General features: G+C 39.2%; 3 protein-coding genes across 4 annotated transcripts in view; 2 read left to right on the forward strand and 1 right to left on the reverse strand.

Annotated features, from left to right (window-relative positions):
- C2H6orf62 (chromosome 2 C6orf62 homolog) overlaps positions 1 to 2,381 on the forward strand; it is a 5,899-nt gene extending 3,518 nt beyond the window's left edge. The window contains exons 4-5 of the mRNA XM_015618554.1: positions 412 to 546; positions 1,059 to 2,381. Coding sequence (XP_015474040.1) covers positions 412 to 546; positions 1,059 to 1,184 — 261 coding nt within the window. The 3' untranslated portion in view covers positions 1,185 to 2,381. The remainder of the gene's footprint in view (positions 1 to 411; positions 547 to 1,058) is intronic.
- Positions 2,382 to 9,194: 6,813 nt separating this feature from the next.
- On the reverse strand, positions 9,195 to 15,552 carry ACOT13 (acyl-CoA thioesterase 13). The gene is made up of 3 exons (XM_015618555.3): positions 15,208 to 15,552; positions 12,067 to 12,251; positions 9,195 to 9,886 (listed from the first exon to the last, which is right to left on the reverse strand). The coding sequence occupies exons 1-3, from the start codon at positions 15,286 to 15,288 to the stop codon at positions 9,730 to 9,732; spliced, it is 423 nt and encodes a 140-aa protein (XP_015474041.1). The 5' UTR covers positions 15,289 to 15,552; the 3' UTR covers positions 9,195 to 9,729.
- Positions 15,326 to 21,254, forward strand: TDP2 (tyrosyl-DNA phosphodiesterase 2). Of its 2 annotated transcripts, none has more exons than XM_015618552.2 (7): positions 15,326 to 15,563; positions 15,638 to 15,726; positions 17,725 to 17,892; positions 18,586 to 18,677; positions 19,152 to 19,270; positions 19,636 to 19,806; positions 20,599 to 21,254. In XM_015618552.2, exons 1-7 carry the CDS (start codon positions 15,372 to 15,374, stop codon positions 20,878 to 20,880), a joined length of 1,113 nt encoding a protein of 370 aa, XP_015474038.1. In that variant the 5' UTR covers positions 15,326 to 15,371; the 3' UTR covers positions 20,881 to 21,254. The 2 variants fall into 2 exon arrangements, with proteins under 2 accessions (XP_015474038.1, XP_015474039.1); XM_015618553.2 differs by having other exon boundaries at positions 19,152 to 19,219.
- Positions 21,255 to 72,089: the final 50,835 nt, after the last annotated feature.

A 72,089-nucleotide genomic window follows, 5' to 3' on the forward strand; every position in this document is an offset into this window, starting at 1 on the left:
ATGTGATGGTGTTATTAAGGTTCTGTCACTATTCCAAATTGCTGTATTTGATTGGATGGAAGAGTGAGATGGATGGAACCCTTTGCATTATAATTTTGCCTTGAAATTGTTGCACAGGGATCTTCTGCCACAGGAAGGTAAATTGGATTTTATATATGCTGTAGGTGAAGTTGTATCTTTGAGTTGTTAATACGGCATTGCAATGGCCGATGTCAGTGTTGGCAGAATGAAATTAGCGGATGCTTTAAAATGCGTCAAGACACTGCCATGGTCCCCAGTTTCTGCTTTTCAGAATAGATCCGAAAAGGAAGAACAGAAGTTGTTGTAAAGCCCCAGACCGAAGGAAAGTAATTGGTTGCACATGAGCTTTATCCTAAAAAATATTTTATTCTCCTCTCTGATACCATGTAGGCCAAGTTTGAATTTCATCATGGTGACTATGAAAAACAGTTTCTGCATGTTCTGAGCCGAAAGGACAAGACTGGAATTGTTGTCAACAACCCTAACCAGTCAGTGTTTCTCTTCATTGACAGACAGCACTTGCAGGTAAGCTTCTTTTGTCCTTGTCTTAACAGGTGTATTTTAATCACAGAAAGCTTTTTCTTCTTGGGAGCATCAGAGATTTTGCTGCGAGGTACTCAGGTAGAAAAACTGATCATGCATTTGTGATTGCATTTTGGCAGTTTCAGTGGAAACTTACGCTATAAATAGGACTCATACATACAGAAACTTACTGTGGGCTACATATGTGTTCACATGGAATTAACGTTCCTGTATTGAAAATTAAGTAAGTTCTAAAATAGGTGTAACCGTATTTAAGAAAAATTTAAAGTATTGGTTTGGTTTGGGTGTCAATAGAAAAATAATTCAAGTGAAGAATGAACAAAATTGTGAAAACATTTTAGGCATTAGAGTTTGCAGACTAATTTTAAGCTCAGGCTGTTTATATGTATGAAATAGTGAATTTTAAACATCTTGGGGGGGTCAGTCATCTGCCTATTAGTCATGAGTCAACTTCTAGGCTTAATACATTTTCTTTTGGTTTTCTTTTCCTCTAGACTCCAAAAAACAAAGCTACAATCTTCAAGTTATGCAGCATCTGCCTGTACCTGCCACAGGAGCAGCTCACTCACTGGACGGTTGGTACCATAGAGGATCACCTCCGTCCTTACATGCCAGAGTAAGGTACTGGCCAGCAAAATGGGGAAGATCACAGAATGCAGCAGTGGATTTTCACTTTCCTCACCACTTTATTCTTTCAGAATTTAGAAGAAAATGGACTCATGTTCAGAACACTGTACATTGTGAAACTTGATCATCCTGGATTTTTTTAATCATTTGTATCTCAGAACTTTGCAGTTTTTTTTTTAGATGTTTTCTGCATGGACCTTGTGAAAGAGAGGATGCTCTGCACACTTCTGCACTGCATCAGCATCTTACTAAAATGTGAAATGAAGGGACTGTACATTGAAACAAATGTATGCGAAAGCACAAGGTGATCATTTGTGGTGGTGTTCCCATTTGTGCTGGTCATGCCCCCTAACATCTCTAATGTTAACCATCAGTATTTTGAGGGTGAGAAGTGAATGTAACGGGTATAAAAGCCTTATAGCTTTGCTGTTAATGATTGTATCGAAGAGCACTATCATTCATTCTAATGAACGAAGAAGTGGCTATTACAATAGAAGTAAGTGTGGGAAAGAAATCTTTCTTAAAAAAAAAAAAAAGCATCTCATTTAATGTATAGGCATTTTTTGCCTCTCTTGTTTTGCTGGGCCATGTCTTAAGTTTACTGGCACTTTCGTTTTGGATCTCTTTCCCCAAGTTGCTGTATAACTGTATGAAGGTATTCTTTTGAGTTGGATGCATTTATACAGATGAGGCAGACCTGGAGTCTGAAGTTGCTAAAGCAGCTCAAAAAAAGGTAAAATAATAATAGCTGCAGAAACAATATTGGTAGAGGATTATTTTTTCTTGAGAGTTGAGACTTGTAAACTTGCAGGTGAACTGTGCAGGAAATACTGGTTTCTAAAACATTTCTTATGGAAAACCCATAGAGGTTTTTGGTTTTTTGTTTTTTGTTTTTTTTTCTTTTTGGAATAGACATTATAAACCAATGTAAAATAGTGTTTGGAGTGTCAAAAGTTGGTTCTGACAGAACATTTTAAGATTGTGCAATGATAAAAGGAAGACTACTGTATAGTTTTGATGACAAAGGCGGCTCTGCTTAAGGGTTGAGTACTTTACTGGAGTAAAACTGCATAAGCCTACTCCCTTTGGATAAAACTAGTGCTTACCTGTTTAAAACTTGTATTTAGCTTTTGTTTGGAATTGGAAGAAATTGGAAATTAAATAAATTAGGTGAAAGATGGCTGGTTTTATTTATGGAAATCCTGTTAATTGAATCTTAGTATCATCTTGCATTTTAAGAGTGTCACCCACTACAAACTGAAAATGTTAAAATGTTATCAGCAGAGATCAGTGGCAAAGGTGTTCCTGCAAATGTGGGCCATTACGTTTTGAGAAGTACTGGCAGAAATAAGTCAGAAATAATGGCACTACTAGTATCTTACTATATTGGTACAGAAGTATTCTTACTTCCTTGGTTATAAGTTCCTACCCTTCTAAGGTGATAATATGAAACACTCCAGAAAAACACCACCTTGAAAGCTCCAACTTCACTTTCATAGTTGCCTTAAGTTACAAAGAAATATTTGAAAGTGCTGTTCTTCAGAATGCTAAGACTTTCTAAAATATTTAGTAATTAAACCTACTAATAGTAGAACCTAGTAGTAATAAACAGTTTAATAGTAATTAAACCTGCTAATAGTAATGAAAATTTCTCAACTTTAAGTGCCTCTTTGAATGATCTGTAAGACATACTACAAAATGTCCACATGAAGCTTGAACTAAGTTTCATAGAGTCTGGAACATCAAAGTTTCAGGAGTTTATAGTTTACTTCCGAAATGCTATCCTTTGTTCTTAATTTGTCATTTTGGACATCTCACCACAGTAAAAACAGGACTGTAGTTACGTTGATTAGCAAACAAGTGACAGTTCTTGCATTAGGAATTTTGGTTTTCTTCAATCCAGTTTCTCTTAGAAGCCTCAAGATACTGGCCTGAGTGGCTGTGTACAGTGCTTTCCAAATGTCAGCAATCATACGGATTTTAACTAATTCTCTGTATTACAGGAAACAGCCTCTTCCATTTAATTACTTTTTAGTTCTGTACAGGGTGCATAAGGCAGGCTGCTCATTTGTTCCTCATGACAAACCATACCATGCTTCCGTGGGAGAACACAGTTAGGATTAGAGGAAACAAAAAATTGGAAAACTAATTTTGTTAAATGTGGTCTATACTACACAGCTAGCACACCTTATGCTTTTGTTGTGCTATTAGAGTGAGTTGAGAACCATCTGCATTGTCTTAACTAGTGGGGAAAAAAAGATGAAGGGGACCAACAGGTTTCAGAGCATGAGAATGTTGGGGAATACGTGAGTTTGTTCTTATATCACTTGGCATCTTTGAAGAATTTCTCTCCCCTTGAACAGGATGGCTTTTGAGGGAAGATATTCAATTCTTGTTCCACTCTTTCTCAATGGAACTTCCAGTTCTTCAGTCTCAATTCTTCCACTAAGTTACTTCAGCAAAATGCCCTTCAGAAGTGAATGGAAGTAGCTCATAATATCTAGCTCTTGGTTTCAGGCCCTTTTTATATCAGCTTAATGGCTTTTGTAGTCAATTTTTGAAACGTAGGTTTTATCTCACAAAAACTAATTTTCCAAAGCACAATTTGTGATGGTGTGTGCCTCATCTTTGGAGCTGTTTATAAATACAGAAAGGCTCTCTTAAAAGAATTTTAGTTACTTCCTACTGTTAGATTCTTGTGTGGCTCCCTTGGACATACTATTACCAAGAATTGAAATACACTCAACATTGCACCTGAGTATTAGACTTTAACCGGACTGTTGCTTAAGGACTTGGTAAGTGCCAAGGGGGCAGGGATAAATTAAGTAGACAGAAGACCATTAAATGTTAAATGCACCTCAGTGAATTGTCTGGTGAAGGGAAGCTTGTGTCAGGTGCTTCCTGGATGATGAGCAGCTTCTTAAATGTTACAGTCTGTACACGACTATCAAACTTCTTCAGCTCTGCAAGAGTTCCCAAAATACGGTAAGATGGACAGAACTGCTGTACAAGTACTGCTGAAATTTAACAGGCCTGTAGTTAGCTTGCAGTTGATGCCTGCCCTTCGTCGTGTCTGTCTCAAAGTATAAATTCCCTCTCAAAAGCTATTTTACAGCTTTAGTGTTTATTTTATAAACATGAAAATTGATTTGCTAAGTGATATACCAGGTAGTAGAAACACACCGGGATTAGTCAGTGCTTCTCTTTAAAAAAGGAAGAAATTGGTTAATCAATTGGTTACTAATGTCCAAGCATTGAAAGTTTTAGATCAAAGGCACTGACCTCTCAGTGCAAGTTTTTTTTCATTGCAAAATGTCTGTTAGAAAAACAGCAGGTGGAAAGAGGAAAATGGAACTTGTAAAATGACCTAGACTTTTAAAAAACTGACATTTCTAAAAGACCTACTTGATTGTTCTTTGAAAATACTGTAGTGCAGGCTGGTCCTCGGGTTTGTAAGTGGCTATGGTCCTTGGGAATGACCACATTGTTTCCTTGACACATCAAGTGCAATGTGTTAGTTTTGGAATTACTTTAAAACGTCACATAAACACCATAAATACTTGGTCCTTGCACATACTTGCAGCTTGTGAGCTCTGCAGGCATCCTTCCCTTCCCACCACTGTTCTGCCAGGAGAACACGTTTTTTTTTTGCACTTATGTGCTGAGTCATTTAGTACTTGCAGTTACTGAACACCAACTTACGTTGAATCAGGATCTAGGGGGTTGAACAGTTAAGAGTCACTGAAGGGTTTTTTCTTTTTAATAGTGAGATTAGTCTAATGGACTGTTGGAGGCTTCATTTAATATTACATTAACATTACTGCCATTGAGTGTGATAGTTGAAGTCAAGTATGAGTAGAGTACATTTGCATTCACTAAGCAGATAGACATATAATGTGAGTTTACTTAATTGCTATTTACTTTTATTAGCCTGGAAAATCATCTCAGATTTTTCATTTTACATTTATTGCAGCAGTAAATTCACAAGCTGTGTAAGCCTACAGATTCTGGAACAGTTTTCTGGAGTGAAGTAATGAGACAAAACATTAAAACCCTTTAGGTCTGTAGCAGTAGGTGCTGCTTTCTGCTTTGTGCACTACAGCTGGGAGGGAGCTCACAAGGCTCACTGGGTAGTGCAGATGCTGTGGAGGGAGGGCTGTATCAGCTCTACAGGTTAACTGAAGCTAAGTGTAATTTCTCTTCTGCTTGGGTGACTGAAATGCTTTTTAGGGCTAAAGATATCTGTGGCCTACTTCTGCTTGGAAAGGATTTACATATGGAAAGGTCCCTTAATTTAAGCACAATTACTGTATGCTAGAGCACCTACCAAACAAATTGCTCTTCTGGATTCCTGAAATCTATTCAAGCAGCTACTGCTTTTAAGCAAAAGAAATCAAAGATGCAGAATTTGACTACAGTGTTACAAGCCCCAGGTACTGCCTTAGTAAACAAAAATAAGGATATTTTTGTTTGATTAATTTATTTTTCAGGGGGTTTTTTTTCCCCCTGAAGGATAACAAATGTGTCTTGTTTGATAAAAACTGGTGGGTAATTTAATCAGTTTTAAGCGAGAACTGTATGTGCTGTTGTGTCCCACAACCATGGCAGCTTGGGATCCTGGTCTGGTGGTAGCAGTGGTTCAGTGAATGCACTGCAGAATCCTGAAGGTGATAATCATCATCTTGGCCCTGAACTCAAGTAGCAAAATAGGCATCTAAGTGGTGTTTTTTTAATTACCACGGACAATGAGGTAAGGGAGAGGTTTGGGGGGGTTCTGGCTAAATTTTTATTTTTGCAGATGGAGATTCTAAAATTGTGAATGATATCATGCGGTTGGAAATTCTTCCGTATGCCCTGGCAGTGGCTCAGAGCCAGTCAATGAAGCTGAAGAGATTTGAACTGCTGTTCAGAACAGTTACTTAACAGCCTAAGTCACCTCACATTCCTGCACTCCGTGCTCTATCCCTGTTAGGTGGTGGTTTGTGAATTTGAGAATTGTAAACCAACAGCTCAGCCATGAGACCTCTGATGGGTGGCTTGACCTAAAAGACTTAAAAGGACTTCTGATAGTTCGACACTTGTTTCAGCAGTGACACCTTTCCTTCTCCCTAGTTTATCATTGACATCTTCCCAAGAGCTGGAATCCTTAATGACTAAACACCTTCTCACGGCATCTTAATCTCTGTGATCTTGTATCTGCCCTGATTAGCATCTGGACCCCTGGTTTCAAATGCCAGTGGGAACAAGTCTGTTTTGATGCCTTATTTTCTCAAGGCATCTGTAAAGCACAGCTGCACATGGTGCAAGCCTGTGGGTGTCAGTCTGAATGCATTTGTGCAATAGCAGTGATGTGAAACCAGCATGAAACACTTGGCTGGACAGGGTACTGCATGAAGTGGGAAGCTGAAGTTACTTTCACTGTGAGAGACAAACTGTTCAACATTTCATACCACTATGTGGTCTCCATAAGAACAGACATCTAGACATAAAGTATGATTTGGGTGTTTGGTATATTTAAAAGAAAAAGGCCCAAACACAACAAACTGCAATATGGGAGGGGTGGTCTCATTTTTAGCTGTTACAATATGGAACTTGCAGTTGTCTGTCACCTGTGGGATATGTAATCTGGTATACTACTAAGACTCACAAGATGAGCTCATGAAATCACTTTATTTGCTTGCTTGCAAGGGAATTATGCCTAAATTTGCAGTGATGGAACCAGGTCAACCCACAGGAGGTCTGTCCTGATGCCAGGTGGAGCCATGTACCATTTGTCCTTATTATAGTAATTTGTTGCCATTTTGAGGTTCAGCTAAGGTAAGATACAGATTTTTCAACATGTAGGTTAGAGTGAAATCAGTTAAGAACACTTCCATGTATTAAGTCTGATGCTTGACAGTTTACTCTGCATGCTAGGCAAGCTCAGTGGTGTCAGTTCCTTCTAAGATCATCTCTGTGCCTGAGTTCAGTTGTAAAATAAATTACGAGGTCAACATGCTGCTGCTGGTGGTGAGGGATAACAGACAAGGTTGTCTTAAAATAATCAATTTAATTAACTGCTGCTGAAATAACTGGCCTGCATATCAATGATGTCCCCCTTATTAATTAGGCAGTACTAAAATACTGTGTTGAATAGCCTGCTGTAAGGGAGAGAGAATTCACTTGTTATTTCAGGAAGTTTTATTTCTGTTTCCCTCTCAGCCTGAAACAGGCGTGAATGGAACAGGAGGATACTGTTGTTTCCGTGCTGAGGTTTGCCTCTCTCAATTGGCCTGAACGCTTTTCAGTTGTAATTATGTAGATATGATGAATGCTAAGTGATAGAATGGGACCACTTAATTGTGATAGGTTCCTGAGGCAGCCAGCACTGATTGAGGGAAGCCGTGTTAAGTTGCAGTGGGACTGCTACACAAGGACAGAGTGGCCCCAGCATGCAGAGCTAAAAGTGTTCTCAATATTTCGGCATTTATTGAATTTGGCATCTCCTTCATTCTCACCCTCTGCCTTTTATTTCAGGTAATAGTTAAAATCACTCTTGTGCTCCAGTGAGGGGAATGGGTTTATAGCAATTGGAGGGGAGCAGTTTTAAATATTTTCTTGCACTCTACTGCATGAGTAACCTACATAAGAAAACTGGTAAACTTAAGAATGAATAAATTAAGAATGAGAAATTCACTGGATAGAGACTCTCACAACTTTATGCAGATGATGTTGCGTAAGTGAATGAGAAAAAATCTGGAGATGCCAGAACATGTTAACAGAAAGATAACCAGGGCAGCAATTGCCAGTCAGTAAGTGCATCCAGTTGCTTTGATGCATCCTCTCTGCTCATCCAGTTAATTGCAGAGGAACTGGAGATGTTTAAGTCTCCTAAGAGCGCGGCAGGCTGAGGGAGCTGTAAAGCACGAATTTCATACAGTGAAGCATCTGGTTCTGATGAGCAAAGATTTGAAACAAAAAGGGTTGCTGCTGTAGTAGGCACCTTTGCAGAACTGCTTCAGCAAAGCATTGTGCTTTTTTAAATGGGATTCAGGGATGATTTCTGAGTACGCATGCAAGTACTGGGGGAAAACCAATTATGAGTGTACTGCTAAAGAGAGGATGCTACCAATGAAAGTTCAACTAGCCACAGGCACATACACTGTGTATGATTCTGAGGCAGCCCCTGAGAAAAAGCTTTTCTGAGAATGTATATACCATGAAAAACTGTTCTAAACTTGCAGCTAAAATTCATGCTGGTAGCCTGAGCCCACTATAGATTTTTTTAGAGAAGTTCCACTGAAGGGTTAGCTATCCACTCATACTAGTTGTTTAAAAGTAGTTTTGGAAAGATTAATGATACATTAGTAGACTTGTATGAGTTTGTATTGAAAATCAGTCTGCATGAACAGGTCACCTAATTCATTGAAAATTCTTTAGGTTTAGGAATGCACAGAAGAAAACCTTTGCTCATCACAACACTCAAATGACTGAAGACAGTAAGTCAACTTCCACAACAAAAAGGGCTTACACATACCCTTTACAAGTGCAGATTAGCTTTTTGCTAGAGGAGAAAAACATGCACTACATATGTAGCATTGCTGTTCTTACTACAGCTTGATAGCCTTACCATGGCTTGTTTGTCAACAGTTTGAAGAAAGCAGTTAAGCCTGTTCACAACAGTGCAAAAGGGGCCCAGGCTTCAGCTAACTCTACCACATTCAACCAGGTCAGGTAATCTACAGCCTTAGCCTGATTGAAATCTCACCAAAATTACTTTTTTACATTTGTAACATGCAGCTGATGGATTTTAAACAAATATAACCATAACCTCAGGTAGGGAGAGGTGGAAATATCCCACATGATATAACTATATTTTCACATTCAGGGATCAGAGGGAAATGATGGCATCTCAGGTGAATTTGTGTACAAGGCTTTTACCTGATTCTCCCTCAAATACTCCATGTTGGCATGCTTTTACTTAGTGCAAAGATGCTACAAAACTATGAAACAATCTTAAAAACGGTAGTTTTGGAAAGCTTTATTGAATACTTCTGGATTTGTTACAACATCAGTAAGTTACATTCTGCATTAGCATGCTTTACACTTTCAAACCAGTTCTGGACGATGTTACAGGAACACTGTACTACTATCTCAGGGAACAAGTACAGTTTGTAAGCACTTCTAGTGGTGTTTGAGTGTGACTGACAGGCCTGAAGACAGGGTTGCTTTGTCCCCTGACACCAAAGGTAGAGAAAGTAGATCTCTTAAAATGCTGTCATGCTGGTTAACCATATGGCTGGTCCAAAGGCTCTTCCCTTCTGCTATCTTGACCAAAAAAAGCCAGGTGCCTTCCTATGCTGTCACACTCTCTTGTTCATCCCAAACCCAGGCTTGTAGCAATTCTGGTGGTAATAAAGAAATCTGTTCATTTATTACAGAAGTGAAATTCACTTGATAGATACCCTCACAACTTTGTGCAGATCATATTGCATAAGTGAGAAAATGATTCTATAGGATTCTGAAGTCCAACACCATTATTTAAAATACTTTTTCATACTAATTTCCTATGAACTTTGTATGTCTACCTTGTGCAATTAACTTTCCTGTAGCCTTATTTGTTAAATCCACAGTGGCAAATGCGAGAGTTTTCCCTTGCTTCAAAATCTGAGCTGTAATCAGTATCTCTTCTCCAATCTTAGCAGCAGAAGTGTATCTTCAAGGAAGAAAAAAAAGGAACAGGTAAGAGGCTGTACAGAGGATAAATCCAAGAATATTCCTGCATTTTAAATTATCATGAAGGAAGTAGCAGAAATGGGTAATAAAGACATATCTCTGTCTGTCTGCCTGCCTGCCTACTTGCAAACCCCCACTTAATGGATTCGAGCTCCTCTAACTAACTACTGGCAGTGGTAAGTAAGTATAAGAGTTCTCTGAAAAAAATGGAGGCTAGAAAGAACCCCACTGGCTTGGTTCTGAGGAAAAGTCAGTTTTGGAACAGAAACAATCAGGTATCCAAGACTTCAGTTAAAAGTTCAGCTCCAAGTCCTATTCCAACCACTGCTGGCTTCCTACAGTCTTTCTAAACTAGTCTGGCTGCTTCAGCTGCAAAATGTCATTGTTACAAAGGCTCCAGAAGGTCATTTCTGTATGTAACTGTAAGCATAAGTTACTGTTCCCATGCCCTGGTTAGAGGAAAGTCATGGAAACCGGGGCAGTCCTCAAATGATGTTTCCATTCATTAGACAACTCTTTGTTTTTATTTACATGAGCAGGGGGTGTGCTTTTAAAACATGCTCTTTGGGGAACAGGAAGAAATTTCTGCATGAAGAATTCCCCTGGAAAGAATTAGGAGCAACATGATCCAACCATGATCTGAGGTAAGGGAACAATATTCAAATGTTAAGAGCTGCAGAGGACAATGAAGAATTGCTGGATGTTAATCTTGTTGAGATAAATTTCATCAACCAGTCCATTTTTATACACGACGCCATGTCACAAGAATGTCAGTCATGCCTAACGCTGATGTAGCACCAGCTCCACTGCTTGACTTGGGCAGGATTTCAGCCTTGTCTCATTTCCAGAAGCTGCTTCTGATCCTCTTGTGGTTACCAAAAAAAAAAATTCTGTTTCTCTCTGTTCTTTCCATTACTGAAATAGCTTCCTCATGACAACTTTTTAAAAAGCTCCTTCCCAAAAAGGAAAAAAGTTCTTGTAGCAATATTTGATATCCCATCTCACTTGTTCAATGAATGCAGTAGTCCAAGTTAAAAAAGCTATTAATATTGCTTCATATAACATTGCCTAAAGGTAATTTTGGATCACCTCCAGAGACAGCACTTTCTTCAAATTTCAGCCCTTGTATAATTGGGTGGACATAACTAATAGTGTCAATAATTCAGATGTTTGCCTCTTGTTATACTACTGCAGGAAAAAACCCATAATGAGAGGTAAATTTTAGGTTTTAATTTCCAGTAAGATACTAGTCATCACAGTGGCAGTATGAAACTTAAATAAATGCTTAATCCCATCTGCCCAGTGGAGAAATCAGAAGGTCCTTGGAGAGAAAGGAGGGAACCTGGTAAAGATACAGATCACTCCCCACACACTTTTAAAGCTGGTTTTTTTTTTAATAAAAAAGCAGTTTTTATAGGGGGTTACTTTTCTAAGATTTTTAATACTCTGTGTTAGTTATTCCAAGCAGGATTACTTTATTTCCAATTGGTCATAATCTCTTCATTAAAAGTAATGAAGCAAAGCTGACAAGCTACAATAGCATGATCAAAGAAAATTTCAGAACAACTGTTTTTTAAGACATTGTGCTTTGAATTTTCATTACAGGAAGAACTATTCTCATTATAAAACTACCTTAAAATGACCTAGAGCAAAGGATTTTTCTGCCACTGAGAAATTCTGATTCAATCTGTAATTCACCCTCTATATGAGCATACAACAGAGGTAAACTCTTCCCTGCTTTAATATTTTTCTCTGATTTCTGGAATAATACTAAGAAAGGGTTTATAGAAAGCTGCTTACCCTAGAGCTTGGGTTTTGAGGAGACATTAACATAGCTGCAAAAGCAAAAACTGACACTAAACCAATTTCTTATGAGTAAAATTAACCACGTAACAACATCCTTTTACATTATAAGAAGGAATGGCCTCTGTCTTGTAAACACATGTAACAAATAAAAGCTTAAGAAGGTCCAACTCAAAATCTGAAACTAAATGCAATCTCCTAAAACACACATGCAACCCCTTTAATTTATCAAAACAGCAGTTTTGAAACCGAAGGAAACAACCATTTCTAGTGCCACAGCAAAGAAAAGATGTACAATGGAGTCAATAGGGGAAGAAAAGTTAGTATGTTTTGGTAACCATAGTGGATGATACCTACGTGATGTTCATGTCCACACTGACCCCAGGTGCTGCTCTTTCTGTGTACAGCAATGCTGCTGTTGACACCACATCCACAAGTGTGGCTGTCAAACCTCCGTGTAATGTGCCACCTCTGTTTGTATGCTCCTCCTCTACTTTCATTTCACAAACAACTTTTCCAGGAGTTGCAGACTGAAGTTTCATCTGTATAACCAAAAAAAGGAATAAAAAGCTTAGTGACAGCAGTACCAACACCTAATATTGCCCTCAATGAAATCAAAAGTAAATTTTGTCTGACTCTGGACTCATGAGACAAATTAAAAGATGGAAATACAGTAATTCAACTGTTCCATTAGATATTTCCATGAATTTTGAGCAGAAGACTGTTGCCTTAGAAAAATCTGTACTTCTAATGCAGATAAATATTTAAACTGACAGTTTAACAGCACTTCAATACTTGATATGCTGTCAGGAATTCCTTAAGAGGAAACTGTCTTCAGTTTTCCTTTTGCTTTAATCTCTGAGTGGAAGGCCAGATTAGAGGGAACACAAAATGGCTCTAAGTATCTGTGTGTATGACAGTTGTGAAGACATATTACTTAGCTCACAAAATGGAAATGAGACCTCCACTCATTCATTAATCATTATATTAGAGCAACCTCAATAAAAATCAGTATTTTGGAATGAGCATTGGAAATACTAATCAGATTGGCCTCCCTGGTTGTAAATTCATATTTGTGAGTAGAAGTATCCAAGGATGTATCACAGTGTTACAGCAGCATTATTTTCATATACAGTTTTATTCCAGCCCACAGGTGCTAACTCCAGAATTACAGCTCATCTATGGTGCCATGCTTCCCCCTATAACCAACACATGAAGTTGGAATTTTGAGACCAAGAAGTTACTGCAATTCAGTATTTTAAGATCTCTAATTAAATTTCTTCAGTTAGTAGCACTGTATTCAAAATCTGAAAGCAGATGCAAAACTGGGGTAAGTTCCACATATATTTACATATTAACTAAGACTTTGAAGTGCCTTTAGATGATTACAAGTGAAACATGGACATTTATTTTATTTATTCCTACAACTTTCTGGGTTTTTTACAAAGGCTTTTTTAAACTTGAATGTTTCCATTCTGTTACCATCTAAGTTGATTTAAATCTTTGATCTTAAAAGGTATTACGGTTAAAATGTTTCCAGTTTCATCATTCCTTATTTATAATGCTATGTAAGAGCTGAGTTTCACCCTTTCTGATAAACCAGTTTATCCAAATCTTGCAGACAAATTATACTAAGATCAATGATGATATAGTACACTCTTCTAATGGAAAAAACCGGTATTAAACGGAGAGGAAATTACTGAGGCAACATCCTAATATAGAAATAACACTTATATCAATGAAAACCCCAAGTTCTCAATCAGGCATGCTGCACTGCACTGGAGGCCTAAGCTTCTGACAGAATTTCTAAGGAGGACTTTACTGATGCTCCACACTGGGAGCAGATGGCTTCCCCTCCCGCCAGGGACTGCTGCTCCAACCCACCAGCGAGGTGAGGAAAGCATCTAGTCCCATTTGTCATTGCTCTGAGCTGGCACTACATGCCTGCTCTCCTTGACAAAAATAGTTCAGTACTTGAACACTTCCAGGACCTACTCAGCTAGAGCTGCTGGTTTGTGCTTCTCCCAGCCCTGCTGTGCTTGTCCTCCCACACGTCTGCCTCGGGGAACAGCACACTGCTTCAGCTTCCAGGCTTTAAACATATAGTCATTAAACTCTGGGTGGATACCACATTGGAGTTAAACCAGAAACTAAGTCTGAGGCAGGAGGTGAAAGGTTTCAGACTAAAACGTGTCTCCTCTGGAATAAGAAAAACCTTGAGTCATTTAGTTATGGTAACAGAGATTTCAGCTATCTCCCAGAAAAGCAGCAAACACAACTGTCCTTTAATTGTTATTATCATCAGATTCCTAGCATCCTAATTCTAGAAGGTTGCAGGAAAACTCTGAAGGTATTCCAGAGCAAGACTGGAAGCCTGTCCCCCAAAGCTCACTTCCAGGCAGTTATCTTTACAAGCTGAAATGCTAATATTTGCTCACCACTTATCAGGGTTTAAAAGGACTGAAAAGTTATCACAGTGAAGTGGTGACTATGAACTAAATAGACTCTATAAATATATCTTCTTAAAGCTTTATACATTTAAAAAAAACTTTATACCCACCAACGTGTCTTGGAAAAACATGACTGTAAGAATTACTTTGTGAACAGTTGATTTCTATTAAATGTATCATATAATGGAGCTGTTAACAAAAGCACTGCTTCCATTACAACATTTGCTCCCCTACAATGCAAAGCAAATGATTTTTCACATGGCTGATTTTCTTAGATATATTTTACTCTATCGCTCCATGTCACAGTTACACAACCAAATTAAAATGAAAGGGAAAATTTCATGAGAACATTGAAACTGCTTCACAAGAACTTTCCTACACAGCATCTATGCTACCACAAACTGCACAATTTACAGTGTAAATGAACAGTAGCTTCAACTTTTTTTTTTTTGAGGACAATGTAGTATGACACTGCAGCAGACACAGTCAATTACATTTCTTTACACCAAAAGGTGCGGTGAAGGTGCGGTGCAAGGCCTTGTGCAGAAATTCAGAGAGCACTGGGGTGCGCCTTGTGCTTGCAGTCTGACTTCAGGCTCAGGAGTGAGGTGTCATAACTTTCTCATTTTAAACAGGGAAGAGTTTATGTCACAATTTCACTGTCCTGGAAGTTAACAGCTTCGCACTTACTGCGAATGCAAGAATACCACCTGCTCAATGACTCCTGAAGGTTGCTCAGCACAGCCACCTTCAGAGAGCTGCTGGAAGGCAGCTGGAGTATTTAACGAGAGTTACTGAACAACACTTGGGTTATTATTCTTATTGTAACAATTGCGTGTTCTACCCCGCGTCAGCAGCACGGTCACACGCCGCGGTGCCGAGGCCTGGCGTGCGGGGAAACACCGCCGAGCCCGCCGCACCTCTGCGGCCGCCGGGACCGACCCCTGGTGCCGCTTCAGCCTGTCACCCCGGCAGGGAACGGCAGGCCCCTTCAGCCCCGTCCCGCCGGGGCCGCGCTGCCGGAGCCCTGCCCTCCAAGTGCCCGTACCTTGCCGAGCACCCGGTCGAAGCCCTTCGACTCCACCATGTACTTCATGGCCTCCTTCAGGCTCTCCAGCGTGAATCCCATCTTGCCGCCCCGCTGACCGCCGGCCCGCGCCCCGGAACGGCAACCCCGGCGGGCGGTGCCTCCCACCGCCTTCCGCCGCAGCCATGGAGGAGGGGGTCGAGGCAGCGCCCAGCCCGCCGCCGGCGGAGCGCAAGCGGGAGCAGGAGGATGAGGATGAGGAGGCGCTACGTGTCGCCAAGAGGAGGAAGGTGCTGTGCTCCCAGTTCGCCGCCATCACCAGCAGCGACGCGGCCGTGGCGCGCCGCTTTTTGGCCGGCAGCGACTGGCACATGGAGGTAGGGCCGGGGCCGGCGGGGCCGCGGGGCCGGGCGGCGGTGGCTCCTCCCTGCCAGCCGCCGCTGTGTTTCAGAGGGCATTGAACGCTTATTTCGACCCGCCGCGGGACATGGAGGCAGCGGCGGGCGGGGCGGCCCCGGCCTGCGCGGACACCGGCGGCTGGTAGGTGACAGGGACAGGAGGGGGCATATGGCAGGAGGAGGGGGACGGGGGTCGGGGAGCGGAGCCTCCTGGGGGGAGGCAGGTTCCCCTCGGCGGGAAGGCACTGGGGCCCTCACACACCCGGGGCCGAGGCCTGACTCGGGGAGCAGCGCTCCCCTCCCGCCGGACATCGCATCTCGGCTGGCGAGTAGCGAGGCAGGTGGCTCCTGGTTCCTTTTCTCGTCCTTTCTTGACGTTTCTCTCCCTTGGAGAGGCCGTCAGGCTTTTGGACTGCGTTTTCCCTCTCTGGATCCTCTGGACTGGTGGATTGTTGACCCTTTTGGAGAAGGCACAGGCGCATTTTCTTATTGCCCTGTGTTGTGCACCAGTACATATGGAGATTTTACCGTATGCACATTTTTGTATGTGTAAATTATGCGTATTTGTATTATACTGGATGTATGCGTATTTTTTTCCAATAAATAACATTGGTATGTACACACACACCTTGTTAAATGTACCTGTGAAAGTTAAGATGTAAGATATGTGTTTTACATAGACCATCTCACAGCACACCTGGAGGATGTACTGAATGTATTGATCTGCATGTGGAATTGAACTTTTCCAGATTCCTGCCTGCTGTGGTTTAACCCCAGATACCAACTAAGTAGCATAAACCCACTCACTTGGACACCCTCACATACCACCACTCTCTCGGTGGGGTGGGAGAGAATTGAAAAAAAACAAAAAAAACCATGGGTTGACATGTATAAAACTGTACAAACAGTTTTATAGTAGAAATAAAATGGATGATAATAATATAAAATTATTTGTAATGAAAATGGAGATAACAAAAAGAGAGAGAGAAATGGAAGCCAAGAAAGATAAGTGATGCACAGGACAATTGCTCACCACCCCCTGAGTGATGCCCAGCTCATCTCTAAGCAGCAGTTGGCTCTTCCTGGCCAATTCCCTCCCACGTTCATTCACTGGACATAATGACCTATGGTATGGAATATCCCTTTTGCCAGTTCAGGTCAGCTTGCCTGTCATGTTTCTTCCCAGTTTTTTATGCACCTGGCAGAGCACAGGAAGCTGAAAAGTCCTTGTCTTGAGGTAAGCACTAGTTGGGAGCAACAAAAGCATCACTGTTTTATCAACGTTATTCTGACCAGGTTTGCTTGGCAAGGTTTAGGTAGTGAGGGGTTATAGGGATGGCTCCTGTGAGAAGCTGCCAGAAACTTCCTCTGCGTCCAACAGAGCCAAGGTCAGCTGGCTTCAAGGCAGCTTGATGCACCCATCAGCGATGGTGGTAGCACCTCTGGGATAATGTACTTAAGGTTAAAAAGTTGTTGCACAGCAGAAGAGAGCACTGAAAACAGCCCTGCAGACACCAAGGGTCATCGAAGAAAGAGGGGCAGGAGATGCTCTAGGTGCAGGGGCAGAGGTTCCCCTTCAGCTCCTGTGCAGAGCATGGTGAAGCAGCTGTGCCCCTGCAAGCCCGTGGAGGATCACAGTGGAACAGAGATCCACCTGCAGCCCAGGGAGGACTCTACACTGCAGCAGGTGGGTGCCTGAAGAAGGCTGATCCCATGGGAAGCCCACGCTGGAGCAGGCTCCTGGCAGGACCTGTGGGCACACGGACAGGGAAGTCCCTGTTGGAACAGGTTTGCTGGCAGGACGGACTTGTGACCCCATGGGGACTCTACTTGGAAGCAGCCTGTTCCTGAAGTACACGGGGGAAGAGTGGGACTGTGGGGAATGAATTCAACTACTCAAGTGCTTTGATTACATTGGTTACCATCTATTAACTTTCATCAGAATGGTAAATGTTTTCTTGTGCCTATAAGGAGGAAGAAAAAACACTTTACCTGTGTACCACAGCTCTGTATGACTGGGGCCTGTACGTTTTAGTTACCGTGCTTTTAAATTATGTTGAGATCAATACATGCTTTAGAAGATGAGGCAATCACAGATTAGTGTTATGCATATTAACAAACAAATGCACTCTCTCTTTAGCATTGATCTCACTGCAGATGCAACTACAAGTAATGCCAGTGTCAATAGTGAAGACTCACAGCAAAAAGAGGATGACAGCAACTTCTCACTGATCACCTGGAACATTGATGGGCTGGATCTAGGAAATCTGCAGGATCGAGCTAGAGGAGTCTGTACGTACCTGGCATTGTAAGTACAGCCTCCTCTTTGTACTGTCATGTACCTGGATTCAACAATAACAACAACAAAAGCTTCTTTTTTCAAGTAAAAAAGTATTCAAGATTTACAAAAGATTCAAGTATTTACAAATCTTCATGCCCCAGTTATTGTAATGTTGGATGCAACAGATCAATCACTGTTTAAATCCTAAATAGCTGAGAGTTGTTATACTGACTGTAAGAGGTGTGAACCTGAGCAGCATCCCAGAGGTTAAATATTTTGAGATGGCTACTTTAAAAGTCTAATAATGAGCAATATTGTTCAAGTGCAATTGTACATCATGAACATAATTCATAATGGCATCCTGTACATGAGAATCTTCCGGAGAACGCGTCCCAAAGCTACTTTGGAGCTGCTTAAGTTGAATTCCTCATGTGTGTGGTATATGAAACCTGCAAGGCTGTGGTATAAGGAAGTCATGCATTTTATTGCCACGTCGGTTTCATGTTGATAATAACAGTTGTTTCCTCCCTTTTAGTAATGGTGGTGCTAAATACAATGCAGATAGCTTTTTTCATTTCTAAAGAGTAGATTCTTACAAAATGTAGGAAAATGAGGGCAAGGTACACCTGAAATCACTGACTTTGTTCCATTTGGCCTCAGAGTATTGCAGTACTACTTCTCAGTAATTAATTGAAATTTTTCTTGCCTTGCTGATTTCAGATACAGTCCGGACGTCGTGTTTTTACAGGAGGTCATCCCACCACATCTCCCTCTTCTCCAGAAGAAAGCAGCCAATTACACTATTATTCCAGGCAAGAAAAAACCCTTGGGTGCTAAAGACAAAAAACCAGAAAATAAAGTTTGGGTTTATTTTGTCTCCCTTGCCAAAACCTCTGACCGTTTTAAAGACTATGAAGAGTAAAGTGAAGAAGGAAGCACTCAATGTTTCTGTGTTTTGATCTCAGCATATATCTTGATGCAAGTTATGCATGTGAAAAACTTGCTTCTCTGGCATTTGCTTTTGTATTTTTTTTTGTATTTTGAAAGATTGGTAGCAAGAGTAGTCAAAAAGTACTAGAGATAAGTAATTTTTAAAGTATTTTCATTTAAAAAATCTGAAAAGTTCAGATCTTTATAATGCAACTTTTCACTAATGATTTAATAATCAACATATTCTCACAGGTTGTGCTAAAAAGGTCTCTTTCGGAACCTTAGCTGCTTTATGGCAGTTCTGTTGTGGCACAGCAGAAGATATCCTCAAACATTTCTTTCCTTGTCTTCTTTAGGTAACATAGATGGGTATTTCACTGCCATAATGTTAAAGAAATCAAGAGTGAAGCTGCTGAAACATGAGGTAGTACCTTTTCCAACAACTGCCATGATGAGGAACCTTTTGGTTGTGCATGTGAGTGAGTCACAATATACTAAGCAGCTGTACTTCTGCCTTTCAAGCAAAAAATCTAAGGAAAGGAGATTGGACTGGCTTTTTCTCTAGGACAGTCTCAAAGAGCAGAACAACTTCTCCTCCAAGCTTATAAACACAGTTTATAAACTGACAAGTCTTTTATGCATGTTACTTATGATCTTTTGTTTTCAAGCCTCATAATCTCTGAAAACAGAACTAAAAGCCAGTTATCCTTCTGTAAGCCCCTTCAATGTAAAACTAGTATTAACCAGAGCTCTGTCATTCAGTCACTTCTTTGTGATTAGATTTTGTCTTTGAGCTTGTTACTGTGATGTGGAGAGTAACACTGCCTCTTTGTTCCATAGGTGAGCATATGTGGTACTGAACTTTGCCTTATGACCTCTCATCTGGAGAGCACTAAAAATCACTCCAAGGAGCGTATAAAGCAGCTGCAAATAGTGTTGAACGAAATGCAGAAGGAGCCAGAGTCCACCACTGTTATATTTGGAGGGGATACAAACCTCAGAGACAGCGAGGTAAATAGAAATAAGCAACTTTGTTATTTAGAAAAGGTGTTTTGACAAAACCTTCTCAGGCTTTTCTGTTGTCTTTATGAGAAATTACCAGCTTAGACAGAACAGCAGTATTCAACACTTAAAAAGTGGAATTGTGACTAAGTAGAAGCAAGTGTTGTTACAGCTGAGGTGATTTATATGGAGACCCTTTCCCAATTAAAGAAAATGCTTTCATAACAATATTTGTATCTGAGCAGATGCAGGTGGATTTGATGGAAGTTTTGACTTCAAAAACATCTCATCTTGAGAATGTGGTCTTTATTTGTTCAAGTCTCCAATTCTCAGAGCTTGTAGAATCAATGAAGGAAGAGGGTGCTCTGGAGAAATAGATATTTATCCCCTGGGATCAAGACATTCAAAATTAGAAGCAGTTTTTGACTTCTGTTACTAAAAGGGAAATTTGTGCATTATGACTAGAAGGTCAAAGTTTTAGCTCTCCCTATCATGAAATTCCATTGCAGTTAACTGGAGCAACACTGGTTTAGGAAACGTGGTGTTGGCCCCTATACCTCAGCGTTTCAGAGCTGAACATTTATTTTGGAACATGTTTTGGATTTAGAAACTGCTACAGGAAATGGTCATGCTTTAGGGTATCTGGAGAAATACCATAGAAGCATCTCCAAGATCTTTGAATTTAACAACTTATGTTTTGCAGAAAAAAACCCAATGCTGTGACAACTCAGTTCTATTCTTTGAAGGTAGAATTTGTGAATTCACTATCTTGTGTAATTTTTTTCCTCCTTTTACCTTCAGGTTACTAAACTTGGTAACTTACCTGAGGGCATTAAGGATGTCTGGGAGTCCTTGGGTAAACCTCAACATTGCCGCTACACTTGGGACACCCAGTCCAACACCAACCTGAATATAGCCTACAAGTGCAAGATGAGGTTTGACCGTATTTACTTTCGTCCTGCAGTGGAAGGGGGGCATTTCGTTCCACGGAGCATGGACTTAATTGGTTTGGAAAAATTAGAATGTGGCAGATATCCTAGTGATCACTGGGGTATTCTGTGTAATTTTGATGTTATATTATAAAAGAGGAAAAAAATACCTCCATCATTAGTGTTTAGGTGATTTATTCTTGATTTTACAAAATTTTACCCTCTCAGTTTAAGGTAGGACATATTTAAGTTTTTAACCCTAATACATTCTTAGTTCTTGGCTTCTGCAGGAACAGCTTCATTTCAAGCCAGGTTTCTCTTTTCCTGTTGTATGCATCTTTTCTTGAATCATGTTTTATAATATTTATTTTTAAAAATATCTGCAAAACCAAACAAATTCTAGTTTTAAAATGGCAGGAAAAACCTGTAAATACAATTCATAAACATACTCAGTGATTTTAAAGACTTTTATTTTGGCATGTGTTATGATCTCATAATAAAGGCTGCTTTTTTTGTATTTTAAGACTACTTTTATTGTGCCTTCATTGTTTATTTTGTAACCATTCCCATCGTCCTTTACAACCTTGTGTTTCAAAGGGCATTTTATATGAGCTTCTGAAGTTTGTGTTGGGTGTGCACGCCCCTTTGGACAAGGCAGTAAAGGAGCTGAGTAAAGAATGACCAGATTCTCACAAAGTAAGGATTTCTTAAGTAGAAACTGAAGTACTGTTGAGCAGATTTAGGAACAATATGCCTTCTGTTTGGCAAGAAGAGTATATAGGCAGACGCACAGAAGTTGTTCAGTTGGGATGGTGTATACCTTACTTTGTCTTGTTAGCATGGGACATGTGTTTTATTGAGCTGCTAGGATCTCTTACAAACTGCTGGGCAAAGCCTGAGCTGCTCAAGGCCTTGCTGACTTTGCAGAAGGTCAACCAGGTCTTCCTACTCTAAGAACTGTCTAATCAGTCTCATAGAAGCTGTTGTTTTATAGATGTGCAGTGCTGATTTAAAAGGGAAAGCCTGACTTCCTGATGTGTAGTTCAGTGCACAGACATGGAGAGGAAGGACAGATAACCTGTCAGTGACGTGAAGTGAATGGACAGCCTACAGTTTTTTACTTCTTTTTGTTGTCGTTTGTCTTTGGTCTTGAGCCCAGAGCTTACAAACAGCTTGTACTTTGCTGCACTACTGTGGTGGCTTGGTTTGACCTGGTAGCCAGTCTGCCACCCAGCTACTGTCTCAGTCCCCTTCCCCAATGAGGTGGGAGGAGGAAATCTGGAAAACAAAAGAAAAAGGAACAAGAAAGCTCATGGGTTGAGATAAAGACATTTCCCAATTACCCTCATGGGAAAAACAGACTTGGTTTGGGGAACTAAATTTGTTTTGGAAACACATGCAAGGAAGGAAGTTCCAGGAAGTTCAACTGGAACATGAAGAAAACTTCTTTACTATGCAGGTGGTTGAGCCCTGGATCAGGCTGCCTGGAGACGGGGGTGGAGTTTCCCTCACTGGGGATATTCAAAAGCCTTCTGGACACACTCCTTATTAATGTACTGCTTGACTGTGCTTGAGCCAGGAGGGTGCTGCTGGTGCTCACTTCCAATCTTACCCATTTTCACATTCTGTGACAGTAATTTACAGCCAGTAAAAGTGTTTGACCAGTCTTTCCTTTAGTGCAGTCTAAACCTCTCCTGAGTAAGTTAATCAGTTCTTCCACTTGTCAAAGGAACAGGGAGGCCTGAGATAGGTGTGGTTTTCCTTTCATTCAGCAGGAGGCACAGGTGACCTCAATAAACAAGCAAATAAAGCTCAGGATGTAAATTCATCTCCACAGAAATCAGCTGCAGAAGTCTCCTGGTCTGCTTTCACTTAACATTAAACAGCAAATTCCTTTTATTAAAGGTGAAAGAGAACAGCCTTTGGGCTTCCTGTTGGGAAGGATGTCCAGCCCTTGATTGCTTTCAACATATCCCATTATTTTATAATAACTCAGCTGCAAAAACAAGGAAGGAGAAATCACAGATACATTTTTATACTTCTGTTGAGCCTGTAATCTCTTCTTTCTGTTCTCAAATAAATAGTTCTGTAAGAAAGTGAAAAATAGCTACAACTGCCAGGACTTTCCAGCTGTCAGGCTTTTCCTTCTGGGCTTAAAATGGGGCTGGCACAGATCACACATTATGACTCGCTCCATGACGATCTTGTTCCTTACCAAGAGTCTTTGAAAGAAATGTCATGGGGTTTGTTGTCAGGGCTTACACCTCCTCCCCCTCCTTGATAGTTCCAGCCAAAGGATTTGTGGGGAAGGTGAAGGCAGTTTGACTTTTCTAACAGTGTTTGAGAAGGGAAAAGTACAATAAACTCGTGTTTTTTCATCACCAAAAAGCACAGGATTATGTGGCCTTCTGTATTATGGCTACTTTTGTTTATGTGGCTGCACCTTGTGGAATATTTTGGAAGACATGAAAGAGGCTGGCTCCTGTTGTTCTGGAATAGGTTTTTAAATCAGGAAAAAAAAGCACGGACAAAAAAGCAAGGGAAAAATAGTATTTGGAGTAGTGTGTGATCTATCTCAATGGCTAAACTCCAGATCCATTTCTAGCAGTGACCAATTCCTCCTTTGATCAGCAGTCTTTCTTGACCTTTGGAATAGATAGTGAGGGGAACGTAAGAGCAAGCAAAGATAACATTTGTATGGGCCAATTCATTTTTATAATTATAAGCAGTAGGTAAGTGGAAGACTCAATTCAGTGCAATTAGTGGTTAGTCATTCTTTTAGAATGAGGAAATCATGCATACATCCTTTGAAAGCATTCTTGAACTACAGAAGTGGTAATACTGTGTAAGAAGACATCAACACTAAATGTTTCACTGACTACTGAATGTGAAGCAATACATCTTTAATTAAATGTACTTTAAGCCACTTAATAAGCATCCAAATTGCTGACAATCAAGAGCAGTCAGAGCCTTTAAATTAATTTGCCTCTTAATTTAATCAGTGATGTAAAAGGTAAAATATCTGCTGAATACAGCAACTAAAACTTGAAGGGGTAGAAACAGCAAAGTTAAACCAAACAAAACATTTATTGGCCTGCAATTTGTAATTTGATTTACTTTCTTGATTCAGTAGCATAATATTATGGCGTCTGTACCACAGGATTTATACAAATGTGAATGTGAGAAAATTAATAATCAACGGTAACCTGAACTTGTGGAAATCTTGTACAATTGGAGGCATTTGATCCAGTTATTGACCCAGTTATTGGGAAGCAATTTCTTCTGAGAATCCAGCCAGTCTTAAACACTCCTACATCAAAAGAGCTTGAACTTATTAAAAGAGAAATGATATACCTAGAATTAAATAAATAAATGTTAAACATATAAAGAGTTGAATAATAAATAGATGGATTTAAAAACAAACAAACAAAAAAGGGTGAAATAGCAGGTAAATTTCCCAGGGTTTTGTTCACTAAGAGTATAATAAGTATTCATTAATAAAGATGCATAGATTTCATCTTTTTTATTTCTTGGAGGCAAAACTTGTTGTGTAACATCAGCTCAGAGGAAAGAGACTCTCAGGGACAGATAGGTCTTCAGTTTGGTAGCCAAACCTGTACATGTTCCACACCTCCAAGCAGATGGCTGGCTTGTGAGCAAAGCAGATAAGCAGGGGAGAGCAGGGTTCAGGGTGCCCAGAGGGCTGCACCAGCCCCCTGCCATGGGAGAAACCTCCCACTAACGCTATGCCTTGAGTCAGGGCTTCCCTGCTACCAAGTGGGTGGCAGAAAGGCCATTTGATGGTGATGGGATGGGTGCTTGCAGGTCTCCTAACTACCCCTGGATGTCTGGCAGTGAGTTACCTGTCCTGGTTGATGGCAGCTTCACAGGGCTTTTGTCTGCCCAGCTGAGTGCACCTACTCAGAAAGGAGCTGGAGGTGAATCAACATTCATCTAGTATGTTCTAGCTATATTTTAAAGCTTCCATGTCTTCAGATAGCTTACATCACACTCAGCCTATTATTTCATCAGTGTTAAACCTATTAGTTCACCAGTGTTATGAAAGGCAAGAACTGGCTAAGCAGGAAAATACCATCTTAGCCTCTGCCCTCTGCAGTAATCTGCTTTCTTGGTCTGCTCCTCAGTTTTGTAGCATTTCTGGAGTTCACAGGCAGTGAATGGGCAACAAGAGCTGCTTGCTGGGGTTCTCAGTTGGGAGCTGTTTGCCCTGATACCTTTGTGTTTGCATGGGACTGGCTGTATCCTGTTTGTTCAATGGAGAAGGAAAGTCTGCTTGTGACAAAGCCAAGGATTCTGGACCAGCTACTGCTATGCAGAGAAAGCAAAGAGGGGCATTTGCTGCTTTCTTCCTTTCCCCTACTTTCACTAGGATGGTGGGAGAAACCTCCTGGCATGACAAGAAGAGGGCTTATCTCCCTCAGCCTGCACTGCAGCAAGGAGCTTTGCATACTTGCACAGATGGTTCAAAAAGCTCTAGCTTTGAGTATCCAAGTGAGCATTTTTTCCTGCAGAAGAATCTGAAGCTATATCTGGTGCTTTTCCAGTCAGTAAAATTAGGAACTCACAAGCATGCAAAGCATTGGAGGACAATCATCTTCCCCCACTGGCTCTGTAAATCAACCCTGGGTGCCAACAGGAAGACTGCAAAGCATGAGAAATGGGGCTGCCTTGCTAAGGACAGATAGCCAGGCTTCCTCTCTCTACACACACTTCCTTTTCAAAACTGACCAGTCTCAGTCAACATCAAAAAATACACAGCGTTCTCACTGATCTTTTTTTGTGTTATTATTAGAACAATTATTTTTATATCAAATAAGCAGGCTTCAGCCTCCCTAACTGTGGCCTAAACATGGAAACCACAGAAACTGAGGAATCAAAACTGACATAACAACAGAAGATGAAAAATATTTAAAATGCAGTCAGACAATTTCAGAATTACAGTTCAGAGATTAATATTCTCTCTTTACAGAGCTTGCACCAAGGGAGATTTGACTACATTCAGGAAAAGTCATACAGCCTACTGTTAAAAAAATTGGTAAGGTGGGAATCAGAGGAGAAGTAAAAAGACAAGGCAAAGCAGTTGTATACTGAAGAGATGACGTTTCTCTTTGCCCTTTTGACTAGTAATGAGAATCACCCCCATATTGCCTCAAAGCTAAATTAGTCCAGCACTGCAGAGAAACTTGTGGTTATCCTTTCATGATAACACCATCATGGACTTTGCCATGTCCGTGTTTTGGTCTATCATATCAAAGCTTATCTCATGGGCCATGAGCCAGAAAAGAGCCAGGGAGAAAACTTTTCACTGAAGCAAAGATTCCATTTAATTCCAGCTTTCACTTCTTCACTGGCTCCTAGTGGTAATACTAAGGAAGAAATAAATTCTATGTTCCACACATCTCTTCTTCTAACTCCTGCAACTTTAGTACAGAGTTTCCACAACGAAAGTATAAGTGATTGCGTGTGTTTGCTTTTACTTTTGTGGAAAATCCTATTTTATTGACACCTGGGGATGCCTATAAGCAGAGGGAAGGAGTCAGTTCCAGGAAAACTTGGGAAGTAGGTTTTGGAGCAGAGTTGGGAAAATTCCCTTCTGCAAGGAACAGATTATAACTTACCACTGCAAGGCTGTCACCTTTCTGGTGTTTAGAGAGTGGAGGAACCAGTATTTTAATACGTCCTTATTTTGCAGAAAAGTAACTGGTAAAGCAAGAGGGTCTTCATGTATGTGTGATGTGTTTTCCAGCACCACCTGCTGCACTGGGATAGAAGTCTGGGATAGAAGGTTGAAATGTACTCAGCTATTTGAAGTTCCCCCATGTTTGTGTGGCTTTGCTGGACACTGGACATGCTCCATATTATTGTATTATCTGCCATTACAAAACATTCTGAGGAGAACAAGGGCACTGAGTGAAATGTAATGTTTTTCTTTTGATTGCTAGGAGGGGGTTTAATGGGACTGGCTGGCAAAGAAAACTCTCTGTGTTAGGCTTCTGTTAATAACTTTTGCATGCTTTCTGTTTTACGACCAAGAAGCAAGGAAAAAAGAGGGATTGTTTTTGTTGCAGTTATTTGCAGTCTAATTTTTCATGCCAAAAGATAGTATGAATGATCTTAATTATAAATATACAACAGAACCAAGGTGAAGCACAAATCACAGAGGATCCAGTAACTCTGCTTTCAATGGATCAGCTTCTCAGACAGTATCCTTTGGTTGAGGGTTTTCAGATTAGTTAACTAGGTTGAAAACAAAATGTTCTTTCACAATGTATTTTTGGTTTGAAAGGGGATTGGTAGCTTTCTTCTGTCTGCTTGAAGCCTGCTGAGCTGCATGTACTGTACTCTCTCAAAGCTTGGTTCTTTGCAGCTCTGAAAATAAAATACTGCACTTGCTCCCATTGACTGACTGAAATAAAATAATCTATGATGCTTGAACAGGTCTAAATGAAATAATAATATCCTTATTAGTGAAAACCAGATTGTTGATACAATAACTGAGCAGATTTATGTCATCTCCTTGGACTAGTCTGCTGAAACAGCCTGCTGTTTTATTTAATCACATATCAGAGGAATTGCAGGCTGGTAATCCATCATTAAACAACATTTAGAATGATGGATGAAAATGTCAGCTTTCCCAACATAATCAATCCATATCTCATTAAAACATATTATTTATGTTTCTTATAATGGAACCTGCAGGGGTTTCCAAAGGAAAATGGAGACATCAGCTGTTGTTGAAAGATGAGATGAGATATACTGCAGTTTATGAATTAATAAATGCATATGAAAAATACTTATCCCCGCTATCAATTGTCCTTCACCATTTTACAAATAAATGGAATGCTTTGGCTTTCCTCTTTCTGTGTTTGGCAGTGCTTTGTTATGCTCATTTTGTTAGTAATAATTCCATGAGAAAAATATTAAAAAGCATGCAGGAAAGACTATTCTGCAAATCATTTCCAAGACATGGTGTGGGGAAAAGCCCTTGAATGCAAATTAGTAAGAAAGACTTAACTGTTCTGCTGCTGTTTGCTAAGGGCAGCTTTTGTCCACGTCTGTCCCCATGCAGACAAATCAATGCATTTCTTTAACTACAACACAGCTCCATTTTAAGGATACTTTCTACTCTACTCTGGCTCAAAGATGAGTGAAACCTTGATTTATGTGGTTGTGGTGCTGCTGCTGTAGTAGTGGTCACAATGACAGCTGTTGCCTCACTTTAACTGCATTTGAGGACCACTTTGTGCTTCAACTCTTACACATCAATAAGGGAAAATAAATAGTAAATGACTGCCTGGTGTACAACAGACCAACTCATACTTCAGATGAAAATGAAGTCAAAATGTAGCTTTGATTTGCCTGTGGAATTGCCAATATCTGCGTCACTGGCAGAAGGGAGTTGCCCACAGGAAACAGTTCCTGTCTGTTCAGCAGCCAATGCAAAAGAAAAACTGTTGTAATGTGATCTTTATCAGGTCATCTTCATTGCAGCAGACCAGTGACAAATGTTTACGTTGGTCAGCTAGAGGTGCTTTGAATTCCTGATACTATGTGGGCTCTGGGCACGATGCACTTCCAAAATTTGTTTCTGAGTTTATTTTACCAAAGGTAATGCTGGCTGTTAGCTTTCTAGGTAACAGCCTGTGTGTATGGAAAACCAGATATAAGACATAAAGATATTATCTTTTTCTCTACATTAGACATGAAGAGCAGAGATATTTTACTTTTTTTCATTTTTCTTTTATTTACATAACTTCACCTTAGTGTGTGTGAGGTGAGGATCTGTATACACAAGACAGCAATTTTGGCTTGGTTGGTGCATGGTTCTTGGGAGAAAAGGTTTTCAGATTACAGCACAGATTTAAAAAATGTTACTATTTGTATACCCTAAAGAAGGAGAAAAATAAAATCACTTCTTCCTGCAATGATGACATAAATTACATTATCAAATCCCCTAGCCCAATTATAAGAACAATCACAATATTTTCACACTTACTCAGAAATCTATCAGTTAGATACTGTAAAACTGATTATGCAGATTATGTGTCTTCTGAAATTACAATGATACTGTCTTCAGATTAAATAAAGGTACATTTTGTGGCAGGTGGAGGAGTAACTGGAAGGCAGAAAAAATGTCCAAATCTCAGCAGTGATGTCCAGAACAGAAATGTGAATATATTATTAAAAAATGGCAAAAGTGAGAAAACATATTTGGTTTCTGTCAATAAACCAGAAAATGCACATATATCTCTGGTTTAGTGCCTGTCTCTGAAGGGCACACATACATCACAAAATGTCTGAAAGTCATCTTTACTGAATTTTTCTTATTCATTCTTCTCAGGTGAGGGAAAAGAGAATGAGGAGTTGTATTTTATATTATGTTCTCTCCCACCACAGCTTTCTAGGGGAAAAAAAAAATCTTTAATCACTAAGAATAGTTCAATCAGCTTTCTGGTAACAATGAGACTGATACTGCCTTTGTGAACCAGTATGAGATGTATGTAAAAATATTAGATGAGGCCATCTTGCATAGCCAGCCCTTTTCAGTAAGGCTGTGTCACCAGGTTCTCTTTTAGCAGATAAAAATTTTATCTTTTATCAGATACAAATTTTATCAGATAAAAATCAGCAAGAGGAGACACACAGTCTACCTTTTCTACTCATCAGAATGCTTTCCCACAAACACTCAGATTCTTTGAACAGGCATGTTTATCTTTTCTCCAAGTTTAATTTTGACAATATTGCAAAGACTTCCAAGTGACCTGAGGATTCAGTCAAGTTGTTCCTGTCTCTTTAGCAGCACTCTGCTTTGCCAGCAAATGAGTCACTTTCAATAAATATGCCATTCAACTTCAAAAAAAACATGGAATACTGTTAGTCTGATCCTTTCAGTTGAATTTTGTTTATTTGTCTGAGCACAGGACAAATAAAAAAGCACCAGCAGTGTGTGGGTTTTGGAAAGAAAAATCTGGGCAGCACTGATAACATTGAGGCAATCAGTGAAGCCAAATTTCATTCTGCTGCAGAGAGAGGAAAGGTTTTAATTAAGTACAAATTGAAAACATATGACAATCAAAAACTATGTCAGAAATTAAAAGTGTTGAGAATCCACAGGTATCAACGGCCCTTTTAATATGTTCATATTTCACTTTTAGTGAACAAAAACTATCTGTTTATTTAACCATAATGCATTCTTCAGAAAAGGTGGCACAGAGAAAGAGAAGTTTTCATGTTTATTGTTATTAAATTAGGTATAAGCTCCAAACAGAGCTACCAGATGGGAGGTTTTTTTTAGTTGTTTGTTTTGTTTTTTAATAGTCCTAAAGAGATTAAATGTCAGAACTTAAAACTTATTATTGCTGAACAAAAGCAGAGAGGAAGTGGGACAGTGGATCCAAGGAGTGGAGATGTTGCAAGTTATTTGGGATGAGGGTTTCTGCCAGATGCAATTAGATAATGTCTTACTCCTCTGTCCTCTTATTCCTCTGTTATTTGGTGATAAATACTTCAGGGTATTGCTATTTTTCATAATTTGTTATATGGCTTATAATTAAAGTAGTAGGTTACTACTTTATCATTAGACTGCAGAAATAAAGGTATGGCCTTCTTTTTTAATAACATCAAGTAATGTTTTAATTAACTTTTGAAGGAGTGGATGGTAAAAGAAGGAAGAATTGGATGGTGAGTTTTAAGACTACTCAAGAGCTGCCCAAAACTTATTCAGGGCACAGCTACAATACAGGTGAGTATTGTTCTAAGGCACAGTTAATGTGGTAAAAAGCTTTCATGAATATTTTACGAGTAGCTGGAGAATTTAGTAGCCTTGCACTAAATACTGCTAAAGTATTTTCTGCAGTAATATAAAGAAACAAGATAGCACCAACTTTATCTGTCTGGCTGACTCCAAACTTACAGTCTGGAGGTGGTTAAGCAGGTGGTTTTCCTTGCATGTGTATTTTGCTAAGATTGAGGCATAATAAGAATTTTTAATTTGACTGGGTTTGATTTGATAGAACCTTTATGCTCATTACAGAGAATATGGAGAAAAGCCAGTTTGAGAGAAAAAGAAGAATTTTTACATCACTTACCAACATATTTATATTAGGCACAATGTAAACCTACAAACTAAAAGTACTCAATACATTTTTCATTGCACTGCCTACAAGAAAACAACATTGAATTTTAAAAATAAGATGTTGTCTAGCCACTGCCATGTGTTGAAGGTCATCATCATTGTCTGATTTTTGGAACACCTTGGAGATATCACAAAAGCTAAAGACCTTAGAGACTTGTGATGCTTCCACTTGAAATTCTACCCAGCTAATGACTGATTACTGGTTATTTGGACAGTGAGAACAAAATACTTATTACTTAATAAATATTCATGAGTAAAGATGTTTTAACAATGGTTAGTTTAACACTGAGCTGGTGATTAACATGTGCCACATGTGCTTCATTATCACAACCACTAGGAAAGATACTTTTCATGAAATAAAAATATCAATTTTATCATAATAGTAAGTCCATGCTATATTCGTGGTCACAGCATCTCAGATACTTTCATTTGTTTGTATTATTTCACACTGAATAAAACAATTCCACCTGTTCATGTTGCATTTCCTGGGAACTCATTCTCAACCATTTGTCAGCTGGTTGCTGTTTTTTAAGAGAATGATGCTTGTCATAAATCCAGTGGAAGTTAATGAGTCCTGACTTCCTGGATCAGCCTGTAGGTCCTTGTGCACTGTCTCTGCTTTAACACGGTGTGCTATGATGAGCACACAGACCCTTCTGCCTCCAACACTCTTTAAGAAGCTTTTGCAGTAATGATTTATGGGAACACACAAAGTCAGACATTACAGGTTTAAAGAGGGAGTTGCACACACCTCTCTAGGGTTCTGTGTGAAACCACGGCTGCTAGTACGGTGCTAAAGCACGTGGCTTCTCCTCCTGAAGATATTCTGGATGTTAGGTCCACAGTATGTATAATAACCTGATAACACATAACAGAAGCCCTCTACTGGCATTGACCTGGAAGGAATTTAACCCAGGATATCCTTCTAATATCAAAGCACTTGCAGGAACAGGATACTCCGTTCTTGCCTTTCAGAACCTGCTTGATGGTTACCAGACACAAACACACCAGTAGCACAGTCTTGCTGAGTTATAGGGTACTTAGAAAAAAAACTTGTAGCAGTTAAAAAGCCTTGACTGTTACTATAAGCATCACTTCTGGATTAAATTTGGTACCACTTTTTCAAAATAAATATTTTCAGCAGGCCCTGCAGTTAAGTGCATCATTATGATTAATTTATGCAGAATGAAGCAGCCTTTTTAATTGATAATGATTAATGAATTTTCTAAATTTGTCAAACTTCAGTAGGCTTAAGCTTTCAGTATGTAGCACTGTCTATTTTTACACTCCAGGCTTCTATTTAACAGAGCAGGAAACATCTCATCCGGAAACTGCTGATGCTGCAAGCTCTGAAAAAAAAGGCTTTTACTTCACCTACAGTGCAGCAGGAGTGTCAGCCCATATCAGTTTTTATCTGACCAGAAAGCAAAACCTAAGAATTTTTATCACAACATTATCTAGAAATGGACAAAAAACCTCTTGCTACAGTCCAGACCCAAACTTACCTCGAGATCAGTGATTAAACAGAGAAGAAATGAGGGAGAGTAGAAATCTGTGTTTTCTACCATCTAATTATGACCACTGCCCATTCTGGACTTAAATGTGTTTAAACACTTCTTGTGTAAGGTCCAATAATTTGACCAGTTTCTCAGCCCAAGCTTTGGAAATTTGGAAGGTACAAATATGTATACAAATACACATGCAAATTATGTGGCACCACTATGGACTCAGCTGGAGCACTTATCTGGGCCAAGTGTAAATGTACTGTAATGCTCAGGGGAAGCTGGTGTGACACCAGTGTAGAAGGCAGGAGAATTAGAGCTTTTTGGTAAAGTGCTTTCATATTCTCACCATAGCCTTGTATCCTCATACCTGTTGTGCATCATTTCTTTTTCTGAGCACACTTGGGTCAGCTTGGAAGGAAAGATGTCACCTGAAACTGGCATGAATATGAGAGAGTAAAATAACACCTTTCTAAAATGCGGTGAGACTTCAAAGCCATGTTCCCCTGTGCTGTATTTTGTGAGCTGCAGCACCTTTATGTGTTATGACAGGACCAGCTGGACTCAAAAACTGTTTTCTTATTGGCTGCTCAAAACCAAATGGTGCTGTTGCAGCTGCTTTTCAGGTTTCTCATGGCAGCAGGGAAGCTTCATGGGGAGGTGGTGTCACAGCCCCTTCACGAGCCGGTTGTCAAAGAGTCTGAAGAACCTGTTCCTGTCCTTAAGGAGATTACTCTTGGTTTAATACAGCTTCACTTTCACACACAATGTTGACCTCATAATCATCTATAAATGTAGTTCACTGTGCCCTATATATATATTTTCTTATTTTTTAATTTGTGAGAACAAACTTAAAACACCATCTAAGTCCACCCACGTCCATTTAGGAAGAGATATTGTGGGTACTAATTAAACTCTGTATTGTTCCTAGAGCTTGTAATACAAGCAAATATGAAGTCCGAAAAATAAACACATACCTAAGTTACTTGTATTCTTTTTGCCCTCTAGTGCCTAGGAAAAGCAAAAAACCACAAACCTGTGATGTTCTTCATGAGCTGATTGCTTATATCTGAAGCATAAATGTCTCTAGAATAGCTACTTAAAAAAACATATTGCTGAACTGTGATTTGCACATGACTTAATATAATTAGAAGGGGAAGCTACTAGGGGGAAAAAAAAAGAAAAAGAGAGAGAAGTAGCCAGCAATGAGGACAACTTTTCCATTTAACTTTGTTTAGTGCAAGAGGTCTAAACTGACAACAACATTCAAACTCTGTGCAGATGACCCAATCAAGGGGGCCACTTTATCTCTCACAGGCTAACTCATTTTGTCTGTTTTGAAAAGATGCTGCACTGAAATATTAATTTTTGCCTTTCTCTAACAATGTTTTTTTCTCACAAGGTCAGATTTGCCAGCAGGACACCAATATCCACAAAAGTGCACTAACGAGACAAACATGGACTTGGTGTCATTGAGTTCCTCCACTGTTGTCTCAAATGGCACTTTTATGTGGGGGAATACAATGTGAAGTGACAATTACACCCTGAATTGCTGCATTCTGAAGTGGAAATGAGGCAGACCATATGCAGTCTATCTGTGAAATGACTCCTGCTTCTGCAAGTTCAGGTGCAGAAGGAACTATTTGATCAAAGTGGTCCTGCTGTGTAAGATATCTGCAAGTAGAAGTAGAGAGGATAGGACTGCATTTTTACCCAGTATTAAGCATTAATAGTCGACTTGATTAGAAGTGGGACTGTTTCATTAAACATGATCATTACAGTTTATAGAGTTTTTCAGTTCCTTTCTTCAGCTTGATTTCTCTGACTGCTCCATGAGTTACCTTCCTCCCAGGGATTTTTCTTGTCCTACCTTGACCTACAGATAGTCTTTGGCATTTAATGATATTGTGGCATGTGGCAGCAGAAACTGCAAAACAGGATCTTCCCCAGTGGCCTCAAGTCAAACTGTTAGTTGCTGGCTATGGTTTAGAATGGAATGGTGACAGCCATGGGTGAAAGAAATCTGATGTTTTACATTTCTTTAAGCCTGAAATCTGAACAAAAACTTCACTGATAAATCCATATCCTTGCAAAAATTATTTGATTTTTCAAAGAATCAAAAGCCTTTGCAAGACTGCAGTAAAAATTTATTCAAATATTTTTGTTCATACATCCTAACATCCATTTATGTCTCACTTGTGTAAAAAAGGAAAGCATGGTTTCTAGGGGCAAAAAAATCCACAGGCTAATCATAAGCTCAGATTTTTAGGCAAGGCAGTCAACATTTGCCATAGATGCAATCATCCATTGAAGTAGATAGTCATAGAAGGAAAAAATAAACTTTGACCTTTAAGTAAAACAGCTTTTCTTCCAGCAAGTCAATACAGTGAAATATAGCATCAGTTAATGTCAAAGTACACTCTCATCCTGCATAATTCCTCAGGTTAGAAGAGACACCAGGCTCCACTACACATCATTTTGACCATGCAAACTTTAACTGTTGGTGCAATGATGCAGCTTGATGCTTTCATTGAGGTTTTGGTGCCTGACTGTAGCAATCTCACTTTCCACATGTTTATGATCTGCTCCTCATTTTCCAGTCAAAGAATTCTTATCACTTCATAGGTAGCATACAGGTGATTCCAGTCTTAGGCCTTTGTCATGAGAATGAGATCCAGCACTGTTTTACCACGCTGAAAATGATGATGACAAGGCAGGTGTGGTAAAGCATGAGTGTGCCTGGAAGGAGTGCTGAACACCATTCTCAGCCAGCGTGGTGCTCCTGCTTTTGGGCTTGAAGGCTCTGACCTACCCCTAGGCTGCTTCCTGGTCCTTTGTGAATACAGAAAAGTGCACTGGCAAATCTGCTAGTGCTGCACAGGGTTGTCGCTCCTTTCTAAGAGAAAATCTTTGCTAGCTGGGAATGACAAGAAATTTTGTGGGAGGAGGACATCTAGTGATCTGATCTGTATTTACATGAGCTGTGTCCCTGCACAGCTGAGTCAGCCAGCTTACCAGCTACAGGATTATTTGAAGTATAGTGAAGGAGGGGGCAGATATGCTTTGCTGTAAGTCTTGGGGTTTTGCTGAGATGACACCCAAAACAACAGCAGGCTTTTAACTGCTTAATTTTCAAATCAAGACTCTTGAAATGTTGCATAGAAGTAGTGATTGTGGCTACACTTCTCATCTACAGCCATGCCATCTCCAAGCCTGTATTTTGCTGACATTCGTGACCACTTACACATTTCTAGCAGAATGGCCATTAAGATCCTGATACATTTACTCTTGAAGCTTCCCATTGGACTACACAACTGGTCAGCATAGCAGCATCTCTGAAATACACTGACAGCCCTTTTATAAAGATTTAATTCAAAAACTCTCCTGAAAACATGGATTATTACATCTCAGTGATGAAAACTAGTTATTCAGCATTGTAACAGCAATGGGAGAATATCTCTGTAGTTTATGCTATTAGCCCCTGACAGATTGGATTTATTCTTCCAGATCTGAATTTTGAAAAAGTCCTGCTAATAACATTCAGCTTTTTGTGTTGTTTTAGTACCAAACTAGTAACTGCTGGAGTTTAAGCTCTGTGTATGTTACAGGCAAACACCAACATGAGTGATTCTCAAAGTCACAGGGAATATCCAGAAGGGTTAAGAAAAATCTCTTCAAACCATGTTAAGAATTCGCATCCCTGATTCAGGACTGAAACCCAGCTATTCATACCAGAACAAAACCTAACAAAACAGAATCAATTTGTTGAAGAATACATTAAAATATAAAAATTCTATATCTGCTTTGAATTTGAGAGCGATCAGTCCTGCCCTACATAGTCTTAGACTTGTTACGCTGTATGATGCTTGTAGGTGGCATTCTCTCACCTTCCTAATACAAACATTCCTCTGCATATCTGATTTTTCTGGGTAGGTAGCAGCAGATGAGAGATGATAGCACTAATCCTGGTGTACAAGTCATATAACCATTTTATATAGAGAGACAATTACCTAATCTTTTTTTTATTTTAGCCAACATAGCCCATGGAAGTTGGCAGCAGAGAGAACTTCTTAAGGAACAATAATCCTGGGTGTCTTATCATAACTTTTTCTCAAACTCCTTTGGCTATTGAACAAGGAATTCAAATTTCCCTGTACATGGACAATTTCTCTCAGGGTTAGGCAAGGTTTCTTTTCCATGCTGAACATTTTAGTTCCAAAGTTTGATCAACAAAGTCAGCATTGACCTTGCCGTAGTTATTAGTCAAGCTTCTGGTTTTTAATATTTTCAACATGACTGATATTTTGTCTTCTTAAATAAAGAAAAATCCTTCTCAGAAGAAAAATATATAAAAATATATTGCTTCCTTCTATTTCCTGATTCTGAATATTGCCAAGCTCTGAACATAATAAAATTGAAGATCCTTGAGGGTGACCTAAAGAATCACAATGGTGAAGAATTGTGATATAGTGGTTTAGCTAATTTTGTAGCAGCTGCTTGACATTAGAAAAATGATAAATGAGTTTTCTATTGTTAAATAGAATGAATTCCTTTTCTCTCCTGTCATAAATTGTCAAACTTTGTAAATGAAAACAAAGATGTAGTGGTGCATGCAGACATAAAAATTAATATGAATATACATATTTTAAATGGAGAAATGCTGCATATTGCCAGAGGAAGATTTTCTTGCATCAGATTTTGCATAATTCTTCTAAATAAGGTATTTTAAAATTAGCAGATTGATGTAACACAACTTCCTATCTTCAGAGCAATTTTCTATTATTTGCAAAAATGGTTACATATTCAAGAGCATAAATACAGCTGAGTGACTTCATTTCAGGATAATTTTTAAGCCTCATTTACTTCTTTTTACTGCAGTCTGTGAGTACGCTATAGAACAAGGCAGCCACTTTTAGTTAGAATTAAACCATGGAGTACCTGATCATTTAGTAGTAGTGTGACTTACTCTTTTAGTTGTATTTGCAATTGTATTAAATTCAGTGTGGCTCAGCTTGATTTTGAAGGCAGCAATAGGTGTCATTTATTGGTTAATGCTATATATGAATAAATGTACCTGTCAATTAGCAGTGGTCAGATTTCTCTCAATGATCATTCTAAAGTGCTCATGATTACTATATCATACAGTTATGAGAATATTAAAACTGGACATTTACCACCTTGGGCAAATTTCAATGTATCCCCAGCCTCTCAGCTAGGCTTTTGCTAGTCAGACTGTTCTGGGTGTACAGTGGCACCCAGGACCTAATATCCCCATATTCCGTAGAGCTCCATAAAGCTTCATCAGCTTTCAGCCCAGATGTCCCACGGAACATTATGGAGTTCATGAGCTTCCCTCTGAGCCAAAAAACTTTCTGGCATAAGACTCAAGTTGTATTTCCCAACTCTAGTGATAGCAAACTACACTTACACTTTCCAGAATGTGTAAATAATATTTATATATCTAGTAAAGGTAAGACTTCAGCGACTACAGAAATTAGACGTTATTTTCTTTTATGGTCTTTGCAGGCAAGTGAAAGACAATGGATTTCTTCTCTACAAAACTGGAGGGATTCTGGAAGTCATCAAGCAAGTCACACAAGTGAATGCAGTTGCAGAGGTCAAGAAAGGGAGGTGTCCCAGTAAATCCTGCTTGAGTCAGCCACCAATAACTTCACTGAAATTAATATGATTCAATAGGAGTGCAGCCAGGATCTCCTAATAATAGAGAATGTGTTCTTGGGGTGTGAGATCTCCTGGCACTCCCTGAAAAACCCTGCTGAAGAAAGAGCATCATGGCTTCAATGTCTTTGGAAGCCACAAAACTGAATTTTATTTGTTAAATCAATCTGGTAATCAGTCTGTGATCTAAACAAATCATAAAATGTTTTTGAGAGGACCTCTGCAGTTGGCCTAGGAGCAGCCAGGGCAAGTTATCCAGGCTCCTCCTGATGCCATTGTTTCTCCATGCTCTGTGGATGTGCACTGGAGCTTTTACCACCGTATCTAATAGACAGTGCATTTATATTTTGATAATTTTTAGAGCGGCTTATGAATATTATCTCTCATTAAAGTTTTTTTCCCCCAGAAGTATCAAATTAGATGTCAAAATTTCCTCCACTTAAAAAATACACTACGTTGAAATTAATTAAGGTTTATTTTGAATTTGTCAAAATTTAAAAAAAAACCAAAACCAAAGCAACACTTTAGGTAACATTTAGTTAAAATATTCCACATTTACTAAATAAATACCTTTGGTTGAAGTTTAGTGGATATGCAAGTCAGAAAAAAAACCCATTATATCCATTCCCCACCCCTGCACCACTTTGCTTGGATTTAGTTTTGGGTTTGTGTGAGGGTTTTTTTGGTTTTTTGGGGGGGGATTTGTTTTTGTTTTTTTTTAAAGCAAGTAGGCCAAGTGTGTGAGTTGTTTACAGAACACTGCCTTCAATATTTGTGGACAAAGACCTTGAAGTGTTCCCTGAGCATGACCCTCCTTGGATGCACAGTAGTGCCAGTGAGGGAGGGTCTCTGTTGGGAAACATTCCTGGAAGAGCAGTCCAGGCTCCATCACATGGATCATCCCTGTCAGGTAAAGCTGCTTTCGTAGGGCAGCAGAGAACCTAAGGGTGGCACCCTGAGGATTTGCTGCTTTTGGGCTACCCCTAGTTACTCAATATATTTTAACTGGCTTGCCAGTTCCAGTACTTTTTCCAGATATACAAAAGTGAATACAAGGAAAACCTTGAATACATTTCATGTAATGAAATGAATACATTTCTCTGCTTGTGCATCTCAGCATTTTTTGGAACATAGAAGGCTTTCTAGGACCTGGCATATTTTCATGCATGCTTGTGCTGAGCATTATATACCTGTGAACAGCTCGAAGGTCAATGTCTACATGATCTGATAGACTGCACAGCTTCCACTTGCAAACAGAGGCACAGTGAGAAGTAACTTTGCTTTGCAGAGGCAAGAGGAGCCTGAAGCAATAAATCCCCCACCTCCCTGCAAGTAGCATTGGTGCCAACATCGTAGTAGCTGTTCAAAACATTAATACTAGAATGTAGAGAACAGTTTTGCATAAGATCCAAGGGTAACAAGTCGATAACTAATTTACACTGTCATGCTTATTTAAGTACTATTTTTTGTTTCCTAGGGATACAACATAACTTGGATAACACTTACTGACAGATGACAGATTGTCTCCATAGTTTTATGCAACCTATGCTCTGCAAAATACTGTTCACTACAAGCAAAATCCGTACTTAGGATAAAAACTGATGAAAACATTTCTTTCCTCTTTTGCCAAGGTTCTCATGTTAAAACACTCCAACTCAACACAGCTAAAAATGGAGCAAGTCATATAAATTCAGTATTATAAAATTATACAAATTTTTACTCAATCAAGTGCCAAAAATGGAACACAGACCTCATTTTCTTCTGGATTTTCATAGTAAATAGACACTTAAATTCTTCTCATTGAGAATAATGTAACCCCAGAAAACTAAAAAAATGAGTTTCATGTCATAAAAATGGTATTAGGTAACAAATAAACTCCCTCACCCAGAATTACTTGGTTGTACCTCATTTTGGGCAGCATGATAAAATGAAGAATCCTATCAGGACTTTTCACAGAATGAGATCTTGGTAACAGTTAAATGTTGCAATGGTCTTCTCCAATATTTTTTTTTTAATTGTTATTTAGGAGTGGTGTATTTCACTTGCCATTTCTCATGAGCTCATGTCCAGATTACCTGAAGGCTCTGCAGCATCTTTCCTCTGCCGTATCACCTGAGCATGAAGGACTTTTTCACGGCATGGGTTTCTTTCTGCTGAGCCAACATTCTGGTACTCTTAGCTGTGCCAAGAGCATAAAATTGTCATTAATGAGTGAGAAGCAATGAGTGGGCAGAGGTAAAGCAGTTTCTGTCTGAAGCAGCCAGCCTTGCAAGGAACAAAATTGATGTCTGGTGCTAACAGCCAAGACAAACCCAAGGCAGGGTGCCAAGTGTTGCAGAACTCACACGATGGTGTTTGGCAGCCCTGTCCCAAAGGCCACCTGAGATCTCTTGTGCCTTGCTGGGCTGTGACAGACTGCTGCAGCTTTCCTCCTGCCACACGTCCCCAGCAGGCAGAGGTCTTGAACAGGTAACGTTTTGTATTTGTTTGCTTGTGTTTTCCTTTGGAAAACCAGCCAGGAGTCGCTTGTAATTCTGGGCGGGAAGACATCCAACACAAAATAAGATAGAGACTGGGAGAGACTGGTAAAACAAAGGAAAACATCCCAAGATTAATTATGTCACAGGCTAATAGTTCAGGGGTTAGAGAGAAGTGTTATATTGCTTCAAATCAGGTATATGCATTCAATAGTGTCATCTAGTAGGTGGATATTCAAGATTTCAAGACTGAGTGGGAGTTGCTGTTTTTTTGGAAAGGGAGTGTTATATCAGAGAGAACAAAGAGCAGTATTTATTTATCTGTTTGTTTATTTATTTATTTCCACTGTAATTTATTGTTTATTTATCATTGTTTATTTTCAGTGATCCTAAAGTCAAACCTGTCTCTGGGAAGTCTGATGCTATGTGATGAATGTGATGAGTCCATTTCTCTGAGTGCTTTGTGTCCTTCCCAGAGCAGAAAAAACCTGAAATGTGCAAGAAGGTTACCACAAAATGCATCACATATTGATCTTCTGAATTACAGGTTAGTGTAAAGTACAACACTTCAGTAAGCACTAACAGTAAACCATGATATGTCAATCAGTAGGATATAAATGAACAAAGTTGCACTGTTCCCGTGATCATTCTCTGAAACTTGTCAGAAGCAGAATAAAACAAATGCTTATATCTCTCTTCCTCACAACTTAAATTAAAGGAATATAAAATTGCTGTGCTTATAAAACAATATTGACCTGCTTTTTAGAAGTCAAATATGTAAGTGGTGAAGAACTGGAATATGATATGTAAAAACGACAGTAGGCAAATGAGTCATCCCTGAAGAATTTTTGTTTATTCTGTGTCTCAGGCCCTAAACCTTGTTGATTCACAGAAACATTTCATTTAATGTTCCTGTGCCTTTGTTTCATGTTCCAGAAGATGGCAGTAGTCCCACAGTATCTTATGGATATACAACACCTGGTTTTTCTCCATACAGACTCGTTTTTTTCCCAGCTCTCTTTCTCTATTTTACTGCTTAAGGAGTAGTAAATGTTCATTAGCGTTACTTCAGTGCTAACATGCAGTTTGTACCTGAATTTTTTTAGCACCTATTCAGAATTTGTTTAAAAAAATTAATTTCTACATAAAATTAAAATGAAAAAAGTAATAAAAAAAGCATTTGTATTAAAATGCCTTATTTAAGGCCATGTAAAAAGGACATGCAATACTATGCATCTACTACTCCACTCTAGGGAGATATTAATGTCTGTTCTGTCTTGGGCTGGAGAACAGAAAGGCATTATCAAGCTAATGACAGTTAAAACAGGTTTAATTGCATCTCTGAGCAATAAGAAAACTTAAACATTTGAACAAATACTATCTGTACCTGCAGATGCATAGACTGAGGTACAAAGAAAAGCTTTTGTATTTTCACATTTGTGTTGCTAATTCTCCATTTCATCAGGAATCTTGTATTTGGCATTCTCCTAGTCAAACCATAACACAATAAAAGTTAGGTCCTCTTTCTGAAAAAAAAAGAAGCGTATTACACCATAGTCGCAGCTGAAACTGAAGATATGAATCTTCAGAACCTGATGCCAGGTGGTAACTGCAAAAGCTGATATCTGTAAATGTCTGTAGGCAGCAGTAGCATATATTGGAGATCAGTGGTATGGGGTTTAGTGTGAATACAAATGCTGTCAGAGGGAGCACAAGGGAGAACATGGATGGATGGTTTCCAGAGACATTACCTGATGCATTTATGGTCTCTTGCTTACTGCAAAAGTTTCTGAGTTCCATGTGCACTACTTAGCTCACTATACTGTCTCTGGTGCATCAAAACCCCAGTGAGAGCTGCCTGTGTGTGATCCACTGAGACTATGCCTTGTCTCTGCCTTTTCTCAGCACTTAACACAAAAAAGACTTGGGTTTGATCAGAACATTTGGATCTTATTTGATTAAATGCAATAAACTCCTTTAATATAATCTCTGGTATTCCTGAGGATCAGTTCTTTCCTGAGTGTCTGTCAGAGTCTGTAGTTTCTAATTCTTTTAACCTAAGAAGCAGCAATTCATTCCATTATGATTAATATCTCTTTTTCCCTGCTTGCTGTGTGAACTGCAGAATGCATGGAAGTTATTTTTGGGACAATAGATGAATTGTAGAGAAGCAATTGTGAAATTACCATGGTGAAATCCTAGCAAGTTTTTCTTCTTTCTTCTTGTTTCTCCTCCTCTTTCTCTGTTCTCTGAACACATCTGAGTTCCTGTCATGGTGACCTGAGACTACTTTAAGGATGAGTAAAGAATGATTTAATCAATCAATAATCACTCTTGATCTTGTTTCTGAAAGAAAAAGGAAAATGTGTTCAGAATAATTTCAAATCCTTCCCCTGTAACTTCAGCTGCCTGGAGCTGAATACATCTTCATTATTTTTCGAAAAATGACTGAAAGCCTCAATTTCCCTCTCCAAATCCTCTTGAATGCCAGCCACAGCCCTGAACTGCAATAAGGAGGATACAAGGCTTTAGAGACTTGTGCAAAGCCATGAGGAGAAAGATGAGCCCAGTTTCAAAAGTCTAACAGTTTCAGGTCCCTAAACTATTGCCAAAAGATGAGGATTATCTGGTGAGAGATGACTTTACAGCCTGTGCCTATGACAAGCCGTAATTTACTTCATTATACGCCTTTTTTAAAGAAAGAACAAATTTAAGTGCTTCAGGGTCAGAAGTTGATGGTGACTGGTTTAAGTTGGACTTGAAACCACCTCTGATGCAACTGAGGGTGGTCCTGTGGCTCTGGCAGGAAGAGATGCTGTGTGTGTAAGGTGGCAGTTTCAGAGACAGGAAAGGCATTGAGCTCAGTAACAAAGCTGCTAAAGAAAAAAACAAGAACAACAAGACAGCAGCAAGGGAACAAAATTAAGCATTCACCAATATATTCAGAGCAACTAATGAAGGCTCTAAAGCAGCACAAGACCTTAAAGATCATCTAGTTCCAATGCCCCTGCCATGGGCAGGGAGACCTGTACTAGACCAGGCTGCTCAGAGCCCCATCCCTGAAGTGTTTGTTGCTGGTGTAATGCATGAATAAATGCTGAAGTTTCCTCTATTCCTTATGAGCAGGCAAAGGACTCTATCCTCTTGTGAGGATGCAGGGAACTACAGAGGAGTTCTGGTCACCAGGAGAGTTACAGAGAAAGTCTTCCTGGAGGTCATGCACAAGTACAAAAAGGAAAAGAAAGTGATTTGGAACATCCTAATTTCCCTAACTGAAGGCAAGTTTGGTCTGACCAACCTGATGACCTTCTGTGAGGCAGAGACAGGTTCTGGTGACTAGAAGACAGGAGTGGCTGTTTTCTCACCTTGACCCTATGAAGAATTTTTAATTTCACACTATAACCTTACAACCAAATTGCTGAAATACAGTTTTTGATAGAAAGTGGATGGAAAATCAACTGGCTGGCCAGACTCTAAGGGTTGCAGCCTGTGGCATGAATTATTACTAGCAGCCAGCCCCTAGTGACATCCCTCATGGGTTAATGTTGGCACCAGATCTAAATTCAAGATTTAGATGTCCTTATGAAGGGCCTGGACAATGGGATGTAGCACAACCCAACAACAGCTATCAAATTGCAGGTAGCAGTGGACAGGCAGGAGAGCAAGGCTGATGCAAAGAGAGATAAATGTCATAAGAAGTCTCAAAAGCTAATGCATCTGGAATAGGCCAATCCCATGCAGGGGCAGCTGCCTGGAAAGCAACTTCACAGAAGAGGTCCTGGTTGACAGGAAGTTGAGCATGAGCCCTTGCAGCAATGAAAGGCTGCTACATCCTGGGATGTGTGAGCATAAGCATGGTCCTTATTGCCTGCTAGCTCACTGCTATCCCCTGCTATCACTTCCAAAGAAGGGAAGTGGTTCTTCCCCTCTTTTAGGCATTTGAAGTCCCCTCTGAAGTATTGCCTTCAGTTCCCCAGACCAAGAAAAACTGAAGTGAGTCTAGCAGATAGACACATTTGATATGATTCCTATGCAATTTCCTTTTTCTCTGAAATAAATTGCTTATGGGGAAGTACAGAAGAAGTAATTCTGAAACCCACTGGGAATTACTAGACAAGGTCTACAGTTGAATCTAGTTGCATAACAAGAAGAATAGAAGAATTCTTAGCTGTTTTTAACCAATGTGCAACACCTAGAACTGCTAGCATTCTCTGTTAAGCACCTAAGTCTTATTCTTTTTATTAAAAATTCAAATACAGTCAAGAATGCACCAACCTGGTCAGTAAAGAAATATGAGGATTCTTAATTCTTCCTCTAGAGCAGGAGTTTAGGGTCTGAAGGTGAAGACCCACACACTAATACGAGCACAGCACAAGGATAAGGGGAGAGGCACACGATGAAAGCAAGGTGCTTCCGGCAGCAGCAAGCTGGAGAGCACACCATGGCTGATAGGTAGAGTCCAACAGATACCACATCACTTCATGAAGAATAGTGCCATGGAACAGTCGTAACTGAAACCAAAGTGGTTTGGATACATGCTTGGAGAGAAATTATACATATTTATGGTGTTTACTATAATTAATTTGGTTAGTTCACATGAAATCAAATTCTTTGAGTGTGTCTACAAGAACCCAGAGCTGTGTTTGGTAAATGTGGCAGTTTGGTTGAATGGTTGCATTTGTACAACCTTGGCTCATGCAGCTAGGGGAGGACAGAGGCAGGCTCTGTGAAACTCCCACAGCAAACTGATCTCACATGCACGTTGATTTGTGTTGGTTGTTGCTCATCTTATGCTTCCTATAATACCTCCTGGGGCTTTTCTGAGATAACTGAATCCTAAAATCCATACTGGAGATGAGGAACAATAAATACTAATGTTATTTCCTTCCTAGCACTCTATTTTTCCCCTAAATGAGCTGGCATTGGTGATGAGTGACAAGACATAATCCATGCAAAACACATTGATGATAATGTTACAGAAAGTTAGAAAAAACTCTTTTCCCCTTTCACTTTTGGCAATCTGTAGTTAATTTAGAGGTGAAAAAGCCTAATGTGAAACTCCATGCTGTCCCATGTTGTCTTGGATCTGTGTAGAGTAGATTTAATAATGCAGCATAACTAAGATAATGAAGTGATGAGAGTTGAATTTACACTTATTTTCTGATATATAAACACACGCAGTTTTTTGGAACTTCATACCTACTGAGCTTAAATATTGCAGTGTTTTGCTTTTTCATAAAAAAGAATGAGCCAAGGGAACACTTCTTTCTTCTTGTCACACTGTCTGTGTGTACATATTTATAGCAATAAACCAAAATTTTTTCAGGAAGCCATGCCACATATCCAAAGGGATTGAAATTTCTTGCTCAACAGCTTCTCCAAACCACTAGAGCATGAACACTTTTACCAGGAGAAGATTTTTATTAAAGGAAGTACACACAAGTGTGTCTGAAACTGTTTGCTGTATGTCCTTCAAATTTTTTTTCAGTTTTCCCTGTCTGAAAGATATTTTCCAGGTGCATGCTAAGTTGTTGCAGATAAATATTTCTCTCAAGCCACTTAACTTTTATCTTCGCTTTCACTCTGCTCAAGAAAATGAAGTAGGGCTGATTCATAAAATCTATATTTTCCCTACACAATTAAAGCAGAAAAGCAGATTTAGAGGTGAGGAGAAAGGAGGATTATCTGAGACTTCAGTCAAGGAGACTTATCAAATAGTAGCTAGGACAAGGGAAAAGGATAATGAATAACATTAAGCAGCTGCTCCCAGTTTAATGCCTCCTGTGAGGTTCAATTTTCTTAGCATTGCATCTGTGGTTGAAGGAAAACACATAGGACTGCATCCAGCAAAACAAATCTTACAATATATTTTTTCCTGTGAAATGACATCAAAGCTCACTGGTGTTACCAGAAACCCATGAGGTTATGTTACCTGTATAATACATGCTCAAAGCAAAAACCCAAGTATTAATAGCCAACTAATACTTGGAATTTTCCAGACTAGGAAACTACTCCCCCAAAGAATACATCACAGAGTGAGCCATGCAAGACTGCTGCAGGATGGTGCTGTTGTGAGAGGAAAGTAAACACAGGTCCTCAAGCCTGGATTGTCACCTCCTTCTAATCCTGACCCAACTACATGTGTCTTCACAAATCATTTCACCTCCATTCCTGACTCTTTGCTCACGTTGCCTACAGAGGCTGTAAATTTTCTTTTAAGTGAAGGAGCTTATTAGAAGGAAGATGTACATTTTCTGTAATTTTTTATAGCAAGACAAGTAGCTGATGAAGCTGTCACCACTGATGGGAAATAGCTATTTTATGGTGATAAACAACAGAGGGAAGACCTGAAAGGAGCGACAAGTGCTTTATATTTGACACAGTGCCTTTGATTTAATGAGTGTGCTTACAAGCTTCTGTTATAAAGCTTCCAAGTTACACAAATGGGAATCCTGGACTTGAAACCAGAATTCTCAGACACACCCATTTTTGTTATCTTTTATCTTCTCTTCCCCTCCCCACACTGTTTTTTATCAAGCAGCAATTTTTGCCTGCTGTTACAACTACAGATTCAAACCTTTGACAAATTTCTCTGTATTTGGGTGTTTCAACAAAGTATGCAACATTCTCCACTTAATTTAAATCATTAGAGAGACAGACTTAAAATTGTATAAAATACAATAAGCTCCTGGTACAACAGATTTCAAAAGAGCTCAACAGAAGAGCAGTTTTGTTGTTTAAATGCATGTACCAGTATGAACATAGGTTCCTTGGTGTCTGACTTCTTCCTAGTCAGATGTAAACACTGTGGAATACGATGGGTGCACTAAAGGCCATAAGAGCACTCTGAGGGAGCACCAGGATAAGTGGAGGATCACAGGTCACTGGGTGGTTTTCTTCAGTATTTTCACTGACAGCTTGGCTGACAAATCAAAGATCAGTCTTACTCAGCTAGTAAGCAATATTTTGTTTTTTCACAGTAAGCAATATCAAACTGGAAAAAAACAACCTGGAGTTGAAAACATCCCTGATTGTGTTAACTAAAAATAATGACCCATAGTCATAAGACAAACAAAATGTAAATGCATATGTGGGAACTGTTGTGTTATATGCAAAAGATGTTATTGATGTCATTGTCTTTACAACCCACAAATTACCAACCTACGATATGAGGAATTAACACTAAGTCAATCATGCTTCTGTGTTTCTATGTCATACTTTTGTATGCAACATCAATAGGGTGGAAATATTTTACTAAGGATCCTGACATGAACCTGACTTCCAGCAGGCAAAACTAACCAATGGCTTCTGAGACATATTTAGGGTGCAGGTCCTTAAAGTTGTCTGTCCCTGGGGTTTCTTGTTGTCTCGTCAGTACTGACAATGCCAGCTATCCAGAAACTGTAACTACAAACTCATCCAGTTGCAGATGTTTAGATGTAAAAATGTGCAGTGCACTAATTTTATTTGCAATCTTTTTATTCATGAATAAATGGGTTTTCATTTCAAAGAAGTTAAAAAGACCAAGCTATAGAGTTTGTATAATTGTTATGAGAGCCAAGCAGCTGTTGGTATGCCTGGTACAACTCCAAAAATATTCCTAAACTTCAAATAAAACCTGCTAAATCCTACTTTGAGTGCTCATGGACTTAGAAGTCTGAGAAATTCTAGCAAGATACATAATGTTTCAGGTCTTGCTCACTCCTTTCTTATGAGGCAGTGTAGGGTCCAAAAATCTCTTCATAGCAACAGGTCCTAGTAGTCCATCTGAAAACATGATTTCTGCTTCAAATTCTGTGCAATATTTAATCTACATCATCAGATTTATGGTTATAAATCCATATTTCTAGAAGGTTGCAGATCTAAATGACAGGCACAAGAAGCAGTTCTGCTCCTGCGGTGGCATTACCATCAACATACCAGCTTTTGCTGCTTCTTCCTCCACTTTGTAAAGCATTCATCTTTCTCATAAAATGACCTGAAAGCTTACTGTTTCCCTTTAAATTTTTTATTCTTTTTCTACAAGAAGTGTTCAGTCTTCCATGTCTAAGTCACTCTTTATACTAGATTATTTTGGTTCCTTTCCCATTCAGGATATTCTATGGTTCTATGATTTTAGACAAAATATCCAGATGGCCTCAGGACTCTCTCAGAAAACCACACAGCAGAGGTGGATGTCCTTACACATTTACTCAATATGTGATCTGTGTTTTCTTTCAGTTACTCAGGTGGGAAAAGTTTGTAGGGAGTGGTGGTATCTTGAATTAATTATAGTCATACAGGTTGGAAGAAACAGAGGAGCTTTCAGCACAGCTCCTTTCTTCTAGCCTGAAATGTTTCCTCATCCCCAAACCTCATATATGATTTTTTTTTTTTCCAGGCTACAACAATTTAATTTAAAAAATGTTTTTCTTATATCCTTACACCATTGTAGTAACCATAGCATTGTTACCACTGCTGTAAGAGTCGAAGGAGGTTCTGACTCCAAAATAACTGCAGAGGGCAGCATTAATTCGTTATTTAAACCCTCCAGCGACGGGGAAGATCAACGCCCCTTGAAAATCCCATACAGTATTTCATATGCAAATAACCCAGGGCTTTGATAAACAACTTTGGTGTGTATTGCCAAAAGCAAACATGAGAGGATTTTTTGTGATACATTATTTCTTGTAAAAGTATGTTAAAATTTTCAGATTTTGAATAGATTAAACAGTGTGTTCTGTAAGAACCTATTTTGTTTATGCTTTATTACAATATTTTATAATACTATGGCATTCACCAACAACTTTTTACAGTATGACTAAAACCACAAAAGAATGATTGGCAGGAAAACAAATTTGACACCGTTCTTGTTTGTCCCTGGTGAATGTCAAGTTAATGACACTTATACCAACTAGAAACTAATGCTTTTTAACATGATGTTTATTTAGACAGATACCCAGTCTTTAGTACTAGTGAGGTTATTGTTCTCTTTGCAATTCCTGTAAGTTAATTTTTGAGGGCACAGGGCAGACTTGGATCTTTGGTTATGGATAGGTAGTCTTGTGAGCACACACACCATAGGAAAGACTTCAAAAAATGATTATCCTTTGTACATGAAATAAACTACAGGCTTTTTTTCTCATCCTCTAATGCTCATCCCAGGGCTCACTTATTTCCTCACTTGCAAATATCTGGTTTTATGGGTTTCAAAATATTCTGAGAGCTCATCAGCAAACTTTCAGTGCAGAAGAGCAGAAATAATGCACCTTGCATTCAACAGGCACCTGATGGATGTCTCAGTCTTGCTCCGTAAATCATTACTTTTCCAGGAGCCTTTCCAGAGCTCTGCTATAATTTGGAGAACTCATCCAACAAACCCTCCTTTATGTTCTTATGGTACTGCTCATTCCATTTAATCTGACTTTGACTTCTCCCTTTCATTACTCTCTGACCCTGCCTGCAGATTAGGTATTCTCTGGTTATTAGCATTAGAATATGTAGTTACACATTTTTCAGTGCCATGCTTATGTGAGTTTGGTCTTCCATTTCAGTAAAACAAAATGGTTTTGTTTATGTATGTACAGTGCTTGATGTGTGTGTATGCACACTGTGGTCCATCTGAAAATGCTCTGAAGCTCTCTCCTCTGAATGCTCATCTCTGTGGATCCAGATTATAAACTTCTAATGGGAAACCACCCTTTCTTCTGAGGACACTTTAAAACAGCTACTAGTAGCTGCCATATCTACTTTTAAGTCCTCCACTGAGAAATTTCAATGTTAGTTTATGTCTTTCATTTGAAAAATCAAAAGCAGACCCTGAATCTTGCCACTAAACTGCAATTTTAAAAGCATGAACTGCACCAAGATAGGTAGGTCTTCCCATCATAAGGAAGGACTCCAGTTCTCCATCACATTTGCAGCACAAAATGGGCTGTCTTTAGTCTCTGACAATATTTGTCTCAAATTTATGTCCCTCACCCCTCTGCATTTACAAGTTCACGGTGTGTATGTATACAGAGAGAGAGAGAGAGAGTGAGAGAGAAAGAGAGAAAGAGAGAGAGAGGGATAGAAATTCCTCCTAACATTTATTTTAATAGGAAAGTTCCCTGTTTAAAATAGATGTTGATGCAGAGTTTTACTAGAGTTTATTTTTAAAAAGACTCCACAGATGCAAGCGGATGCTAACTGCCTGCTGCTATGATATGTCCTGCAGCCTAAATAATATGTCTAACCATGCCAGAACAGCCAGCAGCATGCTGAATAAAACTGCTTCATCCTGCACCCTGTGTACAGGCTGATTGCATTGGGGCATGTCAACAAAAATGGTAATGGATTTAAATGGCAGCCTGAAACTTCATATCACTGGGAAAGAAGACAGAACTTTTCTGCTTTCTAACCTTGTCACATGTCAACTACTAAAGTGTGGCCAACATGGAGGTAAAAGTAATAAATAACAGTACTATCATAGTTGTTGTTTTCCAAGCATTTTGTCAGAATGCATGAGGGAATAAATTTTAGGATTTGAGAGGATTAACTTTTCGTTTTCTAACAACATGTAAGACTGTTTGGAGTCTTGGATGCATGAGTTAGGGGAGTCCTTATCAAGGTCTGTAGATGATATATATGCAAGGAAAGGTTATGTGTTCCATTAGTAATAGCATCACTCTGCTGGGTATTTGTGTTAGGTTTGAAACACATGCAAACCAGGTAATTAATGTATTTCAACACCAAGAGTCCTGATAGACTTAAAAGGTGCCTTCATAGTTACTGTTTGATGACAGTAGTAATCCTGATGTCACAACGAGGAATATGTAAGTGAAACATTTTCTCATTTTCTCAAGAAAAAGATATATTCTGTATTTCACTAGGTAAACCCTAATATTTGTACAGAGATAAGTGATTCAATGTATTACAGATTAAAAACTGCAACTTTGGCTTTTTTATTCTGATGAAGGAATGGCTCCTTTGATAAGGGCAGGCAGCTGCTGCTTATTTTTTCCATTCTCCACAAAGCCAGCTAGACTCTAAGCATAATAACACACAGTTAGGATAATTTTATCACCATATGTTGTAGCAAAATGATAGTTGCAATATTATAAGAAGAAATGTTAAAATATGTCTTATTATTTTTTCTGTACAGTAATTTCTGAAATTGTTTTGTCCAGTTTCGTGTGACTGCTTCAAAAGATGAACCTAATTAAGGACTAGCTGATTAAACAGCTGACATAACTTGTAGCCAGAAGGAATATCCCTCCACAGCTTCCCTGGCAATCAGCTCTGTGAAGGGTTGACCCTGGCTGGGCTCCAGGTTCCCAGCAAAGCCACTCTGTGACTTGTCTCCTCTGAAGGGCAGGGGAGGGAAAACATAATGAAATGCTCATGGGTGGAGATAAGGACAGGGACAGATCACTCGCCTGTTTCTGTCACAGGCAAAGCAGACTTCACTTGGAAAAGTTAGTTTCATTTATTACCAGTCAAATGAGAGTAGGATAAAGAGATAAAAAAAACAAATCTTAAACCCTCTCAGACCTACACTTCCCTTTATTCCATTCTCAACTTTGCTCCTGAGTTCTATTCCTCCCTCCTGTCAGTGGCTCAGGGGCAGAGGGAATGGGGGCTGCAGTCAGCTCATCACACTCTGTCTCTGCTACTCCTTCCTCCTCAGAGGGAGAACTCCTCACACTCCCCCCCTGCTTCAGTGTGGGGTTCCTCCCACTGGAGAGAGACAGTCCTCCACAACTTCTCCGGTTTGGGTCCCTTCCACATGTTACAGTCCACAGGAACTGGCTGCTCTAATGCAGCTCCTCACTCCAAGGGCACACAGGAAGCCTGCTATAATGTGGGTTTCCAAGAGGGTCACAGCCTCCTTCATGCATCCACCTACTCCAGAATGGGGTCCTCCACGTCCCCCTCCCTTCAGGGGCACAGCTGTCTCAGCATGGTCTTCGCCACAGGTTGCAGGGTAATCTGTGCTCCAGCACCTGGAGAACCTCCTGCTCCTCCCTCTTTGCCTGGAGAGATGTTTCTTTCAAATATTCTCACTTCTATCTCTGGTTGTACTTCAGTTTTGCAGCAGCTATTTCCCCTTTCTTAAATCTGTTCACCCAAAGATGCCACTGCTGTCACTGATGAGGTCAGCCTTGGGCAATAATGGGTCTGCCTTGGAGCTGACTAGCATTGGCTCTGTTGGACATGGGAAACCTTGCAGCTTCTCACAGAAGCCACTCATGTAGCTGTCCTGCTACCAGAACCTTCCCATACAAACCCAATAAAGGTCTGCACTTCAGAAATTTCCTAACAATTTCTCTATGAACTCCCTCTCCACTGCTCACCTGACCTGACCAGGCTGAGGCCACTGGGACTGTAGGAGCACCACAGTGAAACATCTTTGGGCAATACCTATTGTGCTTTAGTGTTTTTAGAAATGTTTAAGCCCTTAACCATTTCAGTCTTGCACACCTCTCTGGGGGATATAGCATATGGACCTATTCAGGATCTTATTATGTATTGTCACAGTAATCCAGCTGCAAGTGAAGGTGTGAAAGGCTCCATTGCATGCAACAAAAAGGAGGCAGAATTTTAAAGCAGTAAATTCAGTAAATGAATTTATTTATTTATTTTTAATAAATAAAAGATATTTATCTGTATCCATGGTACTAATGGAGTGTGTGTCACACTGAAAAGCAGTGGTGAAGAAGGAGCAGCATGAGGGTTGATGGTCATGGTTAGTGAGTCAGTGTCAGAGGCAGAGCCACAGCATGGTGGCTGGGGGGAATATGACTTCTCTGTTGCTAGAAGAGGAAAACATTTGCTATGTTCATATCAGATAACAAATATGAGCCTTGTTCTGCTGCAAAAACTACTGTGAGATAGCAGGGTGAAGCCTGTCAGTAATTTCCCTTGTGGCATCACTGGATGCCTTGCTATTACCATTGCAATGAGGCAAACCTTTTTTCGATGGGGGTACAGTCACACATGGCCCATTTTTTTGTGATTGAATTCACCTTCCTCATCTAGGAAAGATAAAGTCAGAGGCTTTCAGGAATGCTGAAAAGTCTGCATACAACTTGGAGAGGAAATACAGTCATAGAATCATTTTGGTTGGAAAACATCTCTAAGATAATTAAATCAAATCATTAACACTGCTGAGCTCACCACTTAACCATGTCCCTAAGTGCCACATCCACATATCTTTTAAATATCACCAGGAATGCTGACTCTACCTTAGGCAGCCTTTCTCAACACTTGTCAACCCTTTCTATGAAGAAATCTTTCCTAATGTCCAACCTGAACCCCTCCTTGCTGATGCAATTCGAGGCTGTTTTCTCTTGTCCTGTCTCTTGTTATTTGGGAGAAGAGACTGACTTCCACCTGGCCACACCCTCCTTTCAGGCAGTTATTGAGAGCAATAAGGTCCCTTTTCTCTAGGCTGAACTCCCCCAGCTCCCTCAGCTCTCCTCAGAAGATTTTGCAGATATCTATAATCCTTAAGTATTTTGCATATCTTACTTACCTGCTATGAAGTAATTATTTTCAGTATGTTTCAGCCAATTTTTTCTGAGGTACAGTTGATCAATCCAAAGATGTCAAAGTGCTCCTCTCCTTTCAATGTGTATTTTAGCTATCAGGCTATTCTTTTGTGGATAGAGTAGTTCCAGTTATTTAAAGTTAGTGTCTATGACAACAGAAAACATCAGGATGGCATTTAAACCAGGAGTTTTTGAAAAATAGATATATACCAGAAAGTCAAATTAGTAATTAGTCATCAGAAATCTTCTGAAATGGACTCTCATAATTTGCCATTTCATGTAGAAATCAGTGCTTTTTGAAATGCAAAACAGATAACCTTCATCTGTTGTGTAACCTCAGAATTACTATGTAGAAAATAGAGAAATTAATATATTTGCAGTAAAGACTGTTAGTACCTAACATTTCAAATGACAAGCATACACTATGTGTGGTGGGTTTTGCAAAACTAACACTCCATGACTGTACTACTGCTGTTTGAATGCCAATGGTCTGTAGGGCTAATGGGAAAAATGTTTGCAGGTACAATCTTGTTATGGAAAGACGGAATGGAAATATTTCATAATTGGAAAGGTGAGCTAAGAATGCTGCTGCCTAGGAACAGGCATTGGTTTAAATGTTGGAGCTGTAGGAAAGGAAAACCTGCCTTGACAGAAATGAATGAAGAACGAGCATCATTTGGAGAGGGGAGGGAACAATGACAATGACCACAAACTCAAATAAACACACCCAGCATATTGAAAGAACCCTAAATGCAGGTGTTTAGCATCTCGTGGTTGTTTTGCTGGTGTGCTTTCAGACCAAACATGTTGCAGACGGTCACTTTGGACATGGCACGGCACATCAGGGTCTGTTGCAGCGCTGTACGCGCAGCCAGCCACAGCAGAGAGTGTAACAGCAACACAAGCAGAAAACTGCCCTCCAAAGACACTCCAAAGTTTGGGTGTTTCCTTCTCCTTCCTCTGAACTCATAAATCATGAGGGGACGAGGAAAAAAATGTTGTAGCTGTAGCTGTCACTTGCTAATACAAAATAAAGTCTTTGCTGCCAAAGGAGGAACTTCTGAAGGGTCTAAAAAGGCTGACCTGTGGGGCTGGACAGCAGCACAGATGGGAAACTCAGAGCAATCTGACAGAGTTTAGCTCTGTAGAGCCAAGCACCAAAGACCCCAAAAAAATTATGACCTCATCCAAGTTTTTATTTCCTGGTTCCAGGAAATTAACTTTGGAATTTTCTTTATAGATACTGAAGGAGATTCTATTGCATATATGTATATTATTGATTGCAGGGGAGAATTTCCTAATTTTATAGCCCTTGAGCAGCACAATAGGCTGTATTCAGGATCCTTACTGATGGTTGATAGCTTTATCTCTGTCATCCTCCAGCTACCTGATAAACAGCCAACATTTGCTTGATCAGCTGGTATGGCAACAAAACATGGCATTCATGTTCATTCTCTGTAGCAGGTACTTTCATCAAAAAATTCACACAACTGCAGTTGTCAATGGTTGGTTGCCATCCAGGAGTAAAATTGTCCAGGAACACAAAGAACAAGCCAAAGAATCTTATTTTCATAATTTTCATTGCTAAAACAAGCAGTAGGATTCAATGAATCCTATTTTGTATTTATTGGAAGTTGTATTTATTGAAAGAAAACAAAAATACACTAAAATGTAAAATAGGAAAAGTAACTTAGTGTGCCCACTATACCACAAATCAAGATTCTTGTTATGGATGTTACTGATGATATTAGGACTTTAGGCATTAGAAAAACACCCCATTGTAATTTTCTATATCCCCCATGATGTGGATAGCTCCCTTTATTAATGCATGCTTGATAACAATTATTTTAGCCAAGATGTAGATGAATATAAGGACAAAGGACTTAATTAGGACTATTAATTCAATTTGACAGAAGAGGTAATCAAGGTATGAAAAATCATTGCAAGAGCAGAAGCAAGTCCAGTTGGGATTGTCAAGAGAGACAGGCGTGTGCCTGAGAGCTTTGAAAACTCCTCAGGAGACGTCACCCTCAGCAGGAATTTACAGCCCCTAAGCAGCCCAAAGTCAACACAAACTGTTGAGGGAAAAAGACCATCCCTTCTCCACCCAGAATGTGAAGATCACTGATTGATTACTCTGGGACCACATCATCAGCGTGGCAGTGGTCAGTGTGGGAACATGATTTTCAAATTTGCAGCTTTGCTGGCTCTAAGTCTGCCAGTGCAAGGGGAAAGCAAAAGGTACAACAACTCTAATGCACAAAAGCACACCATGGCTTGTGACAGCAACAACAGCAGCAGGAGGTTGCCATTCACCCATCTGGGCTCTCCAGGCTGCCAGTCACCCTGTCAGTGCTGTGCATTCCCCAGGAAGGATGGGGTACAGGGCAGCAGGGGCAATGGTGCTGCTGCAGCTGCGGCTGCCACCCTGGTGTCCTTGCATTGGCAGCTGCAGCAGCATCACAGGGAAATATCCTTGGCAGGCTTGCCTTGCCTTTGGATGCTCTCCACTCTTCAGCAAATAGAGGATTCTCTCCATGATAATTTCACATGCAGTTGATTGCCAGGTGCCTGACGAGGACTAACTCTGGTGAGAGAGCTTCTGCTGTCTGGATACAGCTGACATGGGACTGAAACCTCAATGCTTTCCCTGTTGTCCTCAGCACACTGCAGGGATCCAGGGGAACTCAACATAATTCTCAGCATGGTGGCTGCTGCTGCTGGTTCTCCCAGGCTCCTCTTGCTGAGTGTGCTGAGAAACACAGGAGCTACAGATGATGGTTGTTTACCTTTCCTGGGCCTCCTTTGTAGATGACATCAACAAGATCAATCAACAACAGCCCCAGGTGCTTGGAGTTTATGATTTTTGAAGAATAAAAAGAAAAAAAAAAGCCAGGTAAGTAGTGACTATCACAGACATCAAATTTGGATCTTTCTTAGCCAATAAATGATGGTGGTGAGTCACGAAATCCGAGTTCCAGTAGCTCTCCTAAACTGGCAGCTAATCCAGGGTTGAATCAAAACACAGATGAGTTCATTTTACAAATCTGCTGCTGGTAGGTCTCTGAGCCAAGAAACTCACATCTCATACAAATGCTGCAGGTGATAGGTAAGGTATTTATAAATGTTTGGAGAACTTTGAGTCATTTCCATCTCACTTCCTTAAACTTCATTTATAATTTCAAACCTTTGAGTCTTCCAGCAGAAACGAGCTGGCAATGGGGAGGGGCAAAAGCCAGGATTTTTTAAATTCAGTTTCATGGATGGCAACAACCTAAATGCAGTTACTGCTGAGATTTGGCTTAAAATAATCTCCTTAATCTACTCTACACCCTCGTTCTCTAGAGACTTTATTCCTCCTGAGGTTGCTTTACTTGAATTCAAAGACAGTAATAACATGTACAGAATGGAGGGGAGGAGGCAGGAAGCCTAAGACCAACTGGCAGAATAGAAATCTCTTGTTTTTGGAAATCAAAAAAGAAATGTCTAAAGGCCAAGTTCTTTTTGACATTTGACTCTTAAAAGTAACAAATAGCAGTGGGAAACAGATTTTCTGAAAATCCCTTCTCTTTCTCAGTGCCTCTGAAATTCTAGTCCTTTCTATAAGATTCTAAATTTATTTGAAAATGTTCCTTTAGATGTCTAAAATCTGGCACCAAACACCGGGCTCAATCTCCTGAAGAGGTCTCCTTTCATCCAACACAGAATGAACTACCATCATCTACTCCTGAAAACTAGTTTTAAGCAAAAACTGTAGTTCAGCTGGCTGTGTTAGCTGCTCCTCTCGAGTTATCTATTTTTTTGTGCTAGTGATTGACAAAAGGAGCACAAAATTCAATAACAGTTAAACTGAGGTACTACTAGCCCTGGGAAAATATTTTTGTGCAAATAAAACATACAGAAAATGTTAAAGAGCTCTCAAAGTTACAAATTAATAACAAACCCACACAAGTTATAGGGAAGAAAATTTACTTTTAGAGACTTTGCTCTCTGCCTAAACAAAACAAAAATGAAAAGAAAAAGAGAATCTGAGCATATCCAAGCTCAAAACACATCAAAACTAATAGCTGTGACTAACAAGATTGAAATGAAAGATTATTCAAAAAGTTAATTAATGAGATGAATAAGGTAAACTGGATGAATTCTTGCAAGAATTTTGGTTTAATAAAAATACAGCCATTGGATTGGGGCTTTCCCCATGTCCAGTTTTTCCTGTTCCAGATCATAATTTATTTTTGATAAATTTGGAGACACATGTCTGGCAATAGGAATTGTTAATTGGCCACATGGCTGGAATTGCTTTTGCTGTTGCAATTTTATGGTGAATGGAAATGGGACAGTAAGATTCTGCACATGTAATTGCTGAATTTATTATTCATAATACTCTTTTTTAAAATACACAGAGGAGATGATAAATTTGTACTCATTTATCTATTATCTGAGGGACCCAGATCCATTCACTTTGAAGACAGTCACAGAAATAAATAAGAAACAGCTATTTGCACAAAGTTTTGAATAAATAAATAGATTCAATTAATTTATTTGCCAGGGACTTGGGTCTTACACTGCTATCTATTCCCGTTATCTGATGGAAATACATACTGCTGGTTGCCTGCCCCAGTTTTCACTTCCAGCAAGTTTTGCTTGTTCTGGTGCACTCAGTGAATTTCTGGACAAGGAGGCTCATCCTCGCAGGCTCTCTGACCAAACCAATGGTAAAAGTTAATTTAAAAGTAAATTTTGCTATCATGTCTTTAGATTGGCTGGAAGGGAACAAGCCCCCTACCTCCAATTGGGGTTTGTTTAGTAAAAGGTGTTAAAATTTGTCTAGTACCTGATGTTTTGCAACTGCAGCTAACATTAAAACTATGTAAAATGAGGCTGAAAGTCTGATGTTCAGTTAAAACATTTTGCTTTCACAGATTTACCCTTCCTCACAGATGGTTGCTGCATCAAATTTCATTCCTTTCTTTCCCATCATGCAAGATGTTCTTTTAATCTCTTCCATCCCCAGATTCCTTCCATCCTGGAATACATCAATGAAATCACATTAGGTTTACCCTAAAATAATTTAGTATCATTTAACAGACTGTGGATTGAAATTCATGTCTCACATGGTTCTGGTTTTGCAGTCAAATTATCCTAGAAAATATGGCAGAAAACTGCAGGAAATGAAAGACAAAGGCAGTTGTTACAAGAATCTGTGGTCAGTAATATCACAATAATATACGGAGGAAGATCAGAACCAAGCTGAAAATAGGGAACCAATCTGTCCCATGGGCCATTGCTCAGCTGCGGTGCTTGTGCCACATGTCAGAACAAATGTCCTTCATAAGAACGTTATTTGACAGGACTTTTGGGCGGTGTGTGGGGGGATAAACACGTTATTGCTGCTGCAATGCCAGTCAATTTTCCCCAGACTGTTCCTGACAAGTGTGTTGCTCATTCCACCCACTCCACCCGAGAAACAGCCTCTGGACAGGGTCACCCCCTACTTGCTTGAAGCAGAGGACCAGGAGCTGAGCACTGTGTGCACGTCCGTGCTCAGACCCACTGAACCCCTCAGGATGATGTCTTAGTGGTGACCAAAATAGCTGGCAAAGGGGCTCACCTGTATACGTTATTTTGTATGGGAGATCAAAAAGAGCTGGGGAAAGTCTGACTAAGCCATTTGTGTACATGGCAGGTGCTTGCTTCTGGATGGGCACTTACAAGACTAGAACAATGCTCCTGGGTAAAGGCCAGGAGGGCAGCCAGGAAGATTGATGCAGTTGAAGTGCAGGGGGCTGTTTGAGGGGAGTAGTGTGAGCCATGAGTGCTGCAACAGGGCTGCTGGCTGACCTCTCCAGTATTGCTTCTTGTTACTGGGAGATCATATGATGTTAATGACTGAGCTGGCCCCATCCATGTCATATGGCCTCTCTCTGCCAACAGATGTGAACAAAATTAGCAGCTGGTATTATTCTCTGCTGTTGCCCCAGCTCTCATTAATGAGGCAGCCTGTGTGCAGTCCTTTATTCCTGCTTCCCTGCCAGTCAACCCCTGGGCCAGGATAACAGCTCTTGCCTTTCTCTTGGCCTCATGCTGTAGTCCTCAGTAATTTTGTTTCAAGGTGTTTAGAAGCTAGCACTATTTGATTTGCTCCCTCACCATTTTGGTGTGATTCCCGCTATGGACTTTTTGTTCATGTGTCAAGCTCCAAGAGAACACTTTAAAATGTGAAGTGTGAAAGTACCAGAGAGCAGCAATGGCACAATGTGTTATTCTCCCCCATGTAATCTGAATAATTCATTAGCTGAAAAGTCCAGGAGTGAGTTTTGAATTTGCCATTCTCCCCTCTTTTGCAGAAACCACCTCTTTGAGCCCAGGCCAAGTTAGTGGCTCGATGGCACTGAAGGTTACTTTTGTAGCTGAGGACTGAAGAGGAGCTCCAGTTGTGTGGGGCTGTAGTTTAAATGACCAGATACCTGGCTAGATACAGGCAGCTTGTGTGCAAAGTCTGAGCATCCACTTGATTCATCCAAACACATCATAGCTGTGCCGTTATCAGAGAGCTGTGGTATATGTCAGGTATGTATTACACACGCTGATTTCTCCAGCATGGTCTGTTACTGGCAGAAATGGGAACTAGCAGGACAGTATATTTGTGACCACTGGTGAGTGGGAAAAACAGAAGTATGTTTGTTTTACTTCATTTTTAGTAAGTGATATTTTTTATTTGCAGAGTTGAAAAACGAAAGAAATTATGTTGTGGCCAAAAAAGTAAGAAAAAGATATATCTTACATAGAAACCCCCTAAGAATTGGTGTGGTAGAAAGAGTAGGTAATTTCATATTTACCTACAGGGTATTAAAGTGTCATTCTGATAGCTACTTGTGGAACATTTGGAAATCAGCCATTCTTTTAGTTGCATGGCAGACAAGAAACAAAGATGGTAAACAGCATCAAAGGAAACTATCCCTGAATTTATGTCTCTCTGAAACCCCCAGATATAGAGTCAGGAGAGTCGTGTCTTCTGTCTAGCCATTTTTATAGCTTTGAAGACAAGTGGCTGTAATCTGTGCAAACACACACAGATAAAAGAAGAAGGCAAGGCAAGATCAGGCTCAGCATTTCCTCTTTCAGGGATAATGCATTGTTATCTCTTGAATCAAACCAGCTTTCTCTTAGTCAAAATTTTGTTTTCTTAAGTGTAATTGTAAGAGAAAGAGGCATGGATGTCTGAAGTTATATTAGTAGCTGTGCTAGTATGGAACAAGGTTACCATTAAGAACTACTCTTCCAGTGACAAGGAAAAGAAATCAATTGATACTTTGAGATTTTTTTCTCAATGCAATGTTGATTAATGCTTTTTATAAAAAATTAATTCAATTTCTCATTCATTTTTACATTAATACATTAGTTTCTACAATTGGAAACACTGATTAGTTACTTCTGTTATAGTGACATAATAGTCATCACAAAATATTGTTATTTGAAATCAAATTCTAAAACTTTAGTTCCCTTTTTGTCACCACAAAAGATCAAGCTGGTGGTAGTCGGCATTTGTAATCCCAGTGGGGCATATTTATTGCTTGTATAACCAGCATGGTCCTGTTTTAAGTTCTCTGCTTTCATTTTTATATCAAAGAATCACAGACTCTGTCTGGTACAGATTTACAGTCACAGACTTCTACAAACATTCCTCTCGCAATAAGAATTTCTGCTTTCTCTTTTTGCTTTCTTTCAAATTAGCTCAATAAATGTCAGAGGGGTTATTCACACCAGACAAAAAAAAAAAAAGCACAGCTGAACACTTCCCATCCTGCCCTGGCTACACCTCAAATGTAAAATATGAGCAGGAATCTTTGTGCTTAGTTCCAGTAATCCAGAAAACAAACGCATGCCAGGATGGGAAGTGTGATGTTCTCCCTGCCCATCAGACACCTTCTGGGGAAGGATGGGATGAGGAGAGGACAGGAGAGGAGTAGAGCATTTAATTCTTCTAAACCTTCTGGAAATGAATCAGAGGTCTTCAAGGGTCTTTGGTGGTCTTGATTTCCTATCCCCCACATTCCCTGCTATGGTGGCCTTTAGTTGTAAATCCACACCAGCTTCTCTAAGCCATATCATTCCTGTGGTTGAGCTGCAACGGGTTGTGCTTTTCTCCAGGATCCAGAACAAGGACCTTTCTCCCAGAACAGTGCTGCTCTACCTCTGTAAGGCCCCCTTCTTCAGCCAAATCCTGATCTTCTTCACAGCATATTCCTGAAAATAAGTCTTGGTTGGCTCCAGAACTATCAGTGCTTGAGACACACATTTTAGACCCTTATCGTCTGGGATTCTATGTAAATCTTGGCTTTAAAATTAGTTTTACTAAAACCACTTGTCCCTCATATGGAGTTCATTGCTGACTCATTTGGTGGTTACTCCTGTTAAAAAGTGAATTATTTCCTTTTATAAGATAATGTGTAGTAGGGTTCTGTACCCCTGCATCTGAAAGTCTTGATGCTCAGATTGCAAAATGACCTATAGGTGGGAAGCAGGGTAAACACTGTAATTCAGATCATGTGTTGTGGCAAGAGACAACCTTCCTGAGGTCAGTAAGGCAACAGATAGCATATAACTATATTATATGTTTATATAACAAACTATATTCCCATTATTGGATTGCTTCCTTAATTTTCACCATGCTTCATAGAAAATGTATAATGTAATTTTTCTTTTCAGAAAACACTTTCACAGAAGCATCAGAATCCACCCTTTCTACATTTTTTCTTTGTAAATGAGGGTAAGCTGGCCTTGCCTGCACTTTGCAACTCAAGTTACCCCTGTCTAATATCTTTTCACCAACTTAACCTATTATTCTCTTTTGTTTACAGGAAGTCCACAAGTGAAGAATGTTTAAAAACTTTGACTGCTGTCACACCAACTCAGCTATAGAAGAGCTGTCATGGTACTCCAGCATCTACAGAAGGAAAGCAAGAACTAGAGGTGCTCCTAAAAGCAGGAGAAGCTTTGCAGCTTGCAGCTTGCCAGCTGGTTTGCTCACTGTAGGGTGAGGTACTGTCCTGCCCTAAATTCAGCCCAACTTCATAATAGGCTGGTATAGTGGGAGGGCTTTCAACAGGTACAAAACATTCTCAGAACATTGGTGTTTGTAACTCTCCCTGTGACAATATTTATCAAATTGATTGTATTCTATTCATATAGTCAAAGCAAAACATGTGTAGTGTCATGGCATAAAATTGTGTAATTCTGAAGTTATTATGTCCATCTTATGCAATCTGTGATAAATTAAAAGTATGATGACAAGGAGCAGTAAGTTCTATAAATTTCTGCTTAAAATTTTTACTCATTACCTTCTGAGGTTGTTATTTCATTTTGCAACTAAACTTATTTTTTTCCTGCCAAAACCAACAGTTATAACCTGTAAGTTTCAAATGTGTTCTGTACACTGTAAAACAGATTTTATGTCCTGAAAGTAAAGGATAACAATAATATATGTAAAATGCATTTTCAGTAGCTTCATTTATGTGTATTCCTTAAAAATAGGTTTTTCAAAGAATTGTATGAGCACAGTCAATTCACTAGAAACCTTTTGCTGGATGCTGTCCATAATGCTGTCATTGTAAATGACATTTGGAATAGAGACATATATAATGGGATACATATATTCTATTAAACATTCAAGTGATTATTCAGAGAGAAATGAAGAACTTATTTCCTTCATGCTGCTAGGTGAACACTAGCCACCTTTGCGATGGTATATTCTTATTTATTAAATACCACTTTATATCTGTGGAAAAATAACAGACTTTCTGGCAAAGTAAAAAATCCTCAAATTAATGTGGAGTGACAATACATAACAGACCAAAGATTTCAGCTTCACTTCACAAAAAGTGTAAATCTTTATGTGTGTATGTATCCATACTCTTTCTGCCTATTTTGTGTTTCTGTTCAGATCCCAAGATGTCAAATTTTTATTTCCCTTGAATAATAAAATCGTGGCCTGAGTTATAAGAGTTGCAAGCAAAACACATAAAATTGATTAATTCTATCTTCATTTTGCATTATTTTCTGTGGTTAAAAATATGTAGATTAGAAAAAGAGTAATATACACATCAGTCTAAATATTTCAGTATTTTCCCATGATCTTGTAAATGCACTGTGGGTAAACAATTTGAGAACAATAAAACTGGAAGGGGGCTTTCAATACAGTACTCTCTAAACTACTAGAGCAGGAAAACAGGGAGGAAGTTCTGCCTAGAAGTGCACATGCAACACCATCAGTCTCTCCTGAGGACCAGATTCAGTACAAACAAAATCCTGTAATTATTTTCCTGCAGAGCGATATCAAGTACTTTACAGAAGACATTGGTGCTGCTGGTAATAACAAGCACGTAGTAAACACCATGGCAAGGAATGTTTTTCAGGGACAAGCTCCCACCTCTGCACAGTCAGGTGTAATGGCTTCCTGGAATGCTGAAATTAAGGGAGTACATGGGCTGCTTTCTGCACCCAGTCAGCCTGATGAATTAGCAAGCTGGTTCTACTTCCATTTTCTTTGGAAAAAATGACAAATTTGCTTTATCTTTTAGGAAACTAGATCTGGTAACTCCCAGGACTCTTAAAATTATCTCAATAATGTGGCATTATATGAACAGGCACTAACCACCCCCTCTGCCCTGAGTAATAGGAAAGGGCTTCTGCTACTTTCCATTGAGGAAAATCATCTTCTCCCATTTGCACTGTAGGAGTAAAGTTATGACGCAGGAGAAAAGAAAATTATATGGTAACTTCTGTCAGAGCTGAAAGGGATGAGAAAGAGTCATAAATTCTCAGGATTGAATGTCCTTTGTCTCCCTGGCCTTTCCTAAGACCTGGTTTTGTTTTCCAAGGCAGGAGCTACTCTAGTAGCACTGATGGTGCAGAGGGAGTCAGTAACAGCTTTCAGACTCTGGCTTAAGAAATCAATTCTTCACTTCATCCTCCTGCCTCTCCACCTTAAGCCCATCAGTGAAATGTATGACTCATATTTGTTCTGCCTTTTTTGAATGAGAACTCCACATCAGGTCTCCATGATCCTGTCTCCAGATGTGTTTACTCTTGACCATCCATCCAAACATTGCAAGGCATTTGCCTTTGTCTGTGAAATAAGCCAATATTCCTTTGGATGTGATTACGTACAGACACACTAAAATTTCTTGATTCCTTTCTTACTCTTTCAGGAAGCTTACAGGCTACAACTTAAAAATATATCTTTCCTTGAAAGGCTTCAAAACCTGTAAACATTTTCAGCAATGGAGTATTTGCCATAATCTGTTTTTCATGGTTTAATTATTATTAATTTATGGTTATTCATACTCTCAGTTTTTCTTACACCCAAAGTCCAATCCACTTGCTGTTACAGCCACTTTTGGGTGGCTGCAAGAAGTTCATATTTCTCTTAATTTGGTGTTTTCAATTGTTCTGTTTCAAATTGCATTTTGAACTATTTTATTGACTGAAGTATAATTCCTTTAAAGTATTTTCTTCTAATTAATATAAATGGGAAGTAAGTAATTCAATAATTAATTCTAGTTTTTAGGATTTCCTTGTTTTCACTTGTTGCTGTGAACTGAGTACTCATGCTAAGAGATTTTAATTTTAAAAACAAAAAAACCTCCAAAATTCCTGTTCAGATTTTACTTTTTAATCTAACTGGAAATATAACTATTACAAAATCTCAGCTCATTAATGGAAACAGTCTGTTTTTGTCATTATTGCTTGCTATTTTAGTTTTTAAACAAGATTAGCTCAATTAATGCTGATTCTGGTGGTTTGTGTATTACCTTACAGGCAGCCAAAACTCATCCAAGGGTAATTTAATGATTGAAATGGAGTTATGACAGAGATTAATGCAGTTCAGTCCCCCTCACATGAATTATCTTTTTTAGTGCTGACAGATTTTCAATAAGATCTTGAATATCAGATTTTCTTGCCTTTAAAAAAATCCTCAGTTTGCCTTCTGATGGTACACAGACTGTTCTTATTTCTTAGGCAGTGGGAACAAGCTGGATTGTTTGATGAAAATCATCAGCTGCAATGAAGAGAAGCCCTGCTGCCTCACTCATAAATGTATTCCTTTAGGCAATAAAAGATGTTGGAATGGTGACTTCTTACAGTGTGCTAATTTGGTTTTGTAACCTTCATCATGTCAAATCTGTCTTTCCTGCTCTCATTAGCCACACACACACATTAATTCCTGCAATGTTTTGAAGTCCACATTTCCATAAGTGCCCCGATATTTAAGCATGACTATCATATGATAGGTGTGGCTTAAGTCACTAAATGTGTTTCACTCAGTAGGATTTCGGCAGCACATTTTTTCCTCCATGGGATTTAGGGTCCAAAGGTTCTGAGAAGAATTTACAAATCCAGAAAGATATACATCATTTAGCATTTGGGTGTTTAATCAATGATCACTATGATGGCTACAAATGATTTCATATATCCTGTAGGCTGACTAAATGATTCTGACACATGTTTTCCTTGAAAATTTTGCATTCAATTTCTTCATAAAAGTATGTGTATGTGCATATATATACATCTATTTATGTGCATATACTTTATACATGCATACATATATATATATACATACACACACACACATATATATATATATACACAAATAGAAGTATTGTGTTGAATGAAGATGAATAAGCATGAGTTGGGGTCAAGCTGAGAACCAAAATTCACTTCTAGCAGTAGTTATCCCTCATAAGGTGTAGCTAATGACCACCTTGGCAGTCAGAATCAAGTAGATGTCTTCTAATACCTAACACATATATGGTGTGCTACATAAGCATTTTGACCCTCAAACTCTAAAAAGAAAAATCTTTATTTAACATGAGAAACACATGAGGAATGCTGAAATAGGTGCTACACTCAAACAAGTCAGATGTATGAATATGTGGGTGGCTGTGCCAAAAGATATCTTCTATCTCTGGATTCACATTCCTTCTACAAAAAATAAAAATTTCAAACTGGATAGACTACTGGATTCTTTGGCATCCCAAATATTATATTTATTAATGCTTTCATCTATGACAGTGGTCTTAAAATTTAAACAGAAATTTAAGTAGAGAGAATTTTGAAACTTGGCCAAAAATTCTTTCTTATATGACAAAGTTGAGAAGCTTTACTTTTTTTTTCCTGAGGAAGATGTAGATCATGTAGTTCTTAAGATATGTTTAGACATGAAGGGGAAAGCTGAGACATGAAGGGGAAAGCTGAGAAATTATTATTGTCTCATTAGAATACTTTGAAACTCCCATTTTTAAAAAAATTTAAATTCATATTAGATTATAAGCACGTCAGATATTTATATCATATTGAACAAGTGATACTAAATGCAAGAATTATATTTAAATAGGCTTACTTTCAAGATTAAAGAGATTTTCTTCTGTAGCTATTTTCTCCTGGAGTGCTTTCTATTATATGCACAGTGTGAAAGAGTGAGTTTGAAATGGTAAGATATCACTCGGAAAGGAAATTCACAAATTCTCACAAACTTCTCAGACAATATTTTAATCTTCTCAGGATGCACTTTTTCTAATCTTCTCTCAGAACTCCATGCCAGTAAATTAAAAGAGATTTTTAAAGTTTAAGAATAATTTTAAAAATACACCATATGATTGAGATGTGTGTAAGTCCTTAGCAAATGAAAAATGTTCTGTGGTCTATTATTCTTTCTGTCCAAAAAAATTGGTTTAACATGAAGTAGGATTTAATAATAGCATCATTAGATAATAGCATAATTATATTATATATACCAGTAAATATCTATTAATAACAGGGTAATTATTATTGTCAGGAAATTTATTAGGCAACCTTAGTTAAAATTGGAAAGTAATTCAGTTCATTTTATCAGTAGAAATCAAACAATTCTGTTTCAAGGGAAACTCAACATCATGTATAAAAAGCATTTTAGAGAAGTGAAATATGAACAAAGGGTACAGCAACTCTGCTGTAGAAAACCCTTCACTAAGTGCAACTTATGATTTATTAGATTCAAACTCTGTATCTCTAAGAATAAGGTCAGCTATTAACACAAGTAACAGTTATCTCCTACATGGACCTCGCTTACTTCCATACTGTGATAAAACTACAATGATAATTATATTCTACAAATTGTGCCTACACAAATGAAAGCTGTAAGGAAGCAACTTTAAAACTGTGTCTGCAGCTAATCCTGTGTGCTTCCCCAGCTGCTCAGTGACAGCTCAGAGGTACACTCTGCCTCTCTTTGTGAAGAAACCTCAAATGTGGAGAAATGGGTGGTAAGCTGCATTCTGCTGTTTGATAGCTGCTTATCTACACCAGCCACTCTCACAGTCCCATGAAATCAATAATTTTGCAGCTTCCTCTGAAATCAAAATCAAGCTTTGACATCCCCTATCTACAAGACATTCCACTTGTTATTTGTATAAATACTCTGCAACTCTGTGTGCCAGTGATCCAGGAGGGCCTTTGCAAAGGAAATCTTAAAGGGTATTTAAAGGGTAGTTTAGAGGTAATTTTGAGGTAAGGTGTGGTTTTCTCACCAGAGATAGCTGGATGGTGGCTTCACTGGAAAAAAAATTTAAGTTAAAGTCGAAAAACTTAATGGTGGCCAATTAGAATTGTAAAATGCTTGGCTAACGTGAAGTTTGCAAAGATCGTAATGTAAAGATTACAGTGATATTTTCAGAGGGTCTTGCCCATTTTATGGTGATCTATGATAGTTTCTTGTTAAAATTAGAAGGCTGTATTCAATCTTTGGTATTGTTATGTCAAGCCTCATCATCCACAGCCTCAGTCAGGGGAAGCTGGGGTTCTGAGAACACGTGGAATAGGGACTGACCTGGGTGTGATATCGGAACCTGGCTGGTAAAATATGACTAGGAATAAGATAGTATCTTTTTATATTTGTGGGTTTGGGTCAGGTGTTTTTGGTTTTACAGGACTGCAGTAGGGATCAAGGAAATGCATGGCCTAATCACATCATGGAGGAGGTGTCCAGAACCTTGGCACCTCAGTATTTGCAGTCATCACCTCTGGATGTGGATCACAGCTAAAGCTGAGAAACTGTTACAAACAAGTGTTGAGCAGCCTGGTTGCTTAAAGACGACTGTGGCCAAAAGAGAATACAGGAGGTTGTGGAGCAAGGATCCCAGGCAGGGTGTGTGGGACAGTTAGGGTGATGGCCAACCCAAAATATCCCAGGCACTGGGTGCGGCTGCCTGGAGGCAGGGGTGTGTCTTTGTCTGGGGCATCCAGAGAATCCCCATCAGATTCTTTCTCCATCAGATTCTTTCTCCAGGTATCCACTCAGGTGGGCTCTTTACTGTTCTTACCTTGTCAGTTCTGATGGCTGTAGCCTCCTTGTCTTCTGGTGTCTGCTTCTTGTGCACTAGCTCAGTCAGCAGAGCATGGGAAATTAACAATTCCTTGATTTAGAGTAAGGACTACATGGCAACAACTAAAATATCAGAGTGCACTAAATTCTCATACTAAATTCAATACACAGCACTATACCAGTTAGTAGAAAAATTGCTAAGAAAATTAACTCCATTCCAGAGAAAATCATATCTGGGTAAAAATTCACAGCTTGCAGCCTGAGGCTTCAGCAAACCTGGCTACCCATGCTAAGCACAGCTGAGCAAACAGGATACCAAAGCACAGAATGTTATAACTGCAAGTTACTTTTTCTGCTTTAAAGATTTCTTATTAGACTAAAGCACTAATATCTCTCAACAATATCCTCAGTGCAAGCAATTTTACATCAGTTTCCTATCAGCTTATTTTCAGCAACATGGTTGCAATTTACCATGCTTAAAATGCAGGTTAATATATGGGTTTTAAACGTAAATATAAAATAATATATATAAAATTTGTAACATTTGATCCAAGTACGCTGCCTTAACATAAAAGTTGAAGAGTATGAACAGTTTCCTAGACTTTTAAGGTCAGAGCTGAATTACACAGCAATAATTTAATTACTCAAATTTAATCTTTTCAACCCGCTTCTTATGATGTTTTAATCTGTGTGACTCATGAACTGTAAGCAGGCGAGAACACTGAAAAAACTATGCCATACACTCTAAGTGGAGGGAAATTAAATTTTTGGTAATTATTTGAAAGTAAATGATGTGTGGGTGTGCAAAAGTAACTCATTGATAACCTGTTACCCATTAATTGCATTACATAGGAAAAGTTTTACATTCCCTAAGTAAAATTATTTCAGGTTATATATTTATAAATAACCTTTTTATTGTGTTGTATGTTTCATGTAGGTGAGGGGGTTTTTTTGTCCCTTAGATTCTTTTCCCCTTCTACTTTGTAATATCACTCTTATTTCCACTTCCTAAGTATTTTTGCTCTATTTGCTTTCTCCTTTAATTTGCTAGTGTAAACTACAAACCTTCTGTTCTGAGATCCCAAAAGATATAAAACAATGAAAACCATTCAAAGAGAGGCTTTCCATATAAAGTCTGTGGCTTTATATGGAAAGAGTTAAATTCACATGAAAGGGTGCTGTTTTAAGATGAGCTGTTACCAAAATGGTCAAAACTCTTCTGTCTCAAACCCTAACCTTCTCTTATCATCTCTTCCAATCCTTGAGAAGGTTGTTGCTGAAAACCAACTGAGCAGACTGTCTGCACACCCCACCCAAAACAAAACATCCTCATCCAGTGGGGTCTCAGGAAGCTGATCTGAACTAGTACTAAAAAACTTGACAGGACAACCAAGAAAGAAAAGGGGTCTGAGCAGACCTCGGTGCTGGCTGAGCTCAGCATGGAACATCTGCCCCATTAAGGTCACAAACATGCAGGCAGATTTTGGGTTGCACAGTCCTGTGAGCCACTGTGCTGGTTTTGGCCAGAATGGAGTTAATTTTCTTCTCACAGCTGGTATGGCTGTGTTTTAGATTTGTGCTGTATGCAGTGTTGGTAAGACAGGGATATCTTCATTACTGCTGAGCAGCACTAGGGTCAAGACCTCTCCTGCTCCTCATCCCACCCCACCAAGAAGGAGACTGGCGGTGCACAAGGAGTTGGAAGGGGACACAGCTGGGACAACTGACCCCAGCTGGCCCAAGGGACATTCCATACCATGTGGTGCCAGGCTCAGCATATAGGGCTGGGGGGAACAGAAGGAAGGGGGTGGGGGCATTTGGAGTGGTGGCATTTGGCTTTCCAAGTCACTGTGACACATGATGGAGCCCTGACTTCCTGGGCATGGCTGAACACCTACCTGGACATGGGAAGAGATGAATGAATGGATTCCTCGTTTTGCTCTGCATGAGTTTTGACATTTTTAGTCTTCCAGTCCTCTCCCCCACCCCATCAGGAGGGTAGTGAGCATGAGGCCACGTGGAGCTGAGTTGCCTTCTAGACTTAAACTGTGATGGCAAGGAAAGCAGGATTTCTAAACCAGACCTTGAAGAGAAATCAAAATCTTAATGCCCTCCAAACCTGTTTGTTTACTAAAATAGGTAACTGAAGACAGATAGAAAAAGCAGGAAAAAACTACTTAATATAATGATAAAAGAATTTCGATAGTTATCAAAACAATGTATAGTATTTTCAATCAAAACACTCCCTTTTAAAATAAATTAACTTAAAATTAATATAATTTTACCATTGTCTGATCTTCTGAATTAATCATCCCACAAGCAAATTAAGGTGTTTCATTCTGACATTTGTCTTCCTCTGGAATTACTGCTGTGTATAAATTTTAAGACTTATTTTATAACCTTTTTTTGAAGGACATTTTAGACAGACAGCTGGTTATGGGGAGAAGTTAACTTAGTCTTCTTTGAGAGCAGTCTAGATCGAATCCAGGTGTATCCCATGATCTTCTTCAGTGCCCCAGGAGATTTCATATCATTATTCTGGTACTCATTTTGAAGTTAACTTAATAATGTAACATAAGGACACTCCAGAGATATTACAAACCCATAATGTATTATCTCTAATTTATTCAAGTTAATCCACCATGGAGATATTCTGCTGAATCTCTCTGTGACTTTC

This window comes from Parus major, chromosome 2 (assembly GCF_001522545.3).
Source record: "Parus major isolate Abel chromosome 2, Parus_major1.1, whole genome shotgun sequence".
NCBI classification, from domain to species: domain Eukaryota; kingdom Metazoa; phylum Chordata; class Aves; order Passeriformes; family Paridae; genus Parus; species Parus major.

What these genes read in the sequence shown, in the direction of transcription:
- ACOT13 (XM_015618555.3), bottom strand. Translation starts at nt 15,288, where the DNA reads ATGGGATTCACGCTGGAGAGCCTGAAGGAGGCCATGAAGTACATGGTG. An exon ending in TCGACCGGGTGCTCGGCAAG is followed by an intron (nt 12,252 to 15,207) that starts GTACGGGCACTT and finishes TTGGTTATACAG; the next exon opens with ATGAAACTTCAGTCTGCAAC. An exon ending in AGTGTGGACATGAACATCAC is followed by an intron (nt 9,887 to 12,066) that starts GTAGGTATCATC and finishes TCTTCCTTGAAG; the next exon opens with ATACACTTCTGCTGCTAAGA.
- TDP2 (XM_015618552.2), top strand. Translation starts at nt 15,372, where the DNA reads ATGGAGGAGGGGGTCGAGGCAGCGCCCAGCCCGCCGCCGGCGGAGCGC. An exon ending in GCAGCGACTGGCACATGGAG is followed by an intron (nt 15,564 to 15,637) that starts GTAGGGCCGGGG and finishes GCTGTGTTTCAG; the next exon opens with AGGGCATTGAACGCTTATTT. An exon ending in TGCGCGGACACCGGCGGCTG is followed by an intron (nt 15,727 to 17,724) that starts GTAGGTGACAGG and finishes CTCTCTCTTTAG; the next exon opens with CATTGATCTCACTGCAGATG.